The sequence below is a fragment of the Rhinopithecus roxellana genome, chromosome 8, assembly GCF_007565055.1.
Source record: "Rhinopithecus roxellana isolate Shanxi Qingling chromosome 8, ASM756505v1, whole genome shotgun sequence".
Lineage (NCBI taxonomy): Eukaryota > Metazoa > Chordata > Mammalia > Primates > Cercopithecidae > Rhinopithecus > Rhinopithecus roxellana.
Genome location: NC_044556.1, coordinates 44,043,853 through 44,115,941, shown reverse-complemented (window position 1 = coordinate 44,115,941; position 72,089 = coordinate 44,043,853). Strand labels below are relative to the sequence as shown.

General features: G+C 40.0%; 1 protein-coding gene and 1 long non-coding RNA gene across 2 annotated transcripts; one reads left to right on the top strand and one right to left on the bottom strand.

Annotated features, from left to right (window-relative positions):
• Nucleotides 1-2,995: 2,995 nt before the first annotated feature.
• SPRR2G (small proline rich protein 2G) lies at nt 2,996-4,328 on the bottom strand. The gene is made up of 2 exons (XM_010378232.2): nt 4,270-4,328; nt 2,996-3,550 (listed from the first exon to the last, which is right to left on the bottom strand). The coding sequence occupies exon 2, from the start codon at nt 3,527-3,529 to the stop codon at nt 3,308-3,310; it is 222 nt and encodes a 73-aa protein (XP_010376534.1). The 5' UTR covers nt 3,530-3,550; nt 4,270-4,328; the 3' UTR covers nt 2,996-3,307.
• A 23,891-nt stretch (nt 4,329-28,219) lies between these two features.
• LOC104676358 lies at nt 28,220-62,964 on the top strand. Its single transcript, XR_749894.2, has 3 exons — nt 28,220-28,347; nt 29,844-30,370; nt 61,386-62,964. It is a non-coding gene; the product is annotated as an uncharacterized LOC104676358 (long non-coding RNA).
• Nucleotides 62,965-72,089: the final 9,125 nt, after the last annotated feature.

Genomic DNA, 72,089 nt, shown 5'->3' with positions numbered 1-72,089 from the left:
CACTGAGCAGTGGTTTGTAGTTCTCCTTGAAGAGGTCCTTGACATCCCTTGTAAGTTGGATTCCTAGGTATTTTATTCTCTTTGAAGCTATTGGGAATGGGAGTTCATTCATGATTTGGCTCTCTGTTTGTCTGTTACTGGTGTATAAGAATGCTTGTGATTTTTGCACATTGATTTTGTATCTTGAGACTTTGCTGAAGTTTCTTATCAGCTTAAGGAGATTTTGGGCTGAGACGATGGGTTTTTCTAAATATACAATCATGTCATCTGCAAACACCGACAATTTGACTTCTTCTTTTCCTAACTGAATACCCTTGATTTCTTTCTCTTGCCTGATTGCCCTAGCCAGAACTTCCAACACTATGTTGAATAGGAGCAGTGAGAGAGGGCATCCCTGTCCTGTGCCAGTTTACAAAGCAAATGCTTCCAGTTTTTGCCCATTCAGTATGATATTGGCTGTGGGTTTGTCATAAATAGCTCTTATTATTTTGAGATACGTTCCATCAATACCGAATTTATTGAGAGTTTTTAGCATGAAAGGCTGTTGAATTTTGTCAAAGGCCTTTTGTGCATCTATTGAGATAATCATGTGGTTTTTGTCTTTGGTTCTGTTTATATGCTGGATTACGTTTATTGATTTGCAAATGTTAAACCAGCCTTGCATCCCAGGGATGAAGCCCACTTGATCATAGTGGACAAGCTTTTTGATGTGCTGCTGGAATCCATTTGCCAGTATTTGATTGAGGATTTCTGCATCGATGTTCATCAGGGATATTGGTCTAAAATTCTCTTTTTTTGTTGTGTCTCTGCCAGACTTTGGTATCAGGATGATGTTGGCCTCGTAAAATTAGCTAGTGAGGATTCCTTCTTTTTCTATTGATTGGAATAGTTTCCTAAAACCATAAAAACCCTAGAAGAAAACCTAGGTAGTACCTTTCAGGACATAGGCATGGGCAAGGACTTCATGTCTAAAACACCAAAAGCAACGGCAACAACAGCCAAAATTGACAAATGGGATCTAATTAAACTAAAGAGCTTCTGCACAGCAAAAGAAACTACCATCAGAGTGAACAGGCGACCTACAGAATGGGAGAAAATTTTTGCAATCTACTCTTCTGACAAAGGGCTAATATCCAGAACCTACAAAGAACTCAAACAAATTTACAAGAAAAAAACAAACTACCCCATCAAAAAGTGGGCAAAGGATATGAACAGACACTTCTCAAAAGAAGCCATTTATACAGCCAATAGACACATGAAAAAATGCTCATCGTCACTCGCCTTCGGAGAAATGCAAATCAAAACCAAAATGAGATACCATCTCACACCAGTTGGAATGGCAATCATTAAAAAATCAGGAAACAATAGGTGCTGGAGAGGATGTAGAGAAACAGGAACACTTTTACACTGTTGGTGGGACTGTAAACTAGTTCAACCATTGTGGAAAACAGTGTGGCGATTCCTCAAGGATCTAGAACTAGAAATACCAATTGACCCAGCCATCCCACTACTGGGGATATATCCAAAGGATTATAAGTCATGCTGCTATAAAGACACATGCACATGTATGTTTATTGCGGCACTATTCACAATAGCAAAGACTTGGAATCAACCCAAATGTCCATCAGTGACAGACTGGATTAAGAAAATGTGACACATATACACCATGGAATACTATGCAGCCATAAAAAAGGATGAGTTCGTGTCCTTTGTAGGGACATGGATGCAGCTGGAAACCATTATTCTCAGCAAACTATCACAAGAACAGAAAACCAAATACGGCATGTTCTCACTCATAGGTGGGAATTGAACAATGAGATCACCTGGACACAGGAAGAGGATCATCACACACCGGGTCCTATTGTTGGGTGGTGGGGGGGGAGGAATAGCATTAGGAGATATACCTAATGTAAATGACGAGTTAATGGGTGCAGCATACCAACATGGCACATGTATACATATGTAACAAACCTGCACGTTGTGCATGTGTACCCTAGAACTTAAAGTATAATTAAAAAAAATAAAAAAAGGTGTGAAAACAGGTAGACCTACTTTTCATTTGGGCAGTCCCTCTTAGCAAAAGAGTTTTAATCTATTCCTCAGTTCTTTTCAACTTTTTAAAAAATATATGTTTGAAACACCCTATATACTTTTGGTTGAAATGCTATGCAAAAGTAATTATATAATTGTTGGGTTATATACAATAAAATTTTAGGACTTTGACCATCCTCATAAGAAGACTGTCAAACTTCAAATATATATCGAAATCATGACTGTATCCTAGAGCTCCAACATCTCTGACCTCATTTGCAAACATTTCTCCTTGACCACCATTTTCCTTTCTGTTATTTTGTATTTCTTTAGCACTGGCCATCTCTTCCAACTGGAACAATCTACCCCTGATATACCCATGGCTGCCTCTTCTATTCATTCATGTCTTTGAGCCAAAAGTCACTTCAAAGAGTCTTTCTAAATAATTTTGTTTAAATATAGCCCATGCATTACTATAATTTGTCCTACGTGTGTGGGACATGTGTGGAGGTTGTTTTGGGGAGGGGGGGCGGTGATATGTAACTCCCTTAAGACTATAGACTCTTTAAGAGCAAGGACTTTGGTTATCATCATCCCTATCTGCAGGGCATAGAAGACTGGCTGACACATGATAGACAATTAGGAAACACTTGTGAATAAGTTAATTGCTATAAGTACACTCAGCTGAATACATGCTCTCTTACTTTTTATAGATGATGAAACTGAAGTTAAGACAGTTTAGGTAATTTTTTCAGCCATACAAGCTAGAAGGGGTAAAAATGAGTTTAAAAACAATAAAAGAGAATCAATTGTTGTACCCAATCCAAAACACACATTTCAAGCAACACTGAATTCAGTGATGGAAAAGCCTAATAATTCTAATAATTCAATAGGGATGAAAAGGAACGCTCACTTGATGTAGTTAACAGAAGAGGTTAAAGACACGAAATGCAAACAAAAGCAATGTGGGCCTAACCATGAAACATGTGCTTTATTGGGGAGAAGCAAAATAATAAACACACTTGCTCTTGAGATAGGAACCACCATCTACATCACAGACAGCAAGGCAAGATTAGGCAATGATCTGGCTGCTCATCTTCCAACAACATGATATCGGCTTTCAGAACTAAGCCTTTTCTCTGTCAGCTCTCAAGCCAGGCAGAGGTTAGGGAAGATGCAGCCTCTCACCACAGCTGAAGGGAAGATGACGGAGTGCTGGGACTAAGAAGAGCCACTGGATCTTGTTGTTTCATGGTCCTGATGAATTCTAGTGATGTTACTTGCCCCTGGGTGGATACTTCTGCTGGCAGGGTGGGTATGGTTGCACAGGAGGGCATTTATCCTGGCATGGTGGAGGTGGGCAATGCTCAGGTGGACAAGGAGGAGGCAGGTAAGGCTCAGGGCACTTCGGAGGTGGACAAGGCTCTGGGCACTTTGGTGTGGGGCACACAGGAGGTGGCTGGCAGGGCTGCTTGCACTGCTGCTGCTGGTAAGACATCTCTCCTCAGTCTCAGAGAATCTGAAAGATACACAAGCAACAGTGCTCATAAGAGAGATAGTACGGTTGGTGGAGCAATTAGCTAGAACGTCAAATCTCCAGTATCTAAGGACCAACTCTGATCCCTAATACAGTCTTTATGATTTTATGTAGCTTCTTCACACTTCACTTTTAGGACCTCTTACCCTCAGTTCTTCAGTCTTTCTGGCTGTTCTCTCATTCTACCTTTTTCTGAAAATAAAATTGCCTATGAGACAGCAACAAGTGTTGTCTGAATACAAGCCCTATCTGAAGAAGAAAAACTCAGATATTGAAATTCTAACCAATACCAAACAAATCTGTACTTTTATCTTCCATGAGGCCCTCGTTACCAGTTTTAATGAGCTGACTGTGGTGCTGAGCCATGAGTTTTTGAAGAGAATTGCAAAAACTTGCGCCCTTCACCCAAGGAGATGGCACTCCAAGAAGATGTATTTGGAACAGATGTGAAGCAGGAGACAGCACAGCATCTTGTGTCTCTCACTCTCCTTCAGTTTAAGATTTTGTTTATTTGACTCCAGGTTCCTCATCACCTTCATGTTTATCTACCAAATACCAGCTAAAATTTACCTTCAAGACCTCATTATCTTCTTTTTCCTATCCATGAGGATAAATTGGTTAAAACAAATAGGCATTTCTGTCCCCAGGTTAAATCCTAAAACCAGCCAAGTGCAAGAAAGGCTTCTAAGATTTGTACTCACCAGAGTCTCCAAAGATCTACAACTGAATGTCAAGAAGATAGCCTCAGTGTGGTGAAGAGTCCTTTTATAAGGGGCAGGCAGCCCCACACAGGGAACAGCCCAGGACTAGCATGATGTGCTTATTTCCCAACCAAAATACCACCTGCATGCAATCCATGCTGGTGTCACAAAATTTCCTAGTCCATGATCCTCCCTAGCAGGATAAGTGCACAGTGATTCACTTGGGACATTATCTCAGGTTCCAGATGCCAGTGGCAATTGTAGAATGTGACAAATTGTGTGACAACTCTGGTGCTTTCCTATAATTAGAGATGGTGCTTCTACTTCCCAGCTTCCGAAGTATCTTTTATGTAAAACTACTCCCATTCAATTCCACATGCCCAGTATCCAGCTGTGTTCTCTTTAGTAGAGACCAGTATGTGCTGATCCTGCAGCCTGGCTATATCCTAACCCTCAACTGCAGTTTTTCTTTACAACTAACTTCCCCTTTTATCATGGCCTATTGATCCTTAGGCTTTTCTTGACAATTAATTGACTTGAACAGGGCCACAAAATCATATATCAGCTTCCTAGATGCTGACAGCCCCACCCTGGGTGTGGTCTGACACGGTATTAATGGGCTTGAACAAGGCAACACCATCCCTCAGTTTCCAAGGCCATGAGAGTCATGTTGGGTGCTCTCCTTAAAGCTTCACGTTTGCAGATTTACACACTAACCTCATCTCCATGGCCCCTGTAACTATGAGTGACCTGTGGTCTACTAGAAACCCAAACTCATCTTCTCCCATTTTCTTCCAAACTGACTTAATGTATGTGCTGCATCCATTTTGAAGTTTTTCCACTCATACTCTTTAAATATTGTGTGTTACTTTCTCCTACATGTTAATTCAATTTACTCCTTCACAATTTCTCTCTTTTGAAATGAATTTAGTAGGATTTCAGCCTTTCTTTGCATATTCAAGGAATGAAGTTCTATAAAGCTATTTATCCTGTCATTTACTTCATGGATATTTTTACCTAAATAAGTAAAATATGGCTGGCATGGATCCCATGGATAATTTCTTAGTATAGCTTATTTAACCATATTAACACTTCAGCTAGTATTACTCACTGTCCCAACTTGGAGAAAACTTGAGTACCTTGGTTATGCATACATCTACAGCCACCACTACTGTGTGACATTAAATATTTCCTAACCTCCTTGAAACACAGTTTACACAGCTGTAAAACAAAAATAAAAAATATACCTACCACAAAAGTCTCCTGCAAAAACTCAAAGGGTGGCCTAAAGTTATGCACATTACATAGTGGGTCTTCTAAGAAATATAAACTCTAAAATGAAGAAGAAATAAAAATAACTAATAACTAACCATAACTAACCAGCAATTTTGAACATGTCAAAAAAGATAATAAAGAATGCCATTGTTTGGAGTAAGGCCTATCCAGTGAAGATCCTTGCCCTGCATCCCCTGTTCTTCCAGCTGTAGTCACTACTAATTAGACAGCATGGGTACCATAGCACCTGCAGGGTCAGCACCTTGTTTTCTGGAGAAACCTCCTCTCACTGTCTGAGGAAAGATTTCATGCCTTGTTCTCTTTACCTAGAAGAATGCTGTGTTGTATCTGCAACGTTTCAAACTTGATTGGGTTGGTACAATAGAGAAACAGAAACAAACTGAGGACCTAACATGGGAATTTGAAGAGGTAGGAACGTCTTTGAGTTGAGTCCTACTATTAAATTCTTTCTCAGCATCTCAGAGGAACAACATGAGTTTAGTCATCCCTCCCTAGTACTCTGAAACCAAACAATTTAGTCATCTAAGTTACTATCAGGAAACTGACACACGTCAGGGATGCCAGAAGGAACAGGGATGCTCCTGGGATGGGTGAGGCACTTTCACAGCATTCTTTCTCATGCTGAAATCCTAGGAACTATAGCTGATGCATGCTGAAGAATTAGCTAAGGATTACGTGACTTAAAACAGTTCTATCAACACAATTTTAGACCTACATTTTTTGCCTCATGAATTACTAATAGATTCCAAAGTTATTTTTACCAATAAATTATTTGGTTTATCAATTATGCTTGATAAACTGAAGGAGGATTGGGCTTTTTAAAGAAAAGAATGCTTAATGAGGTTTTCCAGCTTCACAAAGAAGAATAATTTTTTTATATGGAAAGAAAATAGCTAAAGGACAGATGATCCTCATTTTTCACATATAATGGGTACTTGAAGCACTCTGTGCAAATTAAACCTCTGAAACTCACATAGTATCTACATGAAGGTTTGCTAGAGTTTACTTATAAACTAGTAACAGTGGTTATCTCAGGAGAATAGTTAAGTATCTAGGGGATAGGAGTGGGGGAGAGACTAACTTTTCACTGCATGACCATTTTCTTCTCTTTTGAATTTTGGTATCATGTTTATTTTTTGCTTATTCAAAATATTTAATATTTAAATGTTCAAAGATATTTTTAAATTGAAATAAATAAATCTGTGAGTAAATACTATGTTAGCAAGTTGGCATGGTATAAACACAATGATTAAGTTAAGTCCTAATTAAGTGTGTAACTTTGAGCAATTTTCTTAACATTTCTGCAATTCTCAGCTTCCTCATTGAGAAATGGTAATAATAATACTTCTCTGATGGATGTTTTTGTAAGGTGCAAATAAAATAAATTAAATAATAAGCCTAGTAAAACAACTGTGGAAAGCTGGGAATTATGAGGCTGAATTACCTGGTCCCAAAGTTCCTGATTTGCCTAAAGATTTTGAAAAGAAGGACAAAGCTATTTTATGGGAGTCCCAGAAATGAAGAAATGAAGGAAGCTAGAGAGGGTAGAAGATAGGGGAGTGGAAAGAAGAGGAAAGGGGAAAGAGAGAGATGATGACATTTCCCAAGGACCATTTGATTTTACTTGATTTAACATTTATAGCCTAGTTCTTTATGCTCCAGATAAAATTATTTCCATTTTAATAAATAAATTAAGATATACTGCTACTACAAAATACGTCTTTAAGTTCTTGAGAATATAGAATTAAAAATAATAGAATTAGAAATGAACAGATGTGGCAAGAGTGAGCATCCCTGCCTTGCTCCTGATCTTAGAGGAAAAGCTTTTAATTTTCCACCCTCGAGTAGATTAACTGTGGGTTTCTCATATAAGGCCTTTATTATGTTGAGATACATTTCCTCTATACCTAATTCATTGACTGTTTTAATCATGAAAAGATGTCATATTTTGTGGAACGCTTTATCTGTCTCTATTCAGATGATCATACAATTTGTATCCTTTATTCTGTTTTTGCAGTGTATCACATTTATTGGTTTGCCTACATTGAATCATCCTTTTTTTTTAGGAAAGAAGGAAATTTATTGAACCATCCATCCTTGCATCTCAGGGATAAATCCCACTTGGTCATGCTGCATTATTCTTTTAATGAACTATTGAATTAGGTGTGCCAGTATTTTGTTGAAGATTTTGGATTCTATATTCATCAGGGATGTCGGTCTGTAATTTTTTTATATAGTGTTCATATCTGGCTTCAGTATCAGGGTAATGCCGTCCTCATACAATGAATTTGGAAGTGATCTCTCCTCAATTTTTGGAAAAGTTTCATAATAATTTATTAATACATTAGTTCTTTAAATGTTTGGTAGAGTTTACTACTGTATTTTTTTTGTGTGTGTGTGTCAAAAAATATTTAATCTTATTGTAAATATGTAAATAACCATAAAAGTACAATTAGATGCTTTTTAATAAACAAAAGATAAAACATGTTTAAAAGTTTTAAATTATTACCAATTGTTGATAGAGTATAAAATAAAAGATAAATATTCTAGGACATTTAAATTGATATGTTTAATTGAAAAGCAATTTAACATTTAACATATCTTTTCTTTTTTTTTTTTTTTTTTATTTTTTTTTTTATTTTATTATACTTTAAGTTCTAGGGTACATGTGCATAACGTGCAGGTTTGTTACTGTAGCCATGTGGTCCTGGGTTTTTCTTTTATCACAGGATTTACAATGCTGATTTAATCTCCTTACTCATTATTGGTCTGTCCAGATTTTCTATTTCTTCGTGATTCAGTCTTAGTAGGTTGCATGTTTCTAGTAATTTATCAATTTCTTCTAGGTTATCCAATTTATTGCTATATAATTGTTTATAGGTAGTCTCTTAGGATCTTTTTTATATCCATGGCATCAGTTTTCATATCTCCTCTTTCATATTTGATCTTATTAATTTGAATCTTCTCTCCTTTTTTTCTTTATTAGTCTAGTTACAGGTTTGTCAAATGAGTCATCTACAACTGCTGCTTCTGTCTCACATCTCACTAACCCTTCAACCCATGGCAGTCTGGGTTTAGCCCACCATCTACTGAAATTATTCCAACCTTTCTGTCAGATAAACTGAGTCATTCTCCATTTTTATCTTCCTAGACTTCTCTGCTACATGTCACAGTGGCAATCATTCCATCTTTCTCTAAAGTCTCTACTTACTGGTTTTGATAACATCCACTTAATATTCTCCTACTCCTGTGCTTAATCTTTCTCCTCCTTGATCTGAACCTCCTCCTCTAAATGCCAAATGGAGTCCTTTGTTGTTCATTCCATGGATCTTACCATCATATGCATTCTCTAGTGACAATATCAATGATTCCTATGGTTTCAGTCATGGCAAATCTACTAACTCACACATCTACATTTGCACTCCAGAACTCACTTCAAACTTAAATATCCCCTTGCCCTCTAGGTATCTCTGTCCAAATATCCTCAAGTACCAACAAACTGATCATCCTTTCCACAAACCACTAGAACCTCCAGTATTCTCTATCCTATACACCAATAATCACCCAGCTACTTGAGTTATCTTGACATTTTCCCCTCTGCTACATGCTGCTTATCTAAACACCTCATTCTGACAGTTCAACAGCCTGAGTATCTCTGGAATCCATCTCTCTCCTTCTATGCTGACTGCCATGCCATAGTTCAGGGCCTCCTCATCTCTTGCTTGATTATTACTATAGCTTCCTGGTATAGCTCTCTTCCTCAGTCTTGTTTGATTTAAATCCATCTTTCCATTGCCATAAGAGTAATACATTAAAAAGTAAAATCTGACTACATCACTTGCTTGCTTAAAATACTTTAACTTACAAGAGTAAGTTCTAGGTCCATTACATAGTCCTTCCTTCGCCTGTAGCCTCATTCCTTATTACTCCACTTTTTGAGCTGTGTGCTATCATGTATCAAACTGTGTAATTTTGCTCACATACCAGTTTTGTCTATCCTCAGTCAATTTATTTACTAAGCTGCAATATGCCATATTGTTATTGTTTTACCAGGTTAATGTTCACACAATTCTCCAAAAGCCATCACTTCAATGAAAAGCCTTCCTAGATCCTTCCTATTAGGGCAGGTGCCCCTACCTAAGAGTCCCATAAAACACTCTGAGTTTTGCATTAAGTGTTTAGTGCAACCCATCTGCATTAAGCGGATTTCCCACCCATATCCTTTTCCCTTGAACTTGCAAGTGCTTTGAACAGTTGGACTGCAACTTCACCTTCTACACTCGACATGATCCAATACCTGGAACACAGTACATGCTAAATAAATAGTTGTTTAAAAAATTAATGATTTTAGTTCCTAAATTTTGTTGAAGAAGTGTCACAACAATCTTGTGAATTCTGGGGGAAAGAATATGCTATTACCTCTGTGACTAGAAAAAAATAACATTTAATATTCTACTGAATTACTATGTGATTTCATGATTTTCCAGACATCTCATCTTTCCACTGCATTAACCCTGCGAAAATCCCCACACATACCTATAGTAATCGGAATTACAGATGATAGAGCCTTGACTATTTAGATTTGGGGCTCCTATATTTGGATACTCCATGACAATTTGTCCCAATGCATGTGATTGCTGAATAACTTTGCAAACACCATGTATCTTACCAGTGGATTACAGAAGGAATTGTCTAAAGAATTTTAAAAGACACTGACATTGCAGAGTTTCTTTAGTTCATGTCTCCTATGACAGAGGTGGTAGAATATTAAATATTATTTTTATAACAGTTGGTAAGAGCAGTACATTTAAATACACACAGTTTTCTCTATCCCCCCTTACCCTCACCATTCACTGCCCACTGCTGATTAGTAGAGAAGTTTGTTTTGTTATATTGAACCAGATAATGGATAAAGAAGAGGACTAAAATAATACCAGAAAGCCTAGACAGAGTTATACTAAAAAGGACAGAAAAGGCAAAAGAGAAGGTTAGGGCAGCTGCCATGCAAAAATGAGTACAAATTTGGGGGAGAGAGGTAAAGAGGATTTTAAGTTATTTTATTGTAATATAATTCCAGTTTGCCATTTGTTAAGTAAACATCAGTATTTAAATAGATTTTCAATTGTTTTTCCTTTGTAGAACTCAGACTAATATTTCTTCTGAATGTCACCCTGTGCATAAGGTCAGAACAAGATTGTTTGGCTTTATTCAAAATGTACAAATCTCCTCAATTTACAGGGTAAACCACATGGTAAATTGAGGAGCTGGGGCTTACTGCCACTGCCCAGCATCACCCAAGAATATCATATCATTTTCTATTGAATGCACAGTACTTTTGCACCATCATAAAATCAAAACATTGTAAGGAAAACTAGCATAAGTCGGTGATTATCTGTACTTTGTGAATTATTGCTTGGCTTTTAGAACTTAAGGTGCAAGTTTCATATATATCTTTTTTAGATTACATGTAGAATAATCATTAATTTTATTAAGTGTGATGATCATCTTGTGGCTATTTTAAGATATCTGTTAAAAACACATACTGATAAATTTAAAGGTGCAATGATATGATATTTGAAACTGTAAAATAGTTCAGTGATAAAAAGAACAAATAAAGTGTGGGAGAGTAGATGAAGTCAAGAATAACAAATTGTTGATAATTTTTGAAGCTGGGCGATGGATCCAAAAGAGATTATAATACTCTTTTTTATTGCTTTATTGAGGTACAATTGATATACAAAAACTTGTGCACACTTAATGTACATATCTGGGTGAATCTAGACATATGCATATACCCATGATATCATCACCACAATCAAGATACTATGCATATCCACCACCTCTAAAAATTTCCCTATGGGTTTTTTGTTGTTGTGTTGTTATGGGTTGGTTTGTTTTGGTTTGGTTTGGTTTGGGTTTGGGTAAGAACACTTAATGTGAAACCTATCCTCTTATATTTTAAAGGGCACAATACCATTGTATTAGTCCGTTCTCACACTGCTTACAAGGATACTACCTGAGACTGGGTAATTTATAAAGGAAACGGATTTAATTGACTCACAGTTCCCCATGGCTGGAGGGGGGCCACACTTACAATCATGGCAGAGGGTGAAGAGGAAGCAGGGCACGTCTTACATGGTGGCAGGAGACAGAGAGAGGGGTGGTGAGGGACTGTCAAACACTTTTAAACAATCAGGTCTCATAAGCACTCACTCATTATCACAAGAACAGCATGCAGGAAGCTGCCCTCATGATCCAATTACCTCCCAACAGGTCCCCCCCTCAACATGTGGGATTATAATTCAAGATGAGATTTGGGTGGGCACACAGAGATAAACCATATTATTCTGCCCTTGGTCCCTCCCAAATCTCATGTCCTTTCCACATTTCAAAAACAATCACACCTTCCCAACAGTCCCCCAAAGTCTTAACTCATTTCAGCATTAACTCAAAAGTCCAAGTCCAAAGTCTCATCTGAGACAAGGCAAATTCCTTCCACCTATGAGCCTGTAAAATCAAAAACAAGTTCGTTACTTCCAAGATACAATGGGGGTACAGGCATTTGGTAAATGTTCCCCTTCCAAATGGGAGAAATTGGCCAAAACAAAGGAGCCACAGGCCCCATGCAAGTCTGAAACCTAGCTGAACAGTCATTAAATCTTAAAGCTCCAAAATCCCCTTTTGACTTCATGTTTCACATCCAAGGCATGCTGATGCAAGGGGTGGGCTTCCATGGCCTTGGGCAGCTCCACTCCTGTGGCTCTGCATGGTACAGCCCCTGCAGCTGCTTTCTTGAGCTGGCATTGAGTGCCTGCAGCTTTTCTAAGCACACGGTGCAAGCTGTCAGTGGATCTACCTTTCTGGGATCTGAAGGACAGTGGCCCTCTTCTTACAACTCCACTTAGGGAGTGCCCCAGTTGGGACACTGTGTGGGGTCTCCAATCCCACCTTTCCATTCTGAGTTGCCCTAGAAGAGGGTCTCCATGAGGGCTCCACCCCTGCAGCAGACTTCTGCCTGGACATTCAGGCATTCCCACACATCCTCTGAAGTCTAGGCATAGGTTCCCAAAGCTTGACTCTTGTCTTCTGCATGCCCACAGACCCAACACTATGTGGAAGCTGCCAAGGCTTCAGACTTGCACCCTTTGAAGGAAGCCATAGCCAGGGTTGTACTTTGGGATATTTTAGCCATGGCTGGATATGGAGTGGCTGGGACACGGGGTACCAAGTTGCAAGGCTGCACTGAGCAGTGGGGCCCTGAGCCTGGCCCATGAAACAATTTTTCCCCTCTAGGCCTCTGGGCCTATGATGGAAGGGGCTGCCACGAAGATCTCTGAAATACCTTGGAGACATTTCTCCATTGTCTTGATTAACATTCCTTTCCTGGTTACTTATGCAAATTTCTGCAGCGGTCTTGAATTTATCCCCAGAAAAGGGATTTTTCTTTTCTACCTCATGGTCAGGCTGCAAATTTTCCAAACCATTATGTTCTGCTTCTCCTTTGAACCTAAGTTCAAATTTTGAATCATATCTTCGTGAATGTATGTGACTGTATGCTTTCAGAAACAAACAGGTCACATCTTGAATTCTTTGCTGCTTAGAAATCTCTTCCACCAAATACCCTAAATCATCTCTTTCAAGTTCAGAGCACCACACATCTCTAGGGCAGAGGAAAAATGCCACCAGTCTCTTTGCTAAAGCATAGCAGCAGTGACCTTTACTCCAGTTGCCAATAAATTCCTCACCTCCATCTGAGAACAACTCAGCCTGGACTTCAATGTCCATATCACTATCAGCATTTTGATTAAAACCATTCAGCGAGTCTCTAGGAAGTTCCAAATTTTCCCACATCTTTCTGTCTTCTTCTGAGCCCTCCAAACTGTTACAACCTCTGCCCATTACCCACATCCAAGGTCACTTTCACATTTTTAGTTATCTTTATAACAGTACCCATTCTGCTGGTACCAATTCTCTGTATTAGTTTGTTCTCACACTGCTATAAAGATACTACCTGAAAGTGGGTAAAAAGAAAGCAAGTTTAATTGACTCACAGTTTTGCGTGGCTTTGGAGGCCTCAGGAAACTTACAATCATGGCGGAAGGCAAAGGGGAAGCAAGGCATGTCTTACATGGTGGCAGGAGAGAGAGAGAAGTTGGGGGGAACTGTCAAACACTTTCAAGCCATCAGATCTCATGGGAACTCACACACTATCACAAGAACAGCATGAGGGAAATTGCCTACATGATCCAATCACCTCCCAGCAGGTCCCTCCCTTGAAATGTGGCGATTACAATTTGAAATGAGATTTGAGTGGGTACACAGAGCCAAACCATATCAACCATATAGTTAACCATAGGTATTATATTGCACAGCAGGTCTCTAGAATTTATTTATCTTATATAACTGAAACCTTATACCCACTGAAAAACAAATTTTCTATTTCCTTCTACCCCAGCCCCCGGCAACCACCATTCTTTTCTCTGCTTCCATAGGTCTGGATATTTTAGAAACTTCACATAAGTAGAATCATGCAGTATTTTTCCTTCTACATGACTGGTTTATTTCACTTAGCATAATATCGTCAAGGATCAACTATGTTTTTGCAAATGACAGGATTTCCTTCTTTTCTAGGGTTCAATAATATTACATTGTATGTATATACCACAATTTTTCAATTCATTCATCTGCTCATAGACATTTAGATTGTTTCCATATCTTGGCTATTGTGAATAATGCTGCAATGAACATTAGAATGCAACTATCTCTTAGAGATCTTGATTTTCAATATTTTAGATATATCCTCGTAAATGGAATTGCTGAATTATTTTTAATTTTTTGAGGAAACTGCATACTGTTTTCCATAGTAGTTGCACCATTCTTCATTCACACCAACAGTGTGTAAGTGTTCCAATTTCTCCACATCCTCACCAACACTTGATATCCTTCATTTTTTGGATTTTTTAATAATAGTCATCCTAACACATATGAAGTTATATCTCATTGTGGTTTTTGCTCTTCATTTCCCTGGTGATTAGTGATACTGAGCATTTTTTCATATATATGTTGGCCATTTGTATTTCTTCATTGGAGAAATGTCTATTCAGGTACTTTGCCCACTTTTTAATTAGGTTATTTGTTTTCTTGCCTTTGAGTTGTTTGAGTTCCTTGTATATTTTGGATATCAACCCCTTATCAGATGTATGGTTTGCAAATACTTTCTCTCATTCTGTATGATGACTTTTCACTCTGTTGATTCTTTCATTTGCTGTCAAGAGGTTTTTAGTTTGACGCAGCCCCACTTGTCTATTTTTTTATTTCATTGCCTGTGATTTTCATGTAAGTTTCATCTATAACTTGCATTAAATCATTACCCTAGACTCACCTAAGAGTCCCAGCCTGCCATTAGCTTGGCTGTTGGAATTCGGGAGCAAAGAAATGAGAATGACCATATATAAACTGTGAATAATCTTAGAAATCAGATGGACAAAAATTACAAAGACTACTCTAGAATTAGAAATATATCCTCAGGTAATATGCAGACTTTGAGAATCTTCTCATAAAAAAGAAAATGGGTTTCAAATAATGATAATTGACCTTTCTAAATTGACAATGTCTAAAATCTCCTTCATAAAATTAGAAGACAGAAAACTGCATTTCAACCATCTCCATGATATCAATAGGGGGTTTGTTGTTGTTGTTGTTGTTGTTGTTGTTGTTGTTGTTGTTGTTGTTTAACTTTTATTTTAAGTTCAGAGGTACATGTGCAGGTTTGTTATATAGGTAAACTTGTGTCATGGGGGTTTTTGTACAGATTATTTCATCACCCAGATATTAAGCCTAGTACCCATTAGTTATTTTTCCTGTTCCTCTCTCTCCTCCCCACCTCCTCCCTCTGATAGGCCCAACTGTGTGTTGTTCCCCTCTATGTGTCCATGTGTTCTCATCATTTAGCTCTCACTTATAAATGAGAACATGTGGTATTTGGTTTTCTGTTCCTGAATTGCTATGCTAAGGACAATGGCCCATAGCTCCATCCATGTTCCTGCAAAGCACATGATCTCATTCTGTTTTGTGGCTACATAGTATTCCATGGTGAATACCAATTGTTTTCAGGAATGTTTGTCCTCTGTTGAATGGAGCAGGGAGCTACATAGAGTAACCCAAACACTCTGCCCTTCTGCTATGCCTGAGCCAGGACATTCTTGAGGCTCCATTACTGCTATGGTTCCCACCATTAAACAGCAAGTTAGTGTATCAGGGCTGGGGAAACAGACAGAATCACAGTTAAATTAGCCCACTGAAATGGTGCGGGCCCAAGACCCTGGACTTAGAATTGCTTGGTGACCAGAGAGAAAGTGAGGGACCACAGGGTCCTAAAGCAGGACACATCATGGACTGGGAACCTCAAACTCCATGGCCTGACTACCTCAGACATCCAGCTTAGATCAGCTATTATGTCTTCCAGGAATCCTCTCCCAACCACAGCCAATCTGTGCATCTTTATCATTGTACTTGCCAACAGAATATTTTAATTTTCTATGTGTCTGTATATTTTATACAAGATAGTATGAGCCCCTTAGGGCAGGGATAGTGCCTTACTCAATCTCAGGTCCCCAGTGCCTATGACAGGGCATGCTACATATTTGGGGTTAAACAGATATTATCAAACAAGTAAATAAACATTAGTTCTAATGCCTAAAATGACAATAAAGAATCTTCTCTCGTGATTAGCAGGTCCAGTGATACTAATGGTAGAAGCAAAACCACCTTCTAACCATCCATTCAATCAGTAGTTTTGCTACATAGCAGACACCATTAAAAATGCACAAGATGAAGATAAGAGCTGTTCATGACCCTAATCTTGAAGAATATACAGTGTATTGTGGCAAACAAGACTTGCTTCCAGATTATCACAACATGGAAAATGTGGCACTGGAAAGGAAGCATTCTTTTTAGAACTGTGCATGGATTGAGTGTGACTTTGTGTGCACATGTGATTGAAAAAAATGGAGCTGAGGGATCAGCTGACAAATTATCTCATGGGTGAGGTTGTGTTTCATAAAATAAAATATGGTTGTTTAAACATTCCAAAAAGAAGGCCATCTATGCCAAAAGCACATGATTTTCTAAACATCTCATCTTTCCACTACATTAGCCCTGCCAAACATCACACGCCTACCTATAGCAATTGGAATTACAGGTGATAGAGACTTGACTATTTATATTTGGGGCTCCTATACTTGGGGACACATAAGAAGAGGGTAAGAGGACTTCAAAATGTTAGCTGGGGAGCAGCGTATACCAATTCCAAAGCAAGTTTCAAAGCAAGAGAGGTGTTTCATCCTCTTTTTGGAGCCTAAAATGCAGCCCTCAAATCCTCTGAACCTTGGCATTCTGTCCTCAGCTCAGTCTTTCCTACTCACCTTGTCCCTCTGACTGTTCTCTTCCTTTCCCAAATCTTCACCCCATCCATATACCTTCTGTGCACTGCACCTGTGTCTCAGCCCTATTGGGAGACCATAGGAATGATATTCCTAAACAGTCAGTTAACATTTCAACCAGATTATCACAGCTCTTGATCACAGTGTATCCAAAACAAAACCCATCCCATTCTTCATAACCTTGCTGCTCTTCTGGAAGAACAAAACTCTATATCAACATCACCTATTCTGTCTTCCAAAGTCTAAGATTTTGAGTCATCTAAAATACCCTCACATTTCTCAATCCTCACCAAATGGTATCAATACCATTTCATGCTAATATATAGTAATATTAACAATAGGAATACAATTAGAAAGAGAACTTTCTAATCTCACTAACAGAGTTAGTTCAATCTTTTATAGAATTTATCTTACATTGAGTTATGAAATATTTTAGTTCTCAGCTGTGTTTTTCAAGTAACAGGTTTTATATTATTTTAAAATAACAGAAAATGTTATTTAGTAAACAAAACTTAACGGACTAAATCATTCACAACCCAAAGAACAATGATGGATAGTATTTAAGTGCCCATGGCCATGGAAAAGCACAGGTCTCTAACTGACAGACGGCTTGCTTAGCAATGAATGGCAGGACCATGAGGCAAGGATCAGAGGTATAAGAAAGGCCAAAAGTGGGTGTACCTAGAAGTTTTGCCCCCCAGCAACTATCCCTGAGGAAAGTCATATAGTCCAGAATCTCTAATTCAATGTTGATGGGTGGGCAGAAGCTCAAAAGAGTAGTCTGAAGAGAGGAAGGGAGAAGGAATTAAGTGGCTCTGTTATTTTAAATAATTTGAGTACCAAATACAGTCATCCCTCAGTATCCATGGGAGAATGGTTCCAGGACCCTCCCATAGATACCAAAATCCACAGATGCTCAAGTCCCTTATATAAAATAAGAGAGTGTTTGTATATAACCCATATACATCCTCTGGTATAATTTAAATTATCTTTAGATTACTTATAATACCTACTACAATTCCTAAACACCACTTCATTGTGTGGGGTGGGTTCAACGTAGAACTCTGCATACTGCAAATTCAAGTTTTGCTTTTTGCAACTTTGTGGAATTTTTTTCTGAATACATTTGACCCACAGTTGGTTGAATCCACAAATGTGGAACCCACAGACATGGAGTACCGGCTGTATGTTTAAGGAACCTATAAACTTCCCTCAGGCTAGAGATGGAAAGTAGCAGGATAACAGGATAACTTCTACACACCTCTCACCTCTCCCTACACACTTCTCATCTCTCCCTGGTGCAAACTTTTGGGAAATTCTTTTTGTTTCCATCCATCAAGTTGATCCAAGATAAAAGTAACTTAGGTCCTCTGAGAAAAGGAGCAACTAGAAGAGGATGATGAATGAGATGGTTCTACCTGGCAGGAGAAAGACTCCCATTGAGTCTGAAAATCAGATCCAGAACATTTGCACCCAGGCAGCTTTCAAGGTAGGATTTAGAAAGAAAACATGGATGGATGGATGGATGGATGGATGGATGGATGGATGGATGGATGGATGGATGGATGGATCAACTGATTGATCAAAATATAGGTGATTCTAAATATTGATATATATTGAACTAGTACAATAAATAGGTTATTCTGAGTTTTAAAAAAATCAAAGAGCACTCATTGGTTCAAGCACAGAGGAAGACTACTACAGAGCGTAAAACTGAACCAACCCAGAGTAGATAACTGACTTCACAACAACTTTCCCACAGCTAGATTATGACAAAGACAGAACTCCCCCAGGTTCCAGAGCTTGAATCCTTTTTCTGCCCTTTCTGACTTCATTTTCCTAATTTATAATGTAAGTCTGGCTCCTCAGAGGCATCAAACAGAGACTCAGGGACCATTGTTCTAACGCAAAACTGTGAGAGGATGAGGCTGGGATACAAATCTGGTGTTATGTTATCTCCTCTTCCAGAGCTCTTTTGGCCCAGAGGTTAAGAGAACATATATAAAATGGCTTGAGAACACAACATGTATTCTGGTGGGGAAGTGGCAGAAATAATGAAAAGTCTAAGATAAGACAATATATAATAGAGACCTGGAAGAGTGACTTCGGAGGGAAATCAGAGTTCTACAGCTGATAAGCAACGCCTTCTTTCAGTCCTGCTGCTGTGTCTGTGATTGTGTATAAAACATTCTTTGAAGATTAAAAACTAAAATAGCACTTTGAGAGCCTCTGTGACTATGAGACACAGGCTTCATGGCCCTACCAATAGCAGTGACAGCCTTGGGGTCAACTCAGAAATGTCTTTCTTGTACTGTGTTGAAATCAGGCTGAACCTCTGACTGTAAATTCCACAGGCACCAATTCTGCTTTCTATTCAAGGCTCAGCTGTTTGGATGGTGCACCTAATGCTCTTACTCACCCAAGCCTTCTCTTTCCCATAAAGCATCCCCAGTGCCTTGCATGACACAATTCCTAGCTCCTTCTCTGCCTGGTCTCTTTGCTTGTACCTACATACTGGGTGGGTTGATAGGGCAGGTCCAGAGAATCATTCCTAATCTGTGTCTGGGCAGAGATTTTCCATGGACAGCCTCGGAGAACTGGCTTTCTGCCCTGCCTTGTACCAGGAACACTCCTGCACTTGTAGTTTTAGTTCTGGTTATAGTAGAGGGGAATGGAAAGTTGTTAATCATTGAGGATGAAGAAGATATGAGTGTTTATGAGCCTCTCCCACATGGGTATTTCACTTAGTCACTTGGGCTTTTGTTGTTTGAGAAAGAACCCCATATGAAAATCTGGTTTCTACAAGCCTTTTCGATGTTGGTGTTATTGTTGCTGTTGTTGTTGTTGTTGTCCTCTTGGTCCCAAGGAAGTGTTCCTAATATCTGCAGCAATAAAAAAATTACTACCCCTTCTTTTCTCTTCCTGCATACCTAAGCTCTGATGCTGCACCCTCAAATAAGCAGAATTGGGCCTCCGGACAGCAGAGGACCACCCCACCAGGTAGAAGTAACACATTTCAGTCTCCAGACCATGGGGATGAAGATCTCCAAGAATAGATGTGTCATTTCATTCATCACTCATTCCCATATTAGCCCACATTATCAACATCTGGAAGTCCAAAGATGGATTTTGAATCTAAGAAAAAAACAGTCCTACTCAAAACTCTCTTGGGACAACTGATATCATCCACACAAACAGAAAATCTCTTGATGTGCTCAGCACTTTAAAAAGTTGAGTACCACAGAATGTGAGGGCAGTTAAAGAACTGTAAAAATCCACTTGATCACTTCAGAAAAGTGTTTAGGAAAAAAAAAATCCACTTGAAAATTGACAAAAGTCTATAAAGGGAACATAAGTTGGAATGGAGAAGAGGGGCTGAGATCCAGAACCATGGCGTAAATAATCAAAAAGGACCTTGATGCAATCTACTTTGATTCCACTACCACCATCACAGAGGTCTCAAAATATATATGAGATATTTGGATCCTAATAACCTTGGCATGCCATACTGCAGTTAATGATGTGAAGAGATAAACAAGAGACGCTTTGTTTTGGAAAGAAAAAAAAATCTCTGGCCAGGCGCCATGGCTCACACCTGTAATCCCAGCACTTTGGGATGCCGAGGCAGGCAGATCTCCTGAGGTCAGGAGTTCGCAACCAGCCTGACCAACATGGAGAAATCCCGTCTCTACTAAAAATATAAAATTAGCCTGGCACGGTGGTGCATGCCTGTAATCCCAGCGACTCGGGAGGCTGAGGCAGGAGAATCACTTGAACCTGGGAGGTGGAGGCTGTGGTGAGCCAAGATCACGCCGTTGCACTCCAGTCCTGGGCAACAAGATCGAAACTCTGTCTAAAAAAAAGAAAAAAAGAAAAGAAAAAGAAATCTCTAAACTAGGTAGGGTAAATTTGGCAATTACAGTAACTTATTTTGATATGTTTACTGTATTGGTACCATATAAATTTGTTTGACATCTGTTTAATGATTAGAGATTAGGAAGGTGGAACTTAACTATTACTCTGCTAGATGCTGGATGTACAATGGAGAATAACTCAAAAAATATTTGTGCTCTCTGACCTTATCTTCTTATGGAAGATATAAGCCAAAATACATAAACTTACAAGTAAATAATTTTAAATGATAATAAAGGTTTTTAGTTCTTACCTGTTTCATTGTCATTTGGACCAAAAGTCATGTGTGCCTTCCACAATAATATATTAATGTTTTTAAGAAGATTCACCAAAATTACATTCTATTTAATCATGTAATACTTGCTAATAATATGGCAATTATCTTAATACATTAGCCTAATATTTGCTACCCCATGACTTATAAAATATTAGAACCTGAGTATAAATGGTTCCATGATCCCATAAGTAGGAGAAATGCTATATTCTAAATCACCTTCTTGGTGCTCTGAGTAGTGTCTCAGTCAAAGAAAATTCTGTTTTACTTTAATATCTCAAAAATAATGCTACTAGGAGAGAAGAATGCTTTATATAACATAGCTATCAACATCTACCAAAAAGAATGGACTCTTCCACCAACTGTTGAAGCACCATCAGTTCTGGAAGCATTCAGTTCCACAGAAGGATCTCCTAGACCAAAGGTTCAATGCAATGCCCATAGCTTTATCTATTTTCAACAAGCAGTCTGGGAATTGGTCTCTCAAAGCTCCACTTCAGTTGTGTCTTGATAGAACTTTCACTGTATCTTACATCACATAGAAGTACATCAGTAGCTCAACACAGCACAGAGCTTCAGTTTTTACAGCAAGAAAGATATGGATGTGAATCCCACGGAAATTGATTTCCCTCACATTCTCACTAATTCTGTACCTATATTTTGGCATTTATAACAATCAGGTTTTGACTATTGTTATTTTTATCATAATAGCAGAATCACAATAGTTGCCAATTTATTAAGTGCTTATTATCTGCTTGGAACATTACTAGATGTCACTTTGTATTATCTCATCTAAAATTCTTAAATTTCAAAGAAGTTTTGAAGGAATTACATAAGCATATGAATGATCCTATGGAAAGGCATTGATACATTCTTAGAGCTAGTGAAGAGAACACAAAAATATGCTAAAAGACCCCCAGCAATGAAAAATCCAAGTAAGTACCAAACGAAATCCGATAAAACATGAGAAGGAAGATGCAGATTTGGACAACAGGGAATTCTTGGTTAATGTGCAATTTGAATCAGAAAAGCATAGACTATGATAGTACCCTACCTGGATGCCAGTCCCAACTGTCATCTTGATATACTCGTGTGTGTGTGTATGTGTGTGTGTTTAAGATATAAAATTTGGCATGTTAGATCATCAAATAAATCAGCCTCGAGAAACAAAAATAAAATCCTAAGCCTCCCAACTGACTAAGTGGACCCACTCTTAGCCAAGGGGGCCCCAGAGAAACCTTAAAACTGAGTTCCTAGCATTACAGAATGAGAGGTTGGAGGTGTTTTGTTATACTCCCTCCCTCACTAACCACCTTTAAGCTTTCTTCCTTCAGGGTTAACCAGAAACCAGCCCTTTTGAAAAACTTGCTCCCCACTGATTTCAACCAGCCTTGTGACTACTCCTCCCTTTTGCCTTTGAACACAACAGTGGGCCAACATTCCTCCCTGATAAAAGGCCACCGACCAGCCGGGGGCACGGTGGTTCACGTCAGTAATCCCAGCACTTTGAGAGGCCGAGATGGGTGGATCACAAAGTCAGGAGATCGAGACCATCGTGGCCAACATGGTGAAACCACATCTCCACTAAAAATACCAAAAAAGTAGTTGGGCATGGTGGTGTGCACCTGTAGTCCCAGTTACTCAGGAGGCAAGAGAATCACTTGAACCTGGGAGGCAGAGGTTGCAGTGTGCTGAGATCACACCACTGCACTCCAGCCTGGCAACAGAGCCAGACTCCAGCTCAAAAACAAACAAACAAACAAAAAAAAAGCCACCAACCATGAAGTGGTTCTGGCCAGTCAACAGAGGATGCACAGTGATGACTTTCATGTCCTCCACTTCACCTTTTAATGTCAGAAGGCTGAAAACTTCAGCCTTCCATCATGTTGACACTGCCATTTTTTGAACATGGGACCCAGGGGCATGAAGTCCAGTTGTGTATGTGCACGTTTCTCCTTTCACAAATATTCATGACTCCTCCTATAGCTTATTGAACATGTATATTCAGCCACACTATTCAGCATAAATTCCTGCTTTATTCTTCTCACCCTCCAAATATCTGTATTTCTGGCTTATGGTGGAGGCTGTGCTTCCCAGTATGTCAGAATGGCCAACTTGCAGACTGAACCCCTTTATAAGAAAGAGTTATCTCCTTTCCAAATATATGAATCTCATCATTCTTCAGTTGACAGTCTTATAGTTTACATTAACTAATGTAACTAATTTATTTAGACATGATTTTAAGTTACAAAGTATAACGGAATTTGGTTAGGTTTCTAAACAGCATGAAATACTTAAGAAAACATAAGAATCAAAATATGTATAAATTTTCTTCAAGTATGTATTCGGAATTGTATTAGTCAGTGGGAGACTTAAAGTACTCTAAAATTGAGGATATCAACTTTGTAACCTCAGTTTAAGTGGTTTAAGAGAATTTAACCAAAGTTGTTAACTGGATCAATTACTACTCTAAAGCCACTTGAAAAAATTACACAAGTTTCTAGAATTTTAATTAAATTAATGACATTAGTTATTTAGCTTATGACTCAAAAAATCAGTATAGTTGGTAACTTTAATAAAGTAAATATAAATTTTGTAAACCAAAGTGTGCCTTAAATCATTTTTGTAATACACAAAAGCCAACTTCAAGGACACAAAAACAGCGTATGGCAATGAAAAATGAACAGAAAACAAAAGTTTTATGAGTTGCAAAGAGTAGGTAGAAAATGTAGACCTGGGTTTAGGAATCAACTCCAGAAGACTATTGAGCAATAGGACAAGATAGAGGAAAGGAGAGAAGAAGAAAAGGTGGAAGAAGGGCTCGATAGAGAGATAAGAGAGGTATCATGCCATGGCTTCAAAAGAAAATGCTTTTGATTTTAAAAATTAACCAGCATATGGTAAATCAGCCCAGGATCCCATAGACCCACCTATCAGGCCCCTCACATGTTTTTCTTCCACTCAAAGGTCCTACCTCCCTGCACCTCCCCACAGCTGCCTGCCACCCTCTGAGAGCCACCTCTGCATATGGTGATTCAAGCCAGGACCCCACAAATCCACCTAAATAAACCAGCACTGGCTGGTCAGCGACTCAAAGAAGTGACCAACAAGTGAGGAAGAACAGAGTATCATGGGCAACTGACATAGAAATTCTCAAAGGCCTAGAAGATCCAGGATCCACGATCAGCTCATTCCACCCTCTTTGGCCTTGGCAGTGACATCAGATGGGAGGGTCAGTCCTCCCTCTTTTCATGGAATAGTACTTTGCTTGGCAAGGCTGTTCTTGTCACTAATGTTCACACCTGCCTTAAATGCCAGCAAGACTGAAATGTTGAAACTCTCTCATCTTCATTGGTTAAACCTGAATTTCCCCCAGGCAATTAGTTTCTCTGAATATGAGCAGGTAAACACCCTCCCTCCACCCTTTTCCCAGCTGTCCTGGGACTACTTGAAACACAGGTGTGTCTTACCACAGACAAACACTGAAACTCAAAAAGAGGGTAAATAACAACTACAGCTACTATCGAGCTAATGGATTGCATATAAACATTCAAGATTCCTGGACTACAGGAGCCTTCACACCCACTCACCTCCCCAGGAATGCTCCACTGTGTTCATTCATCAGGCTGACATTTGAGAATTTGGGTTATGCGGACTTGTGTGATCACACCACATACCCTTTCAGTACCTGAATCTCCACTGCACATGCCACCACTTTTCCTCCATCCAGCCTACCACCACTCACCACTCTGGACTTTACTTCAACAGATCATTGCTCACTTTTTCCAGTGGCTAGGGCTCGGGTATCATGCGCCAAAATACTGAAAGTTGACTGGAAACTCTGTGTATTCTTCTCTGGTGAACAGCCACCTCTCAACTTCATAGCTGCCAACAGATGATAGTCCCATCTCCCTGGCACAGATAGTGAAGTCTCTTTTTTTGCTCATGTATGGTTCTATAAGTACAGTTTTCCCTACCAAATAATACAACAAACCAAACACATCAACCAGTGAAATTAGTGGATGTCTAACATTACCCAAGGACCACAGTTCCCTTCTGGAGCTCTGCCCAGTGCTTCTGCCCTTCCCTCCCATGCCACCTGAATCCCCAGCCCTGTACTCCAGCTATCAATATCTACGTCTGTCCTTTGGCCATGTGCTAAGGACTAGTTCAGATCTTCTTCTTTGGTTTACCAATTTCCTTTTACTCTCAACTTTAATCCTCCATTGAAATTGGAGTGACCTACAGCTTCAGGTATCCAGCATCCTCCTGAATACATGGGACAAATGACAGTCAAGCCATGTTCCATGAGAGGACCAGGAATTGGCTTCCATTCTACTTCGCCTCTCACTTTCAGTGTCTATCAACACTCCCTGACTGGCAAAACTATTCTTAAATTATAACTCTCATGCTCAGAAGACCAGGTCTACTTCTCTGAACTGTCTCATGTAGTTTTTTCCAATGGACCTTTTTATCCATCAATTCCACAGAGTTCTTTCGTGGTGGCACCTATCACAATACTTGGTTTGGTCTCATGGGATTGACTTTTGCTGTAGCATTACAACATAAGTCCAAGTCTTCTACCACTAGCACCTACCAGTCCTCGCACACATCCTTCTCCCACTCAAGGGTCCTGCCCCCCATGCACCTCATTGCACCTCTCCCTTGGCTGCCCACACAGAGAACCCAGAGGTACTGTGGGAAAGGGCTTCTGTGTCCTCTTTCTCCCAGGCTGCCCTTCCTCAGGAGATGGAAACCTTGCTGGTCACTCAATACCTGCAAAACTGGAGTTTCCTATACAAAAAAAAGAGTTAGACACATCACATTAGTAACCGGAATAAGGCACCCAAAAAACAGAAAACTGGGGCAAATCCTTTTGTTTTCCAAAAGTTTGACTGTGCTTGGGATCAAAGGTACAAGATTACTTTTTGTGCCACCTTAATCCTCTGAAGCAGGAAGTTGAAGAAAAGACAGTGACTGGGATTATCCCTGAAAGGAGAGAAGAGTTCCCTTAGGGATTGGTCTGCCCTCATCTGGGCCGGAAGAAGATTGTGTGGTTGGATTGACAGTGACCACTTTTTTCAAGGTGCAGTTTTAAAGAATTAGGATAGTTAGGTGCATAAATAGACAGACAGGCAGGCAAACATAATATAATTCTGGAATTAACTTTGGAACTCTTACAAGTCTTCAATATTAGAGATGAAGAAATAAAGTCATGGAGATAGTGAGAAACTTCACTCAGACTGCATAGCTGGTTAATGTCAGTGAAGCTAGCATCCACATCTTCACATCCTGTCTCATGTTCTTTCTACAACCCCAAGAGGCCTTATTTCACTTAAGCTTGAAGTCAAATCCCAGCTATTCAGAAACCACAAAGAGCAGTCTTCAAGTGAGGACACAGACCTGAGAATTTGAGTGAATGCCTTGGGACAGAGCAGGACTAACACTTCCGGAACCCCCAGGCTTGTGATATTCGATTACTCCCTGGCTCCTCTTTCAGAGCCTGTGGTTTGGACAATAAGAGTGTGCAGGGGCCATTGAAAACAATATGCTAAGAATAGATAAGGCTCAAGGACAGTATCTCTAGCTAGTTGCACTTTTAATGAACTCCAGTAGTCAAGGACAGTATCTCTAGTTGAACTTTTAGTCAACTCTAGTAGGCGCCAAGAAGGCAGACAAATAAGAAAGACCTTAGAGACAAGGAACTAAGCAGAAGGTTACATCTGGGTGCAGAAAGTTTGTTTTGCATTGTGTTATTTTTGCTGATGTGGGGTTTTTGGAGTATAAATAAAGTGAGGCGGAGGCTCTAGGCGCGGCCGCCATGTTCTCTGTTTGTCTTTGTCTCTTGTGTCTGTTCATTCTTCACCACCCCCAGCGCGGTCCTCAATAAGAGTGAGGTTGTCCTACGGAGAGAGGGAAATAAATAGAGGGAAATGATGGAGGCTCTAAAGGGAAGTCAAATAGAAAAAGAAATCTCAGATAAGAATAGGAATCACGGTATCAGAAGCACATATTGAGCAGAAATCTGCTCTAAAATATCTCCTGATGGTCTTTCAGCCTTTGCTTGAAGTCTGTCCACAATAGAGTGCTCTATACAAGGGAGGCAACCAGATTTATTATTAATGAAATTACTTAGAAACTATTTCCTTGGTTGGACTGAAATGTGCTTCCCAGTGACTTCTGTTACTTTAGGAGAATTCTGCTCTGAACTACAGAACAGTTCCCTCCTTGTCACTGGAGGTGTCATAGCAGAGGCTAGAAGTCCTGAGTCAGTGATACTCCAGGGAGCTCCTTCCATGGGGTTGGAGGTGGCAAGACTCAAGTCTCTCATTGGCTTCAGGAATTGTTTATGCCTTGGTTTTCCACCTAGGCCACTCTTTCACCTGCTCATGGACTTCTCAGGAAATTTTACAGATTCTTACACACCAAAGAGGATGGGGCAGGAAAGTTTCACTCAGTAATTCAGAGGCATTCACATTTTTTACTTTGTTATAGCTTAATTTTTAGCAGATGGGCTCAGAAATTCATCTATAAGAAGGCCTATGAAAGAGTTTATTTGGAATGTTATAGGGACATACATTTATCTTATATGTTGATAAATGTTTGGCATAACCCATATGTAAGCCAAGTATGAACAAAAGTTTTGATTAGACCTATTTCTTCCTATTTGGTCACTCTTCCAAGCACTCCAATATCATGATGTTACTTCAGTAGAATTTAAAGAGCAGGCTAATACTGTGTAACTAATAGCATTTAGTTTTGTATCATCTCAGGATATTAATTACAAACAACAAAAGCTCACTCTGGCTGTTTAACAGAAAAGGGGTTTATTAAAATATTATTGGGTAGATTATAGAACTCTTGGAAAAGTTGCAGAACGAGGCTTGAGGCTAAGCATATAGGAGAAATGTCCAAAAACCACACCACAAAACTAGCCTGGTGGGGAAGCTCTACTGCCACTGCGACTGCTCCACCATTGCTGCATCATGCCAGGAACACATCCTTGCATCTTCAGCTAGCAGCAAAAGGGAGCCACCGCCCCTGCCAGCAAAATGTCTTCTGCAAGGAGACCCTCTTCCAATTGTTCCTTTCCAGAGCATAGTTCTGACTGGTAGAGCCTCCATCACAGGGCGCACTCTGACTGCAAAACAGACTGTGAGATTTACTTTCTGGGTTCTACCTTGGGGAGAAGGAATACAAGTCTGTAAAATAGTCCTTACATAGTGACAATGTGCGAAGAGTACTGGAAAGCAAGGGAAAAGATTACATATATTTGCTACAAGCTCAAATTGTCACTGGTTTTAGATCCAGGCAAGTTGAGACAACACCTGCAGTGTCAGCCACATATTTGAAGCATCTGTCAGGGCATACAGTTGTTCTAGCTGAAAATGACCTGGATGGATGCTGGGCTTTTAAAAAAAAAAAAAAAAGAAACAAACGAAAGAAAAGAAAGAAGAAAGAAAAGAAACACTTAACACCTCAGGCAGCAGGCTGTACCCTAAAGTAAGGTAGACATAACTATATTTCTTAATTGTGCTATAATGTTGACTGCTAAGATGTTATTATGGGTCCCAGACCTGAGGAATTGTTAGAATGATCAGAGCTGATATTGTGAACTTAACAATTCCACCTGATTATCTCCTCTATATCTTCCATTTACTTTTCTCCATTTCACTGTTGCTACCTTCATTCAGGTACCATCATCTCTCACTCAGACTAACCGTAAGAACCTCTTAACTGATCTTCAACTTCCAATCCTCTATAAGCTAAACACCACACTGCCAAAATGATCTTTCAAAAATACAAAGGCAATTGTGTTATCCTGCCCGCTGTCCTTCCTTCAATGGCTTCCTGTCACACTTAGAAAAAATAGTTGAACTCCTTAACATTGACCAGTAAGGTTCTAATTGTTTGGCTGTTCCCATAAGTCCAGTCCACGCAACACTCCTCTCCCTGGGCTTGGCTTAACAGGCCCTGGTCTCTCTATTCCCGATATGTGCCAGGTTCCTTCTTCCTTCCCAGCCTTCACACATGCTGCTGTCTCAGTCAGGAACTCTCCCTGATGGACTTTCATGTTCCATACAAAGTTCAGGCTAACTCTCATAGATTCTTTCAGATGAGGTTAGTTCCCTCTGTTTTATGCTTTTTATAAATCTGAACAACTCCTTCATGACACATGTAACCATTATACTTAAGTAATTATCAAGGTAACCATTTGTTTTGTTTAATGTCTGCTATCCTTGCTGAATTTAAATTCCATGTGTTATTCACCACTGCTATAGGCCCAACACCTCACAGTTCCTAAGACATATGAGGCCTCAATAAATATTTCTTGGCCAGGTGTGGTGGCTCACGCCTGTAATCCCAACACTTTGGGAGGCCAAGGCAGGTGGATCACCTGAGGGTGGTGAAACCTCGTCTCTACTAAAAATACAAACATTAGCTGGATGTGGTGGTGCATGCCTGTAATCCCAGCTACCCAGGAGGCTGAGGCTGGAGAATTGCTGGAACCCGGGAGGCAGAGGCTGCAGTGAGCTGAGATCGCACCACTGCACTCCAGCCTGGGCGACAGAGCAAGACTCCATCTCAAAAAAAAACAAAAAAATTGTTGAATGGTTTTTACAATCCGATTCATTTCTCTTTCCTCCTAGAAATGAAGCCTTGGCCATGCAAGCAAGGGGAGGTGAGATCTGATAGTGCCAGGGAAGAAACAGGGCACTGTCAACCCGCTAACTGGTCCTAGTATTGGCTATGTAACCCTGGACAAGTTATTTTACATTTCTAGACCTCAGTTCAGCAGCTGGAACACATGGACTTTGGATTTCCTTCTTGCTGGAACTTCCTTTATGCACTCGTGTTTGTTACTTACACATGTATTTATCCATTGTTCATGTCTGCTTGTCAGTTTTAGTTACCTCCTACCCCCACCTGTCCAAGGTGCTCTTGTCCTCAGAAGATCCCAGTGGCATGAAGAAAACTGACTTAGAAAATGTAATCCCAGATAAAACTGATCTGGAACACATAAAAAGTCTTTCCCCAACAATTTTGATTCACTTCAATTCCTGAAAACGAACTTCTGACTTTCAAAGAAAATTCCACTTTAGCAACTGTACAGGTACTAACAACAGTTTTCCCTTACCTGGAAGAACAGCCTTGGAGGAGAAAACACGCCATGTCTGTATGGGTGTGACAAAGGCTACTTTTTCTAGCATTCCTGGGACTCACAGAGAAGGCATTCATCAAGGGGCGAGATGAAAGCAGACTTAGATTTCATATAGCCAATTCTTGCAGTCCATGTCAGTAAAAGTGAAAAAGCACAGCAATAATGCATTGTCTCGTTAAGGCTAATGTGAGTAAGATAATTCAAGTATGTGGATTTCTGGTAGTGTAATTTTATCTCAACAAAGAACTGAGAACAATGAGAGAAGTGAATAGAAACCATAATCCCATCATAACAACCCCTGGAGCCTCTGAGCGCAAGGGGGATCTAGAATATTTCCAATGTCCCCTTGCAGTTAGTTAATCTCCTCCCAAAGGCACTGTTCAGATTCCTCACCATAGGTTCATTTTCCTTATTCTGCATTTCCGTGACTAGTAATGTTGTTAAGCACGTTTTAATATGATTTATATAAATAGAATCATACAGAACGTACTCTGCTGTGTTTGGCTTATTTGCTAAACATAGCGTCTTGATACACATTAAATTCCTGCTTTTTTAATAGTTTCTTTAGTTTTCTTAATGTTAGGCAGTATTTCATTGTATGAATTTTCCATAATTTATTGATTTACCTGCAGATGGACATTTAGATTATTACAATTTGGGGCTATTTGAACAAAGTTGTTATGAATATTTATGTACAAGTCTTTTGTGGACATGTTATTTCTCTTAAATGAATATTTAGGGGTGGAGCCTCTTGGTCATAGCATAGTTGTATGTTTAACTTTATAAGAAACCACCAAATTGTTTTCTACATTGATTGTGCCACCTTGCATTCATACTAGCACTGTATGAGAGTTCCAGGGACTCCATCTCCTTGCCACACTTGCTTTGTCATTAATTTTAATATTAGCCATTTTCGTGGGTTTGAAATAATATCTCATGGGGCTTTTTAACTTCATTTTGCTGACTGATAACATGATTAAGGATTTCACATGCATTTTGGTCATTTATACATTTTCACTCAGACATAAATGTGGGTCTATTTCTGAGTTCTTTATGTTTTTCATTTATCTATATGTGTATTCATACACCAAAACCACACATTCTTGACTGATGAACACTGATAGTAAGTATTGAAACCAGATGGTGTGAGACCTACAATTTTGTTTTTTTCCACTATTGTTTAAACTTTTTTAGATTCTTTGAATTTCCATATAAATCTTAAATTTGGTCCATTAGTTTCTCCAAAAAAAAGCCAACTGGGATTTTTTTAAGGATTGCAAGGAATAAATAGATCAATTTAAGAGGACTGATACATTTAAAATAGTGTGTTATTCAATATGTGAACATATATCTCTTCATTTATTTGGGTCCTGTCTAGTTTTTCTCAAGATTGTTTTATAATTTTCAGTGTAGTGGTCTTACAAATTTTTGTTAAATATATTGCTAACATTTTATCTTTTTATGCTGTCATAAAGTTATTTCTAAATTTTATTTCCAATTGTGTGGTGATGGTATATAGAAATATAATTGATTTCTATATATTGACCTTGTATTCTGCGGCCTTGATAAAGTTACATATTAGTTCCAATATATATTTCTATAAGTTTCTTAGGAATTTCTACATGGGCAATTATGCCATTTGAGAGTAAAGACATTTGTGCTTCTTCTTTCCAATCCATGCTTGTACTTAGTTTTCTTACCTTATTGCACTGGCTGGAACTTCCAGGAAATGTTAGAATAGAAGTGGTAAATTGGGATATACTTGCCTTGTTTCTGATACTAGGGGAAAAATATTTCACAATTAATATAATGTTAGCCATAGGTTTTTCATAGATGACCTTCATCACATAGAGAAAATTCCTTTCTATTCCTAGTTTGCAGAGAGTTTTATCCTCATTGTGTGTTGAATTTTGTCAAATGCTTTCTCTACATCTATTGAGACAATATAATTTTTTCCTTTATTCAGTTAATTTGGTGAATTACATTGATAATATTAAATAAACCTTGCATTCTATGACAAATCCTCTTAATACATTGCTAGACTAAATTTACTGATTTTTCTTAAGGATTTTTGCTTCTGTGCTCCTGAGAAATACCAATCTGTAACTTTCGTTTCATTTAACATCCTTGTCAAATTTCAATATCAGGGCTACGTTAACCTGAAAAAGACTTGGTGAATATTACCTCTTTCTCTGTTTTATGAAAGAAATTATGTATGATTGAAATTCTTATTTCTTAAGTGTATGATCTAATTCACCAGTTAATCCTTTCGGACGTGGGGCGTTCTAAATGGGAAGGTTTTAAACTATGGGTTTTATTTCTGTAATAATTATAGAGATTGTCTCAGTCAGGGTACAATGAGAAGAACAGAACCAGTTGGAATTGTACTTCAGAGGTTTACCACAAGGGCTCAATTTACATGATTGCAAAGGCAGCTAGGCAAGTCTAAAATCCAGAGGTCAGGACATCAAGAGGGTATGCTGGAACTCTGTCATGGGCTGAAGCTGTAATCCACACAGAATTTCTTCAGGGAAGTTTCAGCTTGGCTTTTAAAGCCTTTCAACTGATTGAATCAGACCAGCCTATATAAACCGGGATGTTCTCCCTTACTTAAAGTCAATTCATAATGGACTTTAATTACATCTACCTTCACAGCAACACCTAGATTAGTATTTGATTGAGTAACCAGGGACTGTCACGCAGCCAAGCTGACACATCAAAAGACTGTCACAGGGCTGTCAAATGTTCATTTCTTTATGTGTTAGTTTTTTATTTTCAAGGAATTTGTGCTTTTAATCTAACTTGTAGAATTCAATATGAAGTTGTTTATAATATCCACTCATTTTAAATTTAAAAATGTCACGCCTATCATTTGTGAAATGCTTTCTATTCATTTTTAAATATATAACATCATCGTGTGTGTGAAAGTACTCAAGCCAAAAACTAAATAAGGATGATAATTTTTAAAGTAATGATAGTAGTCATAATAATAATTTTTAACACCTAGGATTCATCTCTTATTCCTCTTTCCTCACCTCCCACATACTCCTTCCTAGATCCCAAGTTCTGCCTTAAGCTTGTTATCACTTCTCATCTTCTCATTATCTTCAATGTTCTTACCCTAATTAGAGCCACCATCATCCTCACCTGAACCACTGCAGAAGTTTCCTATCTTGTGTCCTGATTTCTATCTTGTCTCCTTATTCCTATCTTGTGCCACAGCAATCCCATATCAGAACAACCACAAACAACCACAGCAATCATATAAAATATAGAGAAGATTATGTCCTCCCTGATTGAAATGATACAATATCTTGCCATTGTAGCTAGAGAAAAATCTGAACTCCTTACTGTCCTACAAAGCACTTCATGCTGTGGCACTGACTCTTATGCTGACTTCATCATATCTTTCTTTCCTTGTTCACTACGTTGCAGGAATATTGGCATTCTGGTGGCTTCCTTCCCTTTAAAGTAACCTTTTAACTGACTAAAATTGAAGTATAAATTCATAAAACCTCACCAACTGCAGGTATACATCTCAATAAAGCTTCATAAGCTAAACAAACATGCAACCAATGCACAGATGAAGAAATAACATGTTACCAGCATCTCAGAAGCAGTCCACCTGGGAAGCAGGTCCTCAGAAGCAGTCCCAGTCACTACCAGCCCCCAAACATTACCTTTTCCTGGCATCTAACACCATACATTCGTTCTTCATGTTGTGAACTGTACATAAAGGGAATCATAAAGTATGAACTCTTTGGTGCCTGGATTTTTTTTCCTCAAAATTGTGTTTGTGATATTTCTGGCGTGTATAGATTGTTCATTCTCATTGCTGTATAGTATTTCTCTATGAGAATATACCACCATTTGTGCATCCATTTGATTGCTAAAAGACATTTTAGTAGTTTTCAATTTTGAATTTTAAAAATAGTACTAATTTGAATATTCACGTACTTATCCTTTTGTGACTATATGTACACACTTCTGTTAGGTACATACCTAGGAATATAATGACTGGGTCAGAGGATAGGGATATGCTTAGCTCTAGTGAACACTGTTAACTTTTTCAAATTCTTTCTACCATCTATTATTCCTATCAGCAGTGTATGAAAGTTTCAATTGCTCCACACTCTGACCAAACTTGGTATTGTCTATCTTTTTTCTTGGTAGCCATTTTGGTGGTTATGTGGAGATAACACGTTGTGATTTGAATTTGCATTTCTCTTATGAATGATGAGATTAAATTCTTTATCATATGTTTATCAGAAATGTGGAAATGCCCTTTCATGAATTGTCTGTTCAAGTTGTTCAGACATTTTTCCTTTGCTTATTTCTTGTTTTTGTTGCTGTTGTTGTTGTTGTTGTTGATCTGTAAGTAGGAATACATATGTGTATGTATTCTGGGAACAAGCCCTTTATTAAATATAGGTATTACATAAAGCTTCTCCATCCCTGTGGCTTGATATTTTGCAGTCTTGGTGGTGTTTTTGATAATCAGAAATTTTTACTTTTAATGACATCCAATTTGTCATTTTTCCACCTTATTGGTATGATTTTTATTACCTGACTAAGGAATCTTTCCTATTGACAAGATCTGAAGACATTCTCCCAGAGTTTAGAATTTTGGTTTTGGATGTGTAATACATTTTTATTTTCTATAGGTACATAATATACATATTTATGGGGTACATGTGACGTTTTGTTACACACACAGAATGTATAATGATCAAGTCACAGTATTTAGAATATCCATCACCGTGAGCATTTATCGTTTATCTGTGTTGAGGACATTTCAGTTCCTCACTTCCAGATATTTTGAAAGATACAACACATTCTCATTAACTATAGTCACCTCACTCTACGATTAATCATTAGAACTTATTTATTCTATTTAACTATATGTTTGTACCCATTAACCAACCTCTCTGTTTCCCCACAACCCTATGCACATACACCCCTTTCCCACCCTCTGGTAACTATCATTTTATTCTCTACCTTTGTGAAATCACCGTTTTTAGCTCCCACATATGACGGAAGATGAGGTCATTGTCTTTCTGTGTCTGGCATATTCTATTTAACATAATGACCTCCATCCAGTTTCATCCATGTTGCTGCAAATAATATGATTTCCTTATTTTTGTGGCTGAGTAGTATTCCATTTTATGCGTGTGTGTGTGTGTGTGTGTGTGTGTGTGTATAAAATATTTTCTTTGTGCATTCATCTGTTGATGAACTCTTAGGTTAATTCCATATCTTTGCTATTGTAATAGTGCAGCAGTAAACATTAGGATGCATAAATCCTTTTGATATACTGGTTTTCTTTCCTTCAAATAAATACTTAGTAGTGGGATTGCTGGATCACATGGTAGTTCTATTTTTAGTTATTTGAGAAATCTCCATACTGTTACCCATAATGGCTGTATTAATTTGCATACCCACCAATGGTGTATGAGAATTCTCCTCATCCTCTCAAGCATCTGTTATTTTTCATCTTTTTTAAAATAGCCATTCTTACTGGAGTGAGGTGATATCTCACTGTGGTTTTAGTTTGCATTTCCCTGAGAATTAGTGATGTTGAGCAATTTTTCATATACTTGTTGGCCATTTGTATGTCTTCTTTTTAGAAATGTCTGTTTAGATCCTTTGTCCACTTTTTAACAGGATCGTTTGTGTTTTTTTGCTGCTGTTTGAGTTCCTATATACCCTGGATATTAGTCTCTTGTTGGATAAATGTTTTGCAAATATTTTCTCCCATTCAACAGGTTATCTCTTAACTTTGTTGATAACTTCCTTTGCTGTGCAGAAGCTTTTTAGTTTAATGTAATACTAATTGCCTATTTGCCTGTGCTTTTGAGTCCTTAACCATAAAATCCTCACCTAGACCAATGTTCTGGAGTATTTCCTCTATTTTCTTCTAGCAGTTACATAGTTTAGGGTCTTGCATTTAATGTCTTTAATCCATTTCAAGTTGACTTTTGTATATCATGAGAGATGGGGTCTAGTTTCATTCTTCTGCATATGGATACCCCGTTTTCCCTGGATTATCTATTAAAGAGGGTGTCCTTTTCATGGTGTATGTTCTTGGTACCTTCATCGAAAGTCAATTAGCCCTAAATACATGAGTTTATTTGGGAGTTCTGTATTTTGTTCCATTGGTTTATGTGTCTGTTTTAATCCTATATCATGCCATTTTGGTTACTATAGCTTTGTAATATGTTTTGAAGTCAGGTAGTGTGATTGATATGGTTTGGATGTTTTGTCCTCTCCACATCTCATGTTGAAATGTGACCTCCAGTGTTGGAGGTTGGCCTGATGAGAAGTGTTTGGATCACGGAGACAGATCCCTCATGAATGGTTTGGTGCCCTCTCCATGGTAAAAAGTGAGTTCTCATTCTGTGAGTTCATGTTAAATCTGGTTGTAAAACAGTGTGACACCTCATCCCCTCTTTCTCTCTTGCTACCTCTCTCACTATGTGACAAACTAGATCCCCATCACCTTTCACCATGATTGATTGTAAGCTTCCTGAGGCCCTCACCAGAAGCAGATGCCAGCACTGTGCTTTGTGTACAGCCTGCAGAACTGTAAGCCAAAATAAACCTCTTTTCCTTAGAAATTACCCAGTCTCAGGTATTCCTTTATAGCAAAACAAACAGCCTACAGTGATGCCTCCAGTTTTGTCTTTTTTGCTCAGCATTCCTTTGTTTATTCAGGCTCATTTTTGGTTCCATACAAATTGCAGGGTTTTTTCTATTTCTGTAAAAGAATGACACGGATATTTTGATAGAGATCACATTGAATGTATAGATTGCTTTTGGTAGTATGGTTATTTTAACCATGTTAATTTTTCCAATGAATAAGCATTGAATCTCTTTCCACTTGTTTGCATCCTTTTCAATTTCTTTCATCAGTGTTTCATAGTTTTCCTGGTGAAGGTCTTTCCCCTCTTTGGTTAAATTTATTTCTAGCTATTTTTGTAGCTATTGTAAATGAGATTGCTTTCTTGATTTCTTTTCCAGATAGTTTGTAATTGGTGTCCAGAACTGCTACTGATTTTTGTATGTTGATATTTTGTCCTGCCATTTTACTGAACTTGTTTTATAGATCTAAGAGGATTTTGATGGAGTCTTTGGGTTTTGCTAGATAGAAGATCAGGTCATCTGAGAAGAGGGACAATCTGACTTACTCTTTACCAACTTAGATGCTTTTTATTTCTTTCTCTGGCCTGATTACTCTGGCTGGAACTTCTAGTACTATGTTAAATATGCATAATGAAAGTAGCCTTCCTTGCCTAATTCCAGTTCTTGGAGGAAGACTTTAAACTTTTCCCCATTCAATGTTATGTTAGCAATGGGCTTGTGTATGGCCTTTATTTTGTTGAGGTATGTTTCTTCTATATGTAATTTGTTGAGAGTTTTATCATAAAAGGATGTTGAATTTTGTCAACTGCTTTTTCTGCATCTATCGAGAGGATCACTTTATTTTTCCTTCATTCTGTTTATGTGGTATATCACATTTATTGACTTCCATATGTTGAACTATCCTGGCATAGTTCAACACAGATAAATCTCGATTGTGGTGTGTCATCTTTGTGAAGTGCTGTTGGAATTGGTTTCCTAGTATTTTGTTGAAGATTTTTGCATCTATGTACATCAGGAATATTGACCTATAGTTTTCTTTTTTGTTGTTGTGTCCTTGTCTGGTTTTGATATCCAAATAATGCTGGCTTCATACAATGAGTTAGGTAGAATTCCCTCCTCTTCTAGTTTTCGGAATAATTTGAGGAGAAATGGTATTAGTTCTTTCTAAGTTTGGTAGAATTCAGCAGTGAAGCCATCATGTCCTTGTCTTTTCTTTGCTGAGAGAATTTTTATTACTGATTCAATCTTGTTACTCATTATTGGTTACTCATTATTGGTCTGTGGGTTATTTTTTAAAGTTCTATTGTTTTACTGTTCAAATTTAGACTGTAATCCACCTGGAACTAATTTTTGCTTATGATGTAAGGTAGGGGGAGGTTATATTTTTTTTATTCCATAGGAATATAGGAATATCCAGTTGACCTAGGCACCATTTATCAAAAAGGCTCTACTGCCATGTAGTCATCCTTCTCATATATCAAGCAATTATATATGTGTGAGTCTGTTCCTGGAGTCTCTATTCTATTCCATTGGTCTATCCTTACACCAGCAAAATGCTGTTTTAATTACTGTAGCATTTACATCCAGTAGTTGAAATACTGTAACTTTGTTATTGTCTAAGAACTTCTTGGCTATTGTTAGCTATTTGTCTCTCCAAATACATTTTAAAATAAGCTTGTCAAGTACTACCAACAAAATTATGTCAGAATAAATATATGATAAATACAAGCTAATTTTAAAATTGAATTTTTAAATAAGCTTGACAAATTCTACCAAAAATAATAGCACTACAATTCATACACATTGAATCTATAGGGTAATTTGGGTATAACATATTTTACTATTGAGTCTTCAAACTAAGAACATGTGACATTTTTATTTCATTTAAATCTTCTTTAATTTCTCCCAATAATGTTCTACAGATTTTAAAGATTTTGCACATCTTTGCTAAATATATTCATATATTTGGATAGTTTTTGACATCATAAACTTTATAACTTTTTAAATTGTCATTTTGATGTTGATACAAAGAAATGCAGTTAACTTTTATACATTGATTTTATTTCTAATGATAAATTGACTTTTTAGGTTTCAAAGTTTACAGTTTTTTTCTTATTTTTGACTTACATAATTATGTATTATTTAAATAAAGACAATCATATTCTTCTCTTTCAATCTTCAGACATTTTATTTTTTTCATGGCTATGACTCCAGCTAGAATCTCCTGTGGAATTCTAAATAGAAATGAAGATAATGAATATCCTTGTCTCATTCCAATCTCTGGGGTAAGCATTCAAGATTTTACCATTAAGAATAAAGTTTGTTACATATTTTTATAGTTACTCCTTTAAAGAAATACTCTTCTATTTCTAGTATAATCAGAATTATCATGAGTTGTTGTTGAATTTTATCAAGAACTTTTCCTGAATCTACTGGGATTTTTATATAATTACCATTTTCTACTAATGTAGTAAATTTCAAAGATGTCTTTCCAAATATTAAACTAATCTTGTATTCCTAAAATGTAATCAGCTTGGTTGTTATATATTATTATTTGCTGTATCTCACTTAATTGATTTACTTACATTTTGTTTAAGAATTTTTTTATTAGGTTGATGCAAAAGTTATCGTGGTTTTTGTCTTTTTTTTATTATTATACTTAAAGTTCTGAGATACATCTGCAGAACATGCAGTTTGTTACATAGGTATACATTTGCCATGGTGGTTTGCTGCACTCACCAACCTGTCATCTAGATTTTAAGCCCCACATGCATTAGGTATTTGTCCTAATGCTCTCCCTCGCCTTGTACTTTACCACCCCTGACAGGCCCTGGTGTGTGATGCTCCTCTCCCTCTGTCCATGTGTTCTCGTTGTTCAACTTCCACTTATGAGTGAGAACATGTGGTATTTGGTTTTCAGTTCCTGTGTTAGTTTTCTGAGAATGATGATTTCCAACTTCATCCATGTCCCTGCAAAGGGCATGAACTCATTCTTTTCATGGTTGCATAGTATTCCATGGTGTTTATGTGCCACATTTTCTTTATCCAGTCTATCATTGATGGGCATTTGGGTTGATTCCAAGTCTTTGCTATTGTGAATAGTGCTGCAATAAACATACATGTGCACATGTCTTTGTAGTAGAATGATTTATAATCCTTTGGGTATATACCCAGTAATGGGATTGCTGGGTCAAATGGTATTTCTGATTAGAGATCTCTGAGGAATTGCTGCATTGTCTTCCACAATGGTTGAACTAATTTACACTCCCACCAACAGTGTAAAAGTTTTCCTGTATCTCCACATCCTCTCCAGCATCTGTTGTTTCCTGATTTTGTTGTTTTTTTTTTTTTTTTTTTTTTTTTTTTTGGAGACAGAGTTTCACTCTTGTTGCCCAGGCTGGAGTGCAGTGGCGTGATCTTGGCTCATTGCAACCTCTGCCTCCTGGGTTCAAGTGATTCTTTAAATAATGTGTGGTGGTGCATGCATGTAATCCCAAGTAGCTGGGTTTACAGGTATGTGCCACCATGCCCAGCTAATTTCGTATTTTCAGTAGAGACAGGGTTTCTCCACGCTGGTCAGGCAGGTCTTGAACTCCCAACCTCAGGTGATCCACCCGCCTCAGCCTCCCAAAGTGCTGGGATTACAGGCATGAGCCACTGCATCTAGCCCCTGACTTTTTAATGATCGCTATTCTAACTGGTGTGAGATGGTATCTCATTGTGGCTTTGATCTGCATTTCTCTAATGGCCAGTGATGATGAGCTCTTTTTCATATGTTTGTTGGCTGCATATATGTCTTCTTTTAAGAAGTGTCTGTTCATATCCTTTGTCCACTTTTTGTTGGGGTTGTTTGTTTTTTTCTTGTAAATTTGTGTAAGTTCCTTGTAGATTCTTGACATTAGACCTTTGTCAAATGGATAGATTGTAGAAATTTTCTCCCATTCTATAGGTTGCCTGTTCACTCTGATGATATTTTCTTTTGTTATGCAGAAACTCTTTAGTTTAATTAGATCCAATTTGCCAATTTTGGCTTTTGTTGCAATTGCTTTTGGTGTTTTAGTCATGAAGTCTTTGCACATGCCTATCTCCTGAATGGTATTGCCTAGGTTTTCTTCTAGGGTTTTTATGGTTTTAGGTCTAACATTTAAGTCTTTAATCCTTCTTGAGTTAATTTTTGTATAAGGTGTGTAAGGAAGGGGTCCAGGTTCAGTTCTGTGCATATAGTTAGAAAGTTTTCCAGCACCTTCTATTAAATAGGGAATTCCTTCCCCATTGCTGGTTTTTGTCATGTTTGTCAAAGATCAGATGGTTGAAGATGTGTGGTATTATTTCTGAGGCCTCTGTTCTGTTCCATTGGTCTATATATCTGTTTTGGTACCAGTACCATGCTGTTTTGGTTGCTGTAGCCTTGTAGTATAGTTTGAAATCAGGTAGCATGATGCCTCCAGCTTTATTCTTTTTGCTTAGGATTGTCTTGGCTATGTGGGCTCTTTTTTGGTTCCATATGAAATTTAAAGGACTTTTTTCTAATTCAGTGAAGAAAGTCAATGGTAGCTTGATGGGAATAGCATTGAATCTCTAAATTACTTTAGGGAGTATGGCCATTTTCACTATATTGATTGTTCCTATCCATGAGCATGGAAGTTTTTCCAGTTGTTTTCTCTAATTTCCTTGAGCAGTGGTTTGTGGTTATCCTCTTTTATTTCGTTAAGCAGTGGTTTATAGTTCTCCTTGAAAAGGTCCTTCACTCCCTTGTAAGTTGTATTCCTAGGTATTTTATTTTCTTTGTAGCAATTTTGAATGGAAGTTCACTCATGATTTGGCTTTCTGTTTGTCTGTTATTGGTGTATAGGAATGCTTGTGATTTTTACACATTGATTTTGTATCCTGAGACTTTGCTGAAGTTGCTTATCAGCTTAAGGAGATTTTGGGCTGAGATGATGGGGGTTTCTAAATATACAGTCATGTCATCTGCAAACAGAGACAATTTTACTTCCCCTCTTCCTGTATGAATACATTTTATTTCTTTCTCTTGCATGATTTCCCTGGCCAGAACTTCCAATACTATGTCGAATAGGTGTGGTGAGAGAGGGCATACCTGTCTTGTCCAGGTTTTCAAAGGTAATGCTTCCAGTTTTTGCACTTTCAATATGATATTGGCTGTGGGTTTGTCATAAACAGCTCTTACTATTTTGAGATACGTCCCATCAATACCTAGTTTATTAAGTGTTTTTAGCATGAAGAGGTGTTGAATTTTATTGAAGGCCTTTTCTGCATCTATTGAGATAATCATGTGGTTTTTAATCATTGGTTCTGTTTATGTGATGGATTACATTTATTGATTTGCATATGTTGAACCAGCTTTGCATCCCAGGGATAAAGCTGACCTGATAATGATGGATAAGCTTTTTGATGTGCTGCTGGTTTCAGTTTGCCAGTATTTTATTGAGGATTTTCGCATCGATGTTCATGAGGGATATTGACCTGAAATTTTCTTTTTTTGTTGTGTATCTGCCAGGTTTTGGTATCAGGATGATGCTGGCCTCATAAAATGAGTTAGGGAGGATTCCCCCTTTTCTATTGTTTGGAATAGTTTCAGAAGGAATGGTACCAGCTCCTCTTTGTACCTCTGGTAGAATTTGGCTGTGAATCCTTCTGGTCCTGGGATTTTTTTGTTTGTTTGTTTGTTTTTTGTTTTTGTTTTTGTTTTTGTTTTGGTTAGTAGGCTATTAATTATTGCCCCAATTTCAGAACTTGTTATTGGTCTACTCAGGGGTTCAACTTCTTCCTGGTTTAGACTTGGGAGTGTGTGTGTGTATCCAGGAATGCATCCATTTCTTCTAGATTTTCTAGTTTATTTACATAGAGGTGTTTATAGTATTCTCTGATGGTAGTTTGTATTTCTGTGGGATCAGTGGTGATATCCCCCGTTATAATTTTTTATTGTGTCTATTTGATTCTTCTCTGTTTTCTTCTTTGTTACTTTGGCTAGCAGTCTATCTATTTTGTTAATCTTTTCAAAAAATCACCTCCTGGATTCATGTCTCTATCTCCTTCAGTTCTGGTCAGATCTTAGTTATTTCTTATCTTCTGCTAGCTTTTGAATTTGTTTGCTCTTGCTTCTCTAGTTCTTTTAGCTATCACGTTAGGGTGTCAGTTTTAGACCTTTTCTATTTCTGATGTGGGCATTTAATGCTATAAATTTCCCTCTTCATGCTGCTTTAGCTGTGTCCCTGAGATTCTGGTACGTTGTACCTTTGTTCTCGTTGGTTTCAAATAATTTATTTATTTCTGCCTTAATTTTGTTATTTACCCAGTAATCATTCAGGAGTAGGTTGTTCAACTTCCATGTAGTTGTTTGGTTTTGAGTGCATTTCTCAATCCTACCTTTTAATTTGATTGCACTGTGGTCTGAGAGACTGTTTGTTATAATTTCAATTCTTTTGCATTTGCTGAGGAGTGTTTTACTTCCAATTATGTGGTCAATTTTAGAATAAGTGCTATGTGGTGATGAGAGGAATGTACATTCTGTTGATTTTGGGTGAAGAGTTCTGTAGATGTCTATTAGGTCGGCTTGGTCCAGAGCTGAGTTCAAGTCCTAAATATCATTGTTAATTTTCTGTCTCATTCATCTGTCTAATACTGACAGTGTCTAACATTAAAGTCTCCCACTACTATTGTGTGGGAGTCTAAGTCTCTTTGTGCATCTCTAAGAACTTGCTTTATGAGTCTGGGTGTTCCTGTATTGGGTGCAGATATATTTAGGATAGTTAGCTCTTCTTGTTGCATTGATCCCTTTACCATTATGCAATGCCCCTCTTTGTCTTTTTTGATCTCTGTTGGTTTAAAGTCTGTTTTATCAGAGACTAGGATTGCAATCCCTAGTTTGCAATCCCTGCTCTTTTTTTTCCATTTGCAATATCCCTTTATTTTGAGCCTATGTGTATCTTTCCAAGTGAGATAGGTCTCCGGAATACAACACACCAACGGGTCTTGACTCTTTATCCAATTTGCCAGTCTATGTCTTGTAATTGGGGCACTTAGCCCATTTACATTTAAGGTAAATGTTATGTGTGAATTTGATCCTGTCATCATGATGCTAGCTGGTTATTTTGCACATTACTTAATGCAGTTTCTTCATAGTGTCATTGGTCTTTATATTTTGGTATGTTTTTGCAGTGGCTGGTACCATTTTTTCCTTTCCATATGTAGTGCTTCCTTCAGGAGCTCTTGTAAGGTAGGCCTGGTGGTGACAAAACCACTCAGCATTTGCTTGTCTGTAAAGGATTTTATTTCTCCTTCACTTATGAAACTTGGTTTGGCTTGATATGAAATTCTGGGTTGAAAATTCTTTTATTTAAGAATGTTTCATATTGGCCCCCACTCTCTTTTGGCTTGCAGGGTTTCTGCAGAGAGACACACTGTTAGTCTGATGGGCTTCTCTTTGTAGGTAATCTGACCTTTTTCTCTGGTTGCCCTTAACATTTTTTTTTTTTTCTTTTCATTTCAACCTTGGACAATCTGACAATTATGTGTCTTGAGGTTGCTCTTCTCAAGGAGAATCTTAGAGGTGTTCTCTGTATTTCCTGAATTTAAATGTTGGCCTGCCTTGCTAGGTTGGGGAAGTTCTCCTGGATAACATCCTTAAGTGTGTTTTCCAACTTGGTTCCCTTCTCCCCGTCACTTTCACATACACCAATCAATTGTAGGTTTGGTCTTTTCACATAGTCCCATATTTCTTGGAAGCTTTGTTTTTTCCTTTTCATTCTTTTTATTCTAATCTTGTCTTATGCTTTATTTCATTAAGTTGATCTTCAGTCTCTGCTATCCTTTCTTCCACTTGATCGATTTGGCTCTTGATACTTGTGTATGCTTCACGAAGTTCTCATGCTGTGTTTTTCAGCTCCATCAGGTCATTTATCTTCTTCTCTAAACTGGTTATTCTAGTTAGCAATTCCTGTAACCTTCTATCAAGGTTCCTCGCATAGGATTAGAACATGCTCCTTTAGCTTAGAGGAGTTTGTTATTACCGACCTTCTCAAGCCTAATTCTGTCAATTCGTCAAATTCATTCTCCATCCAATTTTATGCCCTTGTTGGAGAGGAGTTGTGATCATTTGGAGGAGAAGAGGCATTCTTGTTTTTGGAATTTTAAGCATTTTTGTGCTGGTTTTTCCTCATCTTCATGGATTTATCCGCCTTTGATCTTTAATGCTGATGCCTTTTGGATGGGGTTTTTGAGTGGGTGTCCTCTTTGTTGATGTTGATGTGATTGCTCTCTGTTTGTTAGTTTTCCTTCTAACAGTCAGGCCCCTCTTCTGTAGGTCTGCTGGAGTTTGCTGGAGGTCCATTCCAGACCTTGCTTGCTGGTATCACCAGTGGAAGCTGCAGAACAGCAAAGATTGCTGCCTACTCCTTCCTCTGGAAGTTTCATCCCAGAGGGGTATCTGCCTGATGCAAGCCAGAGCTCTCCTGTGTGAGGTATCTGTCGACCCCTCCTGGGAGATGTCTTCCAGTCAGGAGGCACAGGGGTCAGGGACCCACTTGAGGAGGCAGTCCGTCCCTTAGTAGAGCTTGAACACTGTGCTGGGAGGTCTGCTGCTCTCGTCAGACCTGGTGGCAGGAAATTTTAAGTCTGCTGAAGCCGCACCCACAGCTGCCCCTTCCCCCAGGTGCTCTGTCCCAGGGATATGGGAGTTTTATCAATAAGCCCCTGACTGGGGCTGCTGCCTTTCTTTCAGTGATGCCCCAGTCAGTGAGGAGGAATCTAGAGAGGCAGTCTGGCCACAGCCACTTTGCCATGCTGTGGTGAGTTTGGCTTCCTTAACACTATGAGTGGAAAACCGCCTACTCAAGTCTCAGTAATGGCAGACAGCCCTCCCTGCACCAAGCTCAATCGTCCCAGGCTGACTTCAGGCTGCTGTGCTGGCAGCAAGAATTTCAAGCGAGTGGTTCTTAGCTTGCTGGGCTCCGTGGGAGTGGGACCTGCTGATTGAGACCCCTTGGCTCCCTGGCTTCAGTCCCCTTTCCAGGGGAGTGAACGGCTCTGTCTCACTGAGGTTCCAGGTACCACTGGGATATGAAAAAAAAAAAAACTCCTACAGCTAGCTCGAGGTCTGCGCAAACAGCCACTTAGTTTTGTGCTTGAAACCCAGGACCCTCATGGTGTAGGCACAAAAGGGAATCCCCTGGTCTGTAGGTTGCAAAAGCCATGGGGAAAGTGTAGTATCTGGACTGGGTAGCACAGTCCCTCATGGCTTCCCTTGGCTATGGGAGGTAGTTCCCCGTCCCTTTGCACTTCCCACGTGAGGCAACACCCCACTCTGCTTCTGCTCACCCTCTGTGGGCTGCACCCAATGTCTAACCAGTCCCAGTGAGATGAACCAGGTACCTCAGTTGGAAATGCAGAAATCAGTCACCTTCTGCATTGGTCTTGCTAGGAGTTGCAGACCACAGTTGCTCCCATTCAGCCATCTTGCCAGCTGTCTTTAAGAAATTTTTTATCTGTGTTCATGAAAGCGGTTGACCAAAGTTCTTTTACATTTGAAATTTTTATATTGTTTTCTTCTACTTCTACTTGAATTTCCATTTTACTTCTTTATGACATTTTTAGTGTAACATATGCTTAAATATATTTACTGACTACTCTCTTCATAAGAATGTGTAAGTACATTGAATTGAAATATTTGTCTATCATTCCCTATGGTTATAAGGTTATGTGTTTATAAATTCTTCTAAGTCAGACATCATTATACTTATCAGTATTAATAATAATTATTGTTCATTGTACCAATAAAATATACTTATATTTTATAGATAATTATATTTAAAGTTTTATTAGAAACATTTAATGAACTTATAAGAGCTGTCTCTTTTTTGTTTTCAATTACTTCATAAAATCATAGAAAAATATTATCTGTTGATAGTTTCATCTTTTTATATGTAAGTAACTAAGGAAACTTGTTTACGTGGCTACTCAAGTTGGATTTCCTGACAGAGATGAGTGAGGTTGCCAGGACATACAATTTAATAAAGAAGTATTTAAAAACAAACAAACAAACAACTGTAAGGGATAGTGAAAGCAACAGAACAAGAAAGTGTATATGTCAAGCAAACATATGGGCTGAGATAAAGCCTAGCTTTTGTCTGACCCACAAAAGAAAGTTGTTGAAAATAAGCTGCACTATAGAGATACAGATGTGTAAAAACAATAAACTGCATGATAGAGATGTCATGTGTAAAGACAAAAGGGTGGCCTGTAACAAGAGTGAAAAAGTGCAGCCTCCCAGGCAAGGCAGCTCCAGTGAACTGATCAACCAGGGGGCTACTATTTGCCATTGACAGCCAATACTCAATAGCAGCTAGCGGGTGGGTACATCGTTCTGGCAAAGGGGATCTGATGAGGAAGGCATCACCTATACATAGATAGGTAAAGTAAAATGAAAAGGTTTGTATCTTAGCAATGGCACTAAATTCTATGCACTCTTCTCAAGTTATGCCAAAATTTGTATAGTGATTATCTTAAGTCATATTTACTAGGAAACATGCTCTGAAAAGGAAAAATCACAAGCAAGAAGCATACTGGGGAGTGCTTTCAGGGTAAAACCTGCCAGAGGGTGACAGACACAAAATTGGGCAAAGACAGAAGTTAAACCTCATTATTACAACTGCAAAAGAGGGCTCTGGAGTTGGGAGGATGCTTTGGCAAAGTCTGACAGTAAGGTCTTTCCGTTCACGCCTCAACAGGCCTTTGGAAGTAGCTACTCCTGAAAAGAGGCTTAACCTCAAAAGAGTATGTTCCAGTTGACCAAGAGAAATTTCCATAAGGGACTCAGCTTGAACCATCAGAAACTCTTGGGAAGTTGTAATTATGAGGGTCTCAGTCCTGAAGTGGAGGATCTGGGTGGTGCACCACAGCATTTATTACAGATATAGATATTTGCAATTGATTTTAAATAACTAAAACTTGATTTATATTCCTTCAATTTTCCTGGGAATCAAAACTTAGAAATCACATTGGAAGAATATTTCTTTCCCAATCATTAAAATCGCATTGGACAGCAAGATGTAGTGTTCAGTAGGTTTTTACACATGTGAAATTTACTAGAGTAAAATTTTACATAGGTGAAAGATAGGATTGTGTCATAATTGTGAGAAAGGCAATTATGGAAGCAGATGTGAAAAACAAAATAACATAATGGCTCTTATTTAAGTGCATCTTTGTCATAGGCAGAAGTTTAAAATGACCCCCATTGAAGGGAGCAAGAGGCATAGTTTTATCAATTTATTTGAGGTGCATGATACAAAGAAGGTACCCTTCAGTCAGTGTTAACCTCAAAGGTCAAACTATGATAATTATTTTAGTCTATCAGAAAATGATATGGTTCATGAGATCTGGATATCTTTCCCATCAGGGCCCCTTCCCTAACCTATGATGAAGGTTGAATGTTAAGGGATCACATCAGTAAACAGAGTAGCCAAAGGTGTAAAATTGATCCTAATTTGTAGCAGACTATGGTAGAAAGGAAAGAACAGACACATCTATCCTCCAAGGAGATTCCTGAGAACTTTTCACACCTTCCCAAACCCTTTCATGTCTTCTTGGAGGTACAGGAAAGAACCACTTGAACACTGGCTGATAAATCAGAAAACTCAATTCTCCTTGTGTTCAATGAGTTAATCTTGAAGCTTCTTATGGATCTTTGGGATTCAAGGCTGTTTGTGGAAAGATAACAAAAAGGGAGAGGCTCCAGCTATTCATGCCCACATTTGGGAAAGGATAATTCCAAAGAGTATTACTTCTGCTTTGACAGATATTCCTATTGACATGGGGAAATAGCACAGTGTGGCTCTTCTACTGGCCAGGAGATGGAGAAGATGGTACAGGAAGTTTGGAGGGCAGAGCACAGGGGCCTTGGGAGGATAGGGCTAGAGCCCCGGAGAGGAGGCTGGCAGTGGACATTGCACTGTTGTTACTGCTGATAGAACATTATTCCAGATTTAAGCACATCTGCAAGAAACAGGAGACAGATTTCTTCAGAGGTGCACAATCTGCATCAATCATCAGGAGCTCCATCACATCCTCAGAGGCAAAGTCCTTCCCATCTCTTTTAGTCTGTCTAAGCTACTATAACAAACTGCCATATACTGGGAAGCTTATAAACAACAAAATTTGTCTGGAAAGTCCAATATCAAGGTGCCATCATATTCAGTGTCTAGTTGGCAGGGGACACTTCCTCCTGGTTCATAGAAGGTGCCTTCTCACAGTGTCCTTACAGGGTAGTGGGGTAAGGAGGCTCCCTTGGGCCTTTTTTATAAGGACACCAATCCATTCATGAGGGTTCTACTCCCACAATCTAATCACCCTCAAAAGCCACACCTCCTAATACTATCACCTTGAAGTTAGAATTTCAACAGATAAATTTTGGGGTGACACATTCAATGCATAGCACCACCTATCATTTGGGCACAACCACCGGCCTATGGGATCCAGCACTGGCAACATCTAACCACAATATGAATTACTGAGAGGACATACCAACTTTTTCCTAGGTGTAAAAATACCAGGCATGGTCTCCTGCTCTAGTTAGATACTTTCCCTGTCCTGACCTCAGTATTCTAATAGGGACATTAACAGTGGGATCAAGTTCAAAGTAGATGAAGCAGGACAGAAGAGTCTGGAGTGGAGGAAGGATACTGCAGTTGTTGAGAGAATATGAAAATAACCTGATACATGAGACAAATTAGGAAACTAGCAGAGAAACCCTGGGCAACCATATTGGGGGAACACACCCCCAATATTTCAACATAGATTCTTTCTGTTTTCCACAAGTGTCAGCCAGTTGAGAAATAAAGAGAAAGAGTACAAAGAGAAGAATTTTACAGCTGGGCCTCCGGGGGTGACATCACATATAGGTAGGACCGTGATGCCCACTGGAGCCACAAAACCAGCAGGTTTTTATTAAGTGTTTTGAAAGTCGGTGGGGGGGAGGTGTACAAATGGGGAGTAGGTCACAAAGATCACATGATTCAAAGGGCAAAAAGGAGAACAAAGATCACATGCTTCTGAGGAAACAGAACAAGGACAAATTCAGAACTACTGATAAGGGTCTATGTTCAGCCGTGCACATATTGTCTTTATAAACATCTTAAACAATAGAAAACAGGGTTTGAGAGCAGAAAATCGGTCTGACCTCAAATTTACCAGGGTGGGGTTTTTTCCCCACCCTAATAAGCCTAAGGGTACTGCAGGAGACCAGGGTGTATTTCAGTCCTTATCTCAATCACATAAGACAGACACTCCCAGAGCAGCCGTTTATAGACCTCACCCCAGGAATGCATTCCTTTCCCAGGGTCTTAATTATTATTATTCCTTGCTAGGAAAAGAATTTAGCGATATCTTCCCTACTTGCACATCTGTTTATAGGCTCTCTGCAAGAAGAAAAATATGGTTGTAGTCTGCCCGACCCCCCAGGCAATCAGACCTTATGGACTGTCTTCCCTTGTTCCCTGAAAATCACTGTTATTCTATTCTTTTTCAAGGTGCACTGATTTCATAATGTTCAAACACACATGTTTTACAATCAATTTGTACCGTTAACACAATTATATTGGTCCTGAAGTGATGTACATCCTCAGTTTATGAAGATAACAGAATTAAGAGATTAAAATAAGACAGGCATAAGAAATTATAAGAGTATTATTAGGGAAGTGATAAATGTCCATGAAATCTTCACAATTTATGTTCCTCTGCTGTGGCTCCAGCCAGTCCCTCCATTCAGGGTCCCTGACTTCCTGCAACACAACCAGAAAAGAGAGAAAAGTAAAGTAAAGGAAGATGCTTGGGCAAAAAAAAAAAAAAAAAAGGTTTGAGAGACAAGGAGTATGGTCCTCAATCCCTAATGGGAAGACTCTAAAGCTTATTCCTTAATGCTAGAGGCACATTACAGAAAGGTAGAAACTCTGAGCACAGATTCATCCCAGTGCACATTGGTCTCCCTCAGGATCCCCTTCCATGGAAGTCAGAGACCAAGAAGAAGCTGCAAGTCCAACTGCTCTCCATGCTGATGGGAGATTCTCCCAGGGAGGGAGGCTGGTCTCTGTCACCCCAGGCTTACTGAACCTCTCCTTAGCGGAAAAATTTCTAAAGCATCTTCCTTCTCTTTCTGTTGGCTCTCAAATCACACACCCCTATGTAAATACATCCTTTTCCCCATCTCTCTTTCCACTTTTCCTGAGCATACCCTCCATGAAGGATTTTATGAAAACTACTCATTTCCAAATCAAGAGAGTGCTAAAGAAGAATTCCTTCAAAGTTACCCATGTCAGATATAGGAATACAGGGATATTCTACAATCCACTGTGTTCTGCAGTCTTAAGTTTATTTTCAAGCCACAGATGATGAAAGACATCAATGAAGTACAAGAAGAACTGGACCAACAATGAAGGTAGCCAGGTTCTGGTCCTGATTATGCCACAAACCATTCATGTGACCTGACATCTCTGGACCCCAATTTTCTTATGTGAAATATTATATCTCATGATATCGCTCATTTTCTTTTTGAAATTAAGAGATAATTTCTTACAATAAAATGCACAGGTTTTAAGTGCACAGTTTAATGAGTTTTGACAAATATTTACACTATGTATCTTTAAACCACCACCCAAATTTCTAATGTCCTTTTAATAGTAAGTATTTTCTCATTTCAGTTTCCTTACCAAATCAGTATTTACCCACATCAACTCTTCTACATTCATCTACAAAGCAGATTTAGTGTCAAAATACATAGGGTGCTGTACCCCACCAGGGAATTTGAGTAGAATGACCAGGAGCCTGCAATTACCCTGCCAGAAAGCCAGGGCCACCTCACACAGTGAGCTGCTCCTGTCCCTGAAGATAGAAAAGCACACGGAGGGCCCCAGCCTGAGTCCTTTTACTCAAACCAGGCTCAGAAATTATGGGGAATTCCATGAGTTTACTGCCTCCAGGGTATCTTATGCCATTTTTTATGAACACATGTGTCACACTCCCTCTTTGCACTGAAAAGTCTAATTTGGCTACCACCAAAAGATCAACAATGTTTCTCAGGCTTTTGAGTAGAAGACCAAAGCATGGAAAAAGATACTTGTGGGTCTGATGGAGACTGCTTCCCGTGTGCTATTCTAACTTCAGTGCATCATCTGGGCACTCGCAAAGGAAAATCAGTAAATCTCCCTGAGGCCCTGACACACTGGAAGCAGGGCTGACCATGGAGGTGAAAGGTTGATGCTAATCACATTTTATGGGCTTATAATCCCTTTCCATTTCAGTTTGTACCTTCCTGCCACACAAGAGCCTCCCTGACTCAGCGAGAATCAGAGTCACTTGAAGAAGCCATTTGGAGGGATCACAAAAAAAAAAATTCTAGAACAGTCTTGGGTGATAGTGAAGAAGAAATACATCTACAATTTTGCCTTTCATAAGATTGACAAGTGTCCAATTCTTTCCCTCAGTGGGCACCTTCTCTCATTCCTCCTGGAGCCAATCTTTGGGCAGCAGCCATTGGGGAAATGTGGCCCACTGAATGACAGAGGATGTCTTGGTTGGTCAGTTTCAAGATTTGGGGCAGGTCAGGACACAGAGACAGCAGCTACAGCTTGTCTTTCTTTCTCTGACACTTGATATTACTCTCTGTTCTTATCCCTGAATTCCTCTCAAATTGGTCCTCCTTTCAGGGTGATACATTAACCTTCATTGCATTTTTCACTAATCATGGTTTCTTTATAAAATTTGAGAAGTGGATTTTTTGAGGATTTAGACTCTGTTTGAGGCACTCATTTATCTGCTCACACTATTGAGACCTTCCCAAGAAATTCTGGGCTACCAGGTGGGAAAAGGTCATGCCCAGGACTTTGAGATCACAGGCCTGTATGAAGGAAAGGAGCCCCAGGGATGAAAGAGACTCCAGGGATCAAAAAGGAGGGCAAGTGGTGAAGCGAGAGGTTCTCCTCTTACTCTTGGACATATGGAACATATTCTAAGATCCTGTGTGTCAATCACTGCTGAGGAAGGGAGGAGATAATGCAATAACACTTTGTGGATGGTGTGAAGCTGAGGAAGGAGGGTTAAGTCAGACTTCAGAGCATAGGGTGGTGCTGGAAAAATCACCTGTACAGCATCATTATAGGAGAATCTTCTGCCTAATCACCAGTCAGCAAGCAAGTTGCGTACTGATCGACACCTACCAGATAGCACTGTTTCTTCACTCTGCTTGCTCACATGTGCCTCCTACTAGACCATGAGCTTCCCTTGGGCCTATCATCACTGCATCCTTCCTCACTCTCAGGAGCTGGCCCCTAGTAGGTGCTCAGTAGCCTTTGGGTAAATGATCTTAAATTCATTTGACCTAAAACATCAGTGCTAGATACGGTGTGTGTGGCATGGATGGCAACTTTATTTACTTTTTGTAAAATGTGAGGATGAGACATTTGCATGGAATATGAAGTGCATTAGGATCCAGTCTTGTAATCCCTAGAAGAAGCCACAATTCCAGAAACTCAACCTAGGGATTTCTCTCTTCTTGTCTCCTCATAGCCACACAACTCCACTGAAGGACCCAAGTACACTTGAGAAAAATGCATGGGACCTTAAATCCCCCTTCCCCACCCATCACACGCACATACAAAATCCTTACAGAGGAAATAGAAATGTTGTTATTCACCCCAATGCTGCAAAACTGAAGCTTGGAGTGCAAAGAGAGAGTTTGGTGTGTATTTTAGAGAACTGAGTGAGACATTGGTACACTGAGAAATTAGTGGGTGCCTTGGTTTCCTCCTGTCCAAGCTGGGCCCAGGATAAAAGGACACTGCTCTGGGCTTCTTCATGCCATGTGGATCCCTGAGGCTAGAACAGCCTGAAGAGAAGCAGTGAGTGAAGAGACTTCTGTGGAAGAGGAAGCCTTCAGGCTAGCAATCAGCTCCCACTAGACAGAATGAGAAGATGGTGTAGTTACGGGTTGGGGTAGGATGCAGAAATGAAAGACAGATGTCCAGAAACAGCATTGGAAAAAGATGCACAAAACAGATTGGAAAATGAAGACAAAGTGTGGGACAGACGGCAAGCAGAAAGCAGTGAGATGAAAACAGACCCGGGTGGGCGGAGCAAGATGGCCGAATAGGAACAACTCCAGTCTCCAACTCCCAGCGCGAGCGACACAGAAGACCGGTGATTTCTGCATTTTCAACTGAGGTACTGGGGTCATCTCACTAGAGAGTGCCGGACAATCGGTGCTGGTCAGCTGCTGCAGCCTGACCAGCGAGAGCTGAAGCAGGGCGAGGCATCGCCTCACCTGGAAAGCGCAAGGGGGAAGGGAATCCCTTTTCCTAGCCAGGGGAACTGAGACACACAACACCTGGAAAATAGGGTAACTCCCACCCCAATACTGCGCTTTAAGCAAACGGGCACACCAGAAGAATATATCCCTCACCTGGCCAGGAGGGTCCCATGCCCACGGAGCCTCCCTCATTGTTAACACAGCAGTCTGTGGCGATCTAACGGCGAGGCAGCAGCGAGGCTGGGGGAGGGGCGCCCGCCATTGCTGAGGCTTAAGTAGGTAAACAAAGCCGCTGGGAAGCTCCAACTGGGTGGAGCTCACAGCAGCTCAAGGAAACCTGCCTGTCTCTATAGACTCCACCTCTGGGGGCAGGGCTGAGCTAAAAAAACAACAGGGGAAGCAGGAGAGGCCTGAGCAGACGCAAACGACACTGTCTGACAGCTTTGAAGAGAGCAGTGGATCTCCCAACAAGGAGGTTGAGATCTGAGAACGGACAGACTGTCTGCTCAAGTGGGTCACTGACCCCTGAGTAGCCTAACTGGGAGACATCCCCCACTAGGGGCAGTCTGACTCCCCACACCTCACAGGGTGGAGTACACCCCTGAGAGGAAGCTTCCAAAGTAAGAATCAGACAGGTACACTCGCTGTGCAGCAATATTCTATCTTCTGCAACCTCTGCTGCTGATACCCAGGCAAACAGGGTCTGGAGTGGACCTCAAGCAATCTCCAACAGACCTATAGCTGAGGGTCCTGACTGTCAGAAGGAAAACTATCAAACAGGAAGGACACCTATACCAAAACCCCATCAGTACGTCACCATCATCAAAGACCAGAGACAGATAAGACCACAAAGATGGGGAAAAAGCAGGGCAGAAAAGCTGGAAATTCAAAAAATAAGAGCACATCTCCCCCTGCAAAGGAGCGCAGCCCATCGCCAGCAACGGATCGAAGCTGGTCAGAGAATGACTTTGACGAGATGAGAGAAGAAGGCTTCAGTCCATCAAACTTATCAGAGCTAAAGGAGGAATTACGTACCCAGCGCAAAGAAACTAAAAATCTTGAAAAAAGAGTGGAAGAATTGACAGCTAGACTAATTAATGCAGAGAAGGTCAAAAACAAAATGACAGAGATGAAAACCATGACACGAGAAATATGTGACAAATGCACAAGCTTCAGTAACCAACTCGATCAACTGGAAGAAAGAGTATCAGCGATTGAGGATCAAATGAATGAAATGAAGTGAGAAGAGAAACCAAAAGAAAGAAGAAGAAAAAGAAATGAACAAAGCCTACAAGAAGTATGGGATTATGTAAAAAGACCAAATCTACGTCTGATTGGGGTGCCTGAAAGTGAGGGGGAAAATGGAACCAAGTTGGAAAACACTCTTCAGGATATTATCCAGGAGAACTTCCCCAACCTAGTAGGGCAGACCAACATTCAAATTCAGGAAATACAGAGAACGCCACAAAGATACTCCTCGAGAAGAGCAACTCCAAGACACATAATTGCCAGATTCACCAAAGTTGAAATGAAGGAAAAAATCGTAAGGGCAGCCAGAGAGAAAGGTCGGGTTACCCACAAAGGGAAGCCCATCAGACTAACAGCAGATCTCTCGGCAGAAACTCTACAAGCCAGAAGAGAGTGGGGGCCAATATTCAACATTCTTAAAGAAAACAATTTTCAACCCAGAATTTCATATCCAGCCAAACTGTTTCATAAGTGAAGGAGAAATAAAATCCTTTACAGATAAGCAAATGCTTAGAGATTTTGTCACCACCAGGCCTGCCTTACAAGAGACCCTGAAGGAAGCCCTAAACATGGAAAGGAACAACCGGTACCAGCCATTGCAAAAACATGCCAAAATGTAAAGACCATCGAGGCTAGGAAGAAACTGCATCAACTAACGAGCAAAATAACCAGTTAATATCATAATGGCAGGATCAAGTTCACACATAACAATATTAACCTTAAATGAAAATGGACTAAATGCTCCAATTAAAAGACACAGACTGGCAAACTGGATAAAGAGTCAAGACCCATCAGTCTGCTGTATTCAGGAGACCCATCTCACATGCAGAGACATACATAGGCTCAAAATAAAGGGATGGAGGAAGATCTACCAAGCAAATGGAGAACAAAAAAGAGCAGGGGTTGCAATCCTAGTCTCTGATAAAACAGACTTTAAACCATCAAAGATCAAAAGACACAAAGAAGGCCATTACATAATGGTAAAGGGATCAATTCAACAGGAAGAGCTAACTATCCTAAATATATATGCACCCAATACAGGAGCACCCAGATTCATAAAGCAAGTCCTTAGAGACTTACAAAGAGACTTAGACTCCCATACAATAATAATGGGAGACTTCAACACTCCACTGTCAACATTAGACAGATCAACGAGACAGAAAGTTAACAAGGATATCCAGGAATTGAACTCATCTCTGCACCAAGCGAACCTAATAGACATCTATAGAACTCTCCACCCCAAATCAACAGAATATACATTCTTCTCAGCACCACATCGCACTTATTCCAAAATTGACCACATAATTGGAAGTAAAGCACTCCTCAGCAAATGTAAAAGAACAGAAATTATAACAAACTGTCTCTCAGACCACAGTGCAATCAAACTAGAACTCAGGACTAAGAAACTCAATCAAAACCGCTCAACTACATGGAAACTGAACAACCTGCTCCTGAATGACTACTGGGTACATAATGAAATGAAGGCAGAAATAAAGATGTTCTTTGAAACCAATGAGAACAAAGACACAACATACCAGAATCTCTAGGACACATTTAAAGCAGTGTGTAGAGGGAAATTTATAGCACTAAATGCCAACAAGAGAAAGCTGGAAAGATCTAAAATTGACACTCTAACATCACAATTAAAAGAACTAGAGAGGCAAGAGCAAACACATTCAAAAGCTAGCAGAAGGCAAGAAATGACTAAGATCAGAGCAGAAGTGAAGGAGATAGAGACACAAAAAACCCTCCAAAAAATCAATGAATCCAGGAGTTGGTTTTTTGAAAAGATCAACAAAATTGACAGACCGCTAGCAAGACTAATAAAGAAGAAAAGAGAGAGGAATCAAATAGATGCAATAAAAAATGATAAAGGGGATATCACCACCGACCCCACAGAAATACACACTACCATCAGAGAATACTATAAACACCTCTACGCAAATCAACTAGAAAATCTAGAAGAAATGGATAATTTCCTGGACACTTACACTCTCCCAAGACTAAACCAGAAAGAAGTGGAATCCCTGAATAGACCAATAGCAGGCTCTGAAATTGAGGCAACAATTAATAGCCTACCCACCAAAAAAAGTCCAGGAACAGATGGATTCACAGCTGAATTCTACCAGAGGTACAAGGAGGAGCTGGTACCATTCCTTCTGAAACTATTCCAATCAATAGAAAAAGAGGGAATCCTCCCTAACTCATTTTATGAGGCCAACATCATCCTGATACCAAAGCCTGGCAGAGACACAACAAAAAAAGAGAATTTTAGACCAATATCCCTGATGAACATCGATGCAAAAATCCTCAATAAAATACTGGCAAACCGGATTCAGCAGCACATCCAAAAGCTTATCCACCATGATCAAGTGGGCTTCATCCCTGGGATGCAAGGCTGGTTCAACATTCGCAAATCAATAAACATAATCCAGCATATAAACAGAACCAAAGTCAAGAACCACATGATTATCTCAATAGATGCAGAAAAGGCTTTTGACAAAATTCAACAGCCCTTCATGCTAAAAACGCTCAATAAATTTGGTATTGATGGAACGTACCTCAAAATAATAAGAGCTATTTATGACAAACCCACAGCTAACATCATACTGAATGGGCAAAAACTGGAAAAATTCCCTTTGAAAACTGGTACAAGACAGGGATGCCCTCTCTCACCACTCCTATTCAACATAGTGTTGGAAGTTCTGGCTAGGGCAATCAGGCAAGAGAAAGAAATCAAGGCTATTCAGTTAGGAAAAGAAGAAGTCAAACTGTCCCTGTTTGCAGATGACATGATTGTATATTTAGAAAACCCCATCGTCTCAGCCCAAAATCTGCTTAAGCTGATAAGCAATTTCAGCAAAGTCTCAGGATACAAAATTAATGTGCAAAAATCACAAGCATTCTTATACACCAGTAACAGACAAGCAGAGAGCCAAATCAGGAATGAACTTCCATTCACAATTGCTTCAAAGAGAATAAAATACCTAGGAATCCAACTTACAAGGGATGTCAAGGACCTCTTCAAGGAGAACTACAAACCACTGCTCAGTGAAATCAAAGAGAACACAAACAAATGGAAGAACATACCATGCTCATGGATAGGAAGAATCAATATCGTGAAAATGCCCATACTGCCCAAGGTTATTTATAGATTCAATGCCATCCCCATCAAGCTACCAATGAGTTTCTTCACAGAATTGGAAAAAACTGCTTTAAAGTTCATATGGAACCAAAAAAGAGCCCGCATTGCCAAGACAATCCTAAGTCAAAAGGACAAAGCTGGAGGCGTCACGCTACCTGACTTCAAACTATACTACAAGGCTACAGTAACCAAAACAGCATGGTACTGGTACCAAAACAGAGCTATAGACCAATAGAACAGAACAGAGTCCTCAGAAATAATACCGCACATCTACAGCCATCTGATCTTTGACAAACCTGAGAGAAACAAGAAATGGGGAAAGCATTCCTTATTTAATAAATGGTGCTGGGAAAATTGGCTAGCCATAAGTAGAAAGCTGAAACTGGATCCTTTCCTTACTCCTTATACGAAGATTAATTCAAGATGGATTAGAGACTTAAATGTTAGACCTAATACCATAAAAACCCTAGAAGAAAATCTAGGTAGTACCATTCAGGACATAGGCATGGGCAAGGACTTCATGTCTAAAACACCAAAAGCAACGGCAGCAAAAGCCAAAATTGACAAATGGGATCTCATTAAACTGAAGAGCTTCTGCACAGCAAAAGAAACTACCATCAGAGTGAACAGGCAACCTACAGAATGGGAGAACATTTTTGCAATCTATTCATCTGACAAAAGGCTAATATCCATAATCTACAAAGAACTCAAACAAATATACAAGAAAAAAACAAACAACCCCATCAAAAAGTGGGCAAAGAATATGAACAGACATTTCTCAAAAGAAGACATTCATACAGCCAACAGACACATGAAAAAATGCTCATCATCACTTGCCATCAGAGAAATGCAAATCAAAACCACAATGAGATACCATCTCACACCAGTTAGAATGGCAATCATTAAAAAATCAGGAAACAACAGTTGTTGGAGAGGATGTGGAGAAATAGGAACACTTTTACACTGTTGGTGGGATTGTAAACTAGTTCAACCATTATGGAAAACAGTATGGCAATTCCTCAAGGATCTAGAACTAGATGTACCATATGACCCAGCCATCCCACTACTGGATATATACCCAAAGGATTATAAATTATTCTACTACAAAGACACATGCACACGTATGTTTATTGCAGCACTATTCACAATAGCAAAGACTTGGAATCAACCCAAATGTCCATCTGTGACAGACTGGATTAAGAAAATGTGGCACATATACACCATGGAATACTATGCAGCCATAAAAAAGGATGAGTTTGCATCCTTTGTAGGGACATGGATGCAGCTGGAAACCATCATTCTTAGCAAACTATCACAAGAACAGAAAACCAAACACCGCATGTTCTCACTCATAGGTGGGAACTGAACAATGAGATCACTTGAACTCGGGAAGGGGAACATCACACACCGGGGCCTATCATGGGGAGGGGGGAGGGATTGCATTGGGGAGTTATACATGATATAAATGATGAATTGATGGGTGCTGACGAGTTGATGGGTACAGCACACCAACATGGCACAAATATACATATGTAACAAACCTGCACATTATGCACATGTACCCTAGAACTTAAAGTATAATAAAAAAGAAAAAAGAAAAAAAAAGAAAAAAAGAAAACAGACCCAAAAGTCAGATACCCTAAAAACAAAAAGGTTCAGCAAAAAGGTAGTGGCCGAAATCCAGTCTGCCACCTGTTTACTACGACAATAAAATTCTACTGGAACATAGCCACTGCCATATATTGTCTATGACTGCTTTTGCACTACAACAGCAGAGCTGAAAAGTTGTGACAGAGATTGTCTGGCCTGCTAAGTGTAAAATGTTTACCATCTGACCCTTGGCGGAAAAGGATTACTGACCACTGTTATAAACCTAAAAGTTCCTTTGATATCAATGAGATCAAAGGTAGCATTGAGGAAAACAAAGCAGCTCCAGGGTATCCCATAGATTTTGGTAAAGCTGAGATGAACCTACTTTCAAGGTCCCGGTCTCTGTTCTTCTTGTACTTCACTTTGAGTATTTCTCTTATTTGATTATCAAGCTTTGGGACCTAGGTCAGAGGATGGTGAGATACCCAGATGCTCCCAGATTCTAACACATAGGATGGGTCATGACAAGGGACACTGATGTTCCTGAAGAAGTAATTATCAAGTTGTAAGTCATAGGGGCAGTACAGAAGGTCTAGGGAAGTTCCCAAGGAGGGATGAGTAAGGAGAAAAAATGTCTTAGAACAGGGAACACAGAGTCAAAGAAAGGACATGTTTCATAGCAGAAAAAATATAATCCAATCTCCCTCCGAATTAGATTATCTGCAACAACAGGTCTGATTAATTTAGCCAGCATTCTGCTTTACCTTTCACTTCAAGGCTTGCCTCCCAGATACCTTCACATCTTTTCTCTCCCCTAACTTGCTGTGATGTGAAAATATTCCAGGCGAAGGACAGAGTGCAGTCCAGACACCAACTCCTGGGAGGGGCAGCCACTGCAGGTCCCAACCATCTGTGGGGCAGCCCCACAAAAGTCTCCTGTGGGGTGGGCAGTCTCGGGAGCAAGTGCAATGGGGATGTCTTGTCATTGACATTAAAGACAGGGGTGTTGAGAGAGGGTGTTTCTCCCTTGTGGTGTTTTGGGGAATAATTTTCTTCACTGATGTTGTGTCGTACTACTTTCTTCTTTCTCTCAGTTTACTTTCAACTAGGGAAAATGTCCTAGCAGCAGCAGAAATAAGGCAAAGTCCCCTGCCAGCACCACCCCCAACTCAGGTCCCACAGTCCTGTCCTTCCAGGTGCCTGAACCCTTTCTCCCACCCTTCATACAGTAGAAGGCCCACCGTTAAGTATCCCTATGCCAGCAAGACTGCACACCAAAGCAGAAGTGACCCTCAGAAGCCACCTTCTCTGACCTGGACAAGAGGATACTGCATCCCCCTACCCACCTCCATCCCCTTATTTCCAACAACAGGGACCACCACACAACCTAAAAGATACTACCTGTCTTCAGATTCAAGATGGAAGATATTGTCCTAGTCTACTGGGGTTTCCTCCCTGAATCGACAACCCCTCCCAGCTTTTCACCCAGGAGACAACATGGTTTAGACAGAGTGCCACGTTTTCAAACCTTCCACCTGTGATCCAAATATGCCATATTTCCACCTGCTACCTTCTCTACCACACTGCCTTCTGCTGGCTATATGAGATTCCTGCAAGAACACAGAACATTCAGTTCTCTGCCTCAATGGGATTCAACAACTTCATTAAGGTTTCTAGGAGCAAACATTGTAAAAAAAATTAACATATGAAAACTACTTAAATCAATGAAAAATTTTCCAGAATTCTTTACAGCACAACTCCACACTCTTTGATGAAGACAATGACATTGTCTGTTTGTATTTTCTCCCAAATAATCTCCATAAATCCTAACAAAGCTCACCCCTTCCTCTGGACTTTGAACCTATTCCAAGACCTGTGATTTTTTTTGTCTCTCTCTGCTTCCCAATCAAACATATGTATCCCTGACTCACCATGTCTTTGCTCTCTTGCTGGAGATGGAAAAAAGTCACAGAGAGACAAAGGAGCCTGTGGAGGAAAGTGGAGACTGAATGGGAAATCCTTGGAAGGACCCTAGAGGCAATCAGGGGCCACCCAAGAGTGACAAGGGGACCCGATTCAAGCCAGAAGGTCTTCTTTTTCTCTCTGGTTGCCCAGTCTCAGTCTCTGATTTCAGCTGCTTCCGGGCCCACCTCTACATGAGGCACCTATCCATTTCTAATTAGGGACTCGCCATGCAGGGGAGGTGAGGAGAGTGGACGAAGGAGCCATCAGTGTCAAGGCTGCAGAAGGGATGAGCACGTGACATGCCCTGCAAGGTTCATAGATGTGTGAGCACTCAGCATCTGGGACCAGAATTGTGAACCTGGCTCTGCACGGAGCCCAGTCTGTTGGGGATGGACCCCAGAGAGAGTTACTACTGCAGCAGTTCTCACACTACTTGGTCTTGAAAGTAATTTACACACTTAAGATTAATAAGGACCCCAAATAGATTTTATTCACGTGATTTACATCTATTGATATTTATTGTATTAAAAATTAAAACTAGAAAATTTTAAACACATTTTACATAAGTAGATATTGCACTAGCTGGCAGAGTGATGATGTCATTGCATATCATCTACTCTCCAGAAAATTCTACCATAGACTCATGAAAAAATATAAAAAAGTCAAATAATATCAGCATTATGATTAAAATTGTTTCGACCTCGCTGACCCTACTGAATGCATCTCAGGGACCCCAAGGTCCCCACACCACACTTTGACAACCACTGGTCTAGGGCAAGATTGTGGGCCAGGCCTCCAGGGTCTCAGAGCACAACACACCACAGTAGCACAAGTTTCAAAGGGTTGAGGATGTTCTCCTTGGTCTCAGCTTACTTGTGGGTTTTATTCATGCCTGTTGTTTAACTATCCAGCCAAATTAAGTTCTGCCCTTTAATTCCATAATCGTTAATCAGAACCAATTTAGCGCTGCTAAATTGAATTCTGTACCATCATTCAACAACCATTGACAACAATGCCTAGAAAGCATCTAGTTTATAAAACCTGAAAACAAAGAGAATAAGACACTGAAGCTCTCTAGAGAAGCCTCCTCAGTTGTCTCTTGCAACAGTGGGAATACACGTGTGCTGCATGAACCATTAGGCTGATCTGACCAGGGCTTCCACCAAGCACAGAGGGTGTGAGGGATGATGTATTGAACGTGGAAGGTGAGGAAGAAGGCAGAGCAGAGGATGTCTCCTGGGTTCCTATCTGGGTTTCTTTCTTGTATTCCTAAGTGCAACCAGCAGGAGTTTCCTTGGGAGCTAATCACATTCAGTGATTATGGAAGTTTGAATCTAATCATATTATTTCCCAGTTCTCCTCCCACCAGCTACACAATAGCCTCTCCCTTATTTCCATGGAGGTAAAATCACATCATAGTCAATTGAAAAATATACCTGAAGGATAAAAAATTTTAAGAACCATCAAGAGCGGAGATGGAAGAGAAAGGATAAGAACTAATTTTATAGTAGGATTGGGAAAGTCCCCCCAAATTGCACCCACTTCCCTTTTGCCTAGTCAAGATTATAGGTTCCTGGGTCCTTTCACTGAGCACAGGAAAGTCCCTGCTAGTTGATTTCAGACTGAAACAAAGAGACTAGAGCTTCTGGTTCTTGTTTCTAAATCTTGTTATTAAACTCTTCTCCTGGGCCTAAATTTTTCTCAAGCTCTTTGCATTGTAGGTATGTAGAATATATTTTTCTCTACAAATTCCACAGCTTAAAGTCTTTTTTTTAAGTTTAGCAAGCAGAATTTCTTAAATAAACTTTAAGCTGACACTATTGCCTGGGTAGTTAAGAACCTCCATCCATCATCCACCGTCCAGCCCCAAACCACTGACGTGTTTCTAGCACCACCACCTGGGAACTGGTGGAATCAAAAGATCGGAGCTACCTGGGCTATGCCTTGGCAAGGAGCACGAGGTGTGTCCTTTGTGAGGCACACGCTAGGACTAGGTTTCCATTTTTTTATTTTGAGAGATTAGGCAGAGCTTCTTCTGGCCCACTGACCAGCCCAGGAAGTCTTCCTGGTGAAGAGAAGAAAAGGATGTAGTATCCATAAACAAATGCAGCTAGAGAACAAAAGACTGGATAAACTGCCACAGGCGAGTCGACATGCATTGACCTAGAAAGAGACAGAATCCCCTCTACATCATCCCTGGAGGTGATAGCTCCCCAGGAGGTTTTCTGTGACCCACTCACCCCCACCTATCATCCAAATGGATTTCCACAGCACACTGATCAAACTTCAGTCATATCTCCCCATACTTAGCTCTGTGCCTCAACATCAGTGACCCCACTCACTCTTGCCTAGACTGCAGAGTGTTTGTCCAGGGTGCTCTGCATCTTCCTCCCCTATGCTGCCCTCACACATGTGCGTGCGCATACACTCACATGCACACACATGCACACATGAGCACACAGGCATGCATACGCACACACAGGGTCTAGTCTCTGGGAGAGGCTCAGTGACTTTAAACTTCATTTAATCCTAAAGAGCAGCGCTAGAGGTGATGTGAGTTAATGTTAAGTGATTTCATTTCAAGTCCCTCAAAGAGATGGTGGGATTGGGGTGGGGGCATATGATAGATGCTAAACACCCAGCCCAGGAATCCTTGTAGAAGAACAGTTTCCTGGAGATGAGAAGCTCAGCGAGTCCTTTCTGCTTGTCTCCTCTCAGACACCAGGATGTCCCAAAGACCTGAGGTGCTGCTGAGTAAAGTGGACCTGCCTCCATATCCCTTTCTCTCACTCCCACATCTCCATCCAGGGCAGATATCAAACTGGAACCCCACTGGGGGCTTAGAGCAATAATACCTCTGCAGGTCTATGAGGGCTGTATGGACACCAGAGCCCCTTGCATACTGCCTGGCCACCATGCTCCAGCCCACAAGATGGCAGCTGTAGATGAAGAAACCAAAGATACAGATCACAGACATGATTCTCTTAGACCTGAAGTGGAACTCAACTTTCGTGGATCCCCATGCTTTGCTCCTCCTTCTGCATCATCTTGAGCTTGTATCCAAGCTAGGGTAACAAAGGCCTGGGAATTTTACTCTTTCTGATGTTCAATTCTGATTCTTTAGTTGGCCAACTCAAACTGGCATGTATTAACCTCCGGAAAAAAGGAGATCAGATTTTAAACTAACTAGGAATAGCATAGATGAAAAAAAAAACAGTCAATAATAGGAGAAAAGGCAAAATGTCTGTGTAACTATTAACAGAATGGCTCAAAACACAGAAAAATTTGCGTGACATTCTGAAAGTCATCTAGTCCTGCCTTCCATTAAATTATTCTCCACCAAAAGGCCTTCAAAAGATTAGTTGGCACTTAATTAAACATTTGCTGGGCCAGTTGATAAACTTAGGAAGTGCTGCTGCTGGCCTGAGAAGAGGATGTTAGCAACTTCTTCCCTGCCTCCTGCGACTTCCACCCACACATGCTGCTCCCACTGTCTGGAACATTTGGGAGCATGTCTTCATTAGGGACAACCTTGAATTATGTGCAGGTTTGTGCTCCCTCCTCCAAACTTTTCCTTCCTCAGACTAAAACTCCGCTACTCCATTTTCCATTTTTTAACAGGCACTCTATCTTGGTGCTTCCCTAACTTTTTGCTTTTTTTTCTGAATCATTGCAATGTGAGCTTGATTGTCTTAGACAGCAGCATCCATAACTGTCCTCAGCCCTCTGAGGTTGGAGTAGACATGGGCAGGCATCGGCTCCTTGGTGCAGCCCCAGAGATACTCCCCTTAGTTGAGTGCTGTGCTCCATGGTGGCAACCGTGGCTTTGATCATGGCAGTGAGTGAGTGGGAGTGAAGTTCGTAGTCCGCAAGGATGGAGAATGAGGGAGAGGAGAGGGAATGTCTCACATGTGAACATTCAGGAGGAAGCTCCTCCACTGCTGTCACTAAAGCATAAAAGTTTATCTCCTGTTTCTTGCAGTGTATCATCAACACAGGAAAGACAACCTAGCAGCAGCCGTAGCAGTGCCAGATCCCCTGCCAGTCCCCTCCTGGGCCCCCAAGCCCTGCTCTGTACTCCACAGCTGGCAGAAGTGGACTTCCTCCCCATGCTAACAGGAATACCACCAAAGTCAAAGAGGCTCTTCTGAAGCCTCTCTTCCCCCAGCATCTAGGCAGTATGTTGCTCCCTGCACCCTCTCCAATCTCTTTCTTCTAGAACCACAAAGTCCAGAAATTACCTTTCATCTACTGAAAGGGAAAGATACCTTCATAGACCACCAATCTGAGAGCAGTTCATCAATGGTCTCCTCCCAGCTCCTCCTCCAGACAACAGCAAGGATTGGACATGTGGGCCATGAACAGCAGACCTGCTTTCCATTCTCTATTTTGACCACAAGTGTGGTCAGGACCAGTCAGTCCATCTAAGTGCTGCCTCCTCCACCACCACTACTGCCACCTGCTGGCTCAAGAAGGCATCTCAACTATGGAGTTTTCCTTCCTTAGCTCTCTGTACCCCTGGGTTCCACCATTTTGGGGGTCTTGAGTAGCAAGGATGATTGAAATTCTAAGAAAGAAAAACTGCTTTGGACAATGATAAAGTCTTAAGAATTTTCTCTTTCCAATCCTTCAGCTTCAATCAAGACAATTACAACATTTATTTATCACCTCCTCTCCTAAGAGAGCTGACACCCCCTCACTCTGCTCCTAAGCCCGTTCTGAATATGCTGAGATGGCTCTTCCATTCCTCTAGAGGCACGGGGACTCTATCTCACTCATCACACACACCTCCTTCCCTCGTGCTCCCACCCTGAGCACCCCACAGCCCCCAAGACCCCAACTCTCATGAGTACCAAGGAGAAGACCTTCCCAGGCCACTGGGCCTCCATAGGTGGTGAGTGACTCCTCCCAGATCCTTCCCAGAAAACAGCAGGAATTAGACAAAAGTACACTCAGGAACTTCCTGGGGACCAGGTGTGCCATCCTTCCCCTTCCTTATCCTCTTTTTTAATTTATTTATGTTTTTGTGGTAAGAACACTTAACATGAGCTCTATCGTCTTAACAAATTGTAAGTGTGTTAATACAATGCAATATTGTTGACTACGGGTACAATGTTGTTCAGCAGATCTTTAGGGGTATTCATCTTACTTAATTATTTTATGCCTGTTGATTAATAACTCATTTCATCCTCCCCCTGCCCCTGGTAACCACTGTTACAGTCTTTGATTTAATGAATTTGACTATTTTTAGATACTTGATGTAAGTGGAATGCACTTACATTTGTCTTTCTGTATTTGACTTATTTCACTGCATAATGTCCTCAAGGGCCATTTATGTTGTTGAATAAGGCAGAATTTCCTTCCTTTTTAAGGCTGGATAGTATTCCATCATGTGTATACACAACATTTTCTTCATTCATCTGTTGATGGACATTTAGGTTATTTTCACATCTTAGCTAAAGTTTGATTAGATAAAGCTGCTATTCCAGCTGCTACTGTTCCAGCCCATGCTGCCTCCTATGGCAAAAGAAGATCATTAGGGAAACACAGTGCCGCCTCCCGTTTTATTAAAAAATATGAAGACCTTGTAAAGTTGGTTAAGAAATTGACAAGAACTATTTTAAATCATGTGAAAATTTCCCCCAAATTTCCTGACTTTGTGATCCCACACTCAGTGAAGGAAGTGCTTTTCACTGCCTTCCTTACCTGTGCAAAGAGTTCTCGCTTTGTGCCCTGAGACTGCAGAAGGCATTCACAACCTGCTCAGGGATTTTCTCTTCATCTGGGCTCTCTCCATTAAGACATCTGCCCCAGTGGGCCCCCAGTTTATTGCACTTGCTGGTAGCTGGGAAGGTGATGGAGTCACAGGAGGAAAAAGGAAACAGAAGCCTGGTGGGCACCTTAGGAAGAGCCCTCAGGTAGAACGTGGACTCCACAACAGAGTGGGGTAGAGCTTCACTCAAGAGAATGACTCCCATCTAACCACAGGATCCTTCCCTATTGTGCCTTGCCCAGCTACCTCCCTGCCAAGTCCACCCCATCCTGTGTCCTCCTCAGTGCTCCTGAAGAGGGTCTCACGAGGCAGAGAATGTGTGTGTGTGTGTGTGTGTGTGTGTGTGTGTGTGTGTGTGTGTGCGCGCGCGCGCGCATAGGCTCATGTTGGGGAGTGAAGAGGAGGTGCAGGGCAAGAGAAACCCCAGCTGCAGGGAAGGGGAAATGGAGACTCCCCAACACTTGAGCCCATCTCTGCTTGGGAGCCTGGATCAGATAGTGGCTGTATCCTGGACAAATTCAACATGATCTGGGATTTTCAGCCTAAACAGCCCAGCGGTTCCTGCCTCCTGGAATCTCTGGGCCTCATACAGATATATTCATGTTGGAAGCTGACCCTGAGAAATAGATCTCTTTCTCCATAAAGTTGGATCTCCCTCCTCTGACAGATAGTTTATTTGGTTCTTACCTCCCCTGTTGAACTTTGTCTTGTATATCCATTCATTTATTCCCCAAACATTCATTGAGCATCTATTATATGTCAGGCCCTGGTCCAGCACTAAAGATGCAAAGAATAATAAGAAAGCCCTTTCCTGGATTAGGGCACAGTGTGAGACAGGAGACAGCATTGCCCCCTGGCAGAACAGGTGGGGAGTCAATCCGTGGGGAGCATGTCAGGCATGTTCAGAGATAGTATCTCTTAACTACAGCATGGTGGAGGACCAGGGCAGTCCACATGGAAGGCGGAATTTTCAAGTTGTATCTGGAAGATAAAAAATAAATAAATATCAAGGCAAAAAAGAGGGGGATACTCCAGTTAGAAAGAAAAGCAACTGCAAAACCATTGAAATAATATTATTCCATCACCTTATTGACAATAAGCATTAACTATTGCCTGGCCAACATGTGCTGAGCCATGCACTGGGCACTGCAGAAACAGAGATTTAAAAAAGTAATTGGTTCCTGATCTCTACACTACATCATGTGAGAGAGTAGATCGGGAAACAAATAACTACAAAATATGTAGATAAAAATTTCATAATGAGCTTGGCTAAGACAACGAACAGCCTGGGAAGGTGAGAGAAATCATGCCCAAGGAGAATTTCCTATGAGTTCAAGGTTGAGGAGGAGACAGGGAGGACTCGGCCAGCAGAGCAAAAACTCAGAGTTTTAAAAAATTAAGAAGTCTAGCATATTTTGGAAATGGCAAGTAGCTTTACCCCAGAATCTATGGTAAAAGTAGAAGATTGAGCTGGAAGTAGACACCAGATTAGTAAGAGTTTGTTGACCCAACCAAAAGCCTTGGGCCTCATCTTAAATTCAATAGTAAAATTAAGCTTTTGTTTTATAAAATTCACTTTGGGAATGCTTTGGGAGTTGAATTAGTGGTGGGACTCTTTGGAGACAGGGATACCTGTAATGATGATGCCACAATAAAGGCAGCAACCATGACTGTGAGAGGATTTGTGACCCACTTGAGAGCAATGTACCCTGCAACTCCCAAACACAGCCTGGTTTAGAAGCTTGTGGCTCAGGAGGTAGAATCTGTAGGTCCTGGTAGCACATCTGGTGTGAGGTTGAGTAGGAAGCAAGAGTTTAGGATGATCCCAGGTTTCCGGTTAAATCTTGGTGGACAGGATGCTATTCACAGAGTTGGAGTGCATAAGAGGAGCAAGAGGGGCATGTTAGGGAAGATGTGGAAGGTTTTGAACTCTGATTTTGGAAAGTCAGCTTGAGGTACCAAAGTACATCCAATGGATGTTAATATTGGGACCTAGAGCTCAGGGAAGAGGGTGGGCTTTGGGATTCTCTATGCAGAGCTGATACTTCCAGCAATGGTGGATAATAATATCAGCAACAAGGGTGAAAAATGAAGGTGCGGGTGATGTTGAAAGGATTCAGCAGAGGAGAAAGGGCTCAGGAAGAAGAGTAGATGAGGCTGTAAGTGGGAGGCTACCCACGTCACAGAGGACCAAAAGGGAAGAGGGGTGAAATATAGGACGCAACTGTATCAAATACTGCAGTAAAGTCAAATAGGATAAGCCCTGAACCACGTCCATGAGGATTTCATAGAACATTCTTACCCCTTTATATAATGAATGAGCAAAAACACACAAATATCAAGAAAAACTTACCCAATGGTGATTGATAAACAGTGAAAGGGGAGGATATATAACTGGTTCCCATGGGCCAGATATGAGCCATAAGGGCGGGAAAACTGGCTGTCCAGATTGTCTAAAATCCTGTCCAGGAGGTGAAGATGAGGAATACCAGCCAAGAGAAGCTGTAGGAGAGCTTGCCAATGCCTAGGCGCTGCAGGAGCCATGCACAGCTAGACAAAGCAGACGTGCCTGTCATAGTAAAGAACCGTGGCCAACACCCAGCCAGCAGGGAGGGGAGAGTCTGTGAAGAACACATTCAAGTTCGCCACAGGAGAAAGGTCAGCCGTAAGCACCTGCCAAGCCCAGAAAGCTCCTATGCCAGTTCACAAAGTTTTCAGGTCTTTCTTTCTCGTTCCTTTGCAGCCCCTACCCAAATGGACAAGAGGTAGCTGGGTGAGCAAGGGAAGAAAATTAAAAACTTCTAGTAGCTAATAGAGAAGATACTTTTCTTTTCCGTGCAGCCTTCCTTCCTGCAATAGTACCAAATAGGAAAGAAAAGGAAATCCAACACTCAAGGAAAGACCTTCCGATTACTGAAATAAGATTTTTTTATGTAAATAGAAGTGATTTTTTATGTAACCAGAGGTAAGAATTCACGCTATTTCTTAGCATGATTCTAAAAGTCAAGGGCATCTGCTAGAGATTTCACTCCAAGAGGAAGGGAAGAGCCGGCCCCATAGAGAGGGTTTTAAGAGGCATCAAGAGAAGAAATAGAGTTGCTTTCTGACTATCAGGCAGGTTCTGCTTGTTCAACAAGAATCACACAGAGAGATAGAAAAAGGCAGGGGAAAAAATAGAAATACTTTGCCAAAAAAGCAGTGAGGGGGATCCTAATGGAGTTGAAATTGCTGATTCATAGCATGTCCCTGGGCTGATGCAATATGCAGACATACAGGACCTTTGGACACACACAGAGGAACCACTGAATGGCCCAATGACTTTTTTGGCCTAAATTAAATTGCTGTCTTTTATCAATAACATTGATATCAACCCTTCCTACTCAAAAGTGAAATCATCCATTAATAGTTAATACTAAAATATCTAATCTTACTGTGAACACCACCAGGAGCTTTGGCTGGAAGGCCGGGGAAAAAAACAAAAAAAAAAAAAACGCTATGGAGAAGAGGTCTGAGGAAAATATTGAGTTGGAGAAGTGGGATTATACGGCCAACACCAGAAAATGAGAATGAGAGAATGAGACAGAAATGAAGACACAGAGAGAGAGGTTCAGCAAACCAATGAAGACACCTGGCCAATGTTGACAAAAGCAATAATTAATATAAATAACAAACATTTTTGGGGGGGTACTTCATACATGGCATCTCCAGTCTTTACAATTCTATGAGTCTGGTGAGGCACTATAATTGATGAGGGTGTAGGTTTTGCACTTGCAAATATGCCTGGCATGTTATGAGCGATCAACGTAAATTATACATTATCTTAAGATGATGGTGGCACCCATCCATTTTATAGATGAAGGAATTGAGACCTGGATGGTTAAGTAAATTACTAGGGTTGTTCAGCAAGAAAAGGATGAAAGCAGGATTTTTTTTTTTTTTTTTTTGAGACAGAGTCTTGCTCTGTTGCCCAGGCTGGAGTGCAATGGGGCAATCTTGGCTCACTGCAACCTCCGCCTCCTGGGTTCAAGCGATTCTCTTTCCTCAGCCTCCCGAGTAGCTG

What these genes read in the sequence shown, in the direction of transcription:
- SPRR2G (XM_010378232.2), bottom strand. Translation starts at nt 3,529, where the DNA reads ATGTCTTACCAGCAGCAGCAGTGCAAGCAGCCCTGCCAGCCACCTCCT.